Source organism: Loxodonta africana, chromosome 1 (assembly GCF_030014295.1).
Source record: "Loxodonta africana isolate mLoxAfr1 chromosome 1, mLoxAfr1.hap2, whole genome shotgun sequence".
Classification (NCBI taxonomy): Eukaryota; Metazoa; Chordata; class Mammalia; order Proboscidea; family Elephantidae; genus Loxodonta; species Loxodonta africana.
In genome coordinates this window covers 52,171,073-52,234,785 of record NC_087342.1, presented here as the reverse complement: position 1 = coordinate 52,234,785, position 63,713 = coordinate 52,171,073, and the positions used below count along the sequence as shown (strand labels likewise).

Genomic DNA, 63,713 nt, shown 5'->3' with positions numbered 1-63,713 from the left:
TGAAAGGCAAGACCAAATACGAGTGAAGTCAGCACAACGTGCCTAAGGTAAATAAAGACACTAAGAAGTACACAAGAAAAAGGGACAATCTCGGTAAATGCTATAACATATACAATTTTGCAACAACAGTAAAAACAAAAACAAAAAAAAACTTGTGTGGTTATGCAGGTAGACATGAATGCGTAGATGTATGTAGAAAGGCATATCCCAGTAAATGCATGAGCATGTATAGGTGTATCTGTAGGCATATGTATATACACATTTTTATGTGCTGCATATATATCCACATATATAACAAACCACATAGGGGGGCATAGTGATGGAGGCTTCCTAGACGTAGCCAAGCAGCTCACGGGATTGGTTTACTGGGTTGTGACCATAGTCTTAGGGGACAACGTAGTCAGTTGGCATAACATAGTTCACAAAGATAATGTTCTGTATCCTAGTTAAGTGAGTAGCGCCTGGGGTCTTAAAAGCTTGCAAGTTGCCATCTAAGATACAACTATTGGCCTCTACTCATATGGAGTGAAAGAGAATGAAGGAAACCAAAGGCTTAAAGAAGAAAAAATTCCATGGGACTACTAGCCTACACGAACCACAGCCTCTCCTAACCTGACACCAGAAGAAATAGATGGTGCCCAGCTACCACTATGGACCACTCTGACCAGGAACATAATAGAAGGTCCTGGATAGAATGGAAGAAAAATGTAAAACAAACTAAAATTCCTAAAAAAAGGCCAGACCTGCTGGACCAATAGATTCTAGAGGAACTCCAAAGACTATATTCCTAAGATAACCTTTAAACATGGAATTGAAGCTATTTCTGCGGGTCACCTTTCAGCCAAATAATAGATTGGCTTATGAAGTAAACAGTATCACCCATGAGTAATGTGTTCCCTTAAGCAATGAACTGTATGGGACCAAAGAGTCGACATTTACCCGAAAGCAAGGATGAGAAGGCAAGCAGGGGAAGGGAAAGTAGATCAATGGAAAAAGAACAAACAGAATGGATGTAATGAGAGTGCTGACACAACGTAAAAGTTATAACCAATGGCATGGAACAATTTGTATAGAAATTGTTAAAAGGGAACCTAATTTGCTATGTAAACTTTCATCTGAAAAACAATAAAATATTGTTAAAAAAAAGGAAATAACAGCTGAAATTAAAAAAAAAAGACAATATTAGAGTCATGATAGGTTTCTGTTTTATATTTGTATTTATTTTCTGGTATTCTGATCCTTAGTAGAGGCTATCTACCAGAAACCTACATCAAACCTCAAATATCACACACGACAGTTAAACATGCCCTTTAAACACAAGATAGCTTTTGTCACTGCTACCTTTTAAAATTATATTGGAAATTTCAGCCAATAGAAGGAAATAAGAAAAAGAAATATGATTAATATGGAGAAAGAAGAGGTAAGCCGTTATTTATAGTTAAGTACCAGAAAATGTAAGGTGATATATTGAAAAACTATTAGAAAGAATAAAAAAAGTTCAATAAGATGGTCACATACAGTATCCAAAACAATTGCTTTCCTTTACACTATCGACAGTAAAATAGACAACGTAATTTTAAATAATTCCATTCACAATAGGCCAAAAAAAAAAAAAAAAAATCCTATAAAATACATGGGAATAAACGTGACATGTGTAAGACCTACATAATAAAACTGTGTTAGTGAAGGACATAAAAGAGGACCCAAATAGGGCACTGAGTTTGTGTTAATGGTGATGGAATAAGTCAGAAAAGGATAGTGATAATGGTTTCACAGCATGAAGACTGTAATCAATGTCACTGAATTATACATGTAGAAATTGTTGAGTTGGCCAATGTTTTGTTATGTATATTCTTACCACAATTTTTAAAAAAATTAAAAAGAGGGCCAAAATAGACATATTAGTAGTTCAGTGTTATAAAGATATAATTACTTGAAAATGAATCAATATGAATTCTATACAAATTCCACCAAAATTCCTACAGGATTTTTCAAGGAATTTGATAAGCTGCTTCTAACATTTGTTTAAATGTAAATGAGCAAAAATAACAACAACAACAAAAGAACAGTAAGTGTGTCTTCACCCTGCCACATACTAGAGACCTATAGTAATTTTTTAAATGTGATATTAGCACCTGAATAGAACAAATATTAATGGAACAAAATAGAGTCCAAAAAAAGACCCAGGAATATATGAACATTTCATACATAGTAATGTTAGCATTTCAAATCAGTGGGGGAAAAGTGGTATTGGGATAATTGGGGGTAAAAACTTGAAGCCCTACCTTAAGCCATAAAACAAAATAAGTTATAAATGCTGTAAACAGTAAAAAGTTAAACACGGAGGAAGAATTATGGAAGATAATATAGGTGACATTTTTGTATCATCTTTGGGTGGGGAAGGTGTTACAGGTAAGGTTTTTCAGAAATCAGGCTCTAAAATGGCGACTTACATGTGGGAAGTTAATTGGGGATCATACCTAGGATCAGCCCTAATGGGAAAAGAAGGAATAGGATTGACAGAGGAGCAGAGCTGTGACGCAATCACAGTTAAGGCCTCTGTCAACCCCACAGGGAATTCATAAGCTACGGTGGCCTTTCAGGCTTGGCCCAAGTTAGTGCTGAGGGCATTGGGCCCTTCTATAGTCCCACATCACCTGGGCATTATGTTGCAGGTTGACAGTGCAAAGGAAGTAGGCTTGGGAGAGGCCGTCTCTTAGGCTGCTATCTTTCAAGCCATCTTGAGCTGTAGTGCAGTAATTGTCCATTTTCAACTTGTATCCATATATTGGGAAATCCTGGCGGCGTAGTGGTTAAGTGCTACCGCTGCTAACCAAAGAGTCCGCAGTTCACATCTGCCAGGCGCTCCTTGGAAACTCTATGGGGCAGTTCTGCTCTGGCCTACAGGGTCGCTATGAGTCGGAATCGACTCGGCGGCAGTGTGTGTGTGTGTATCCATATATTGCTCTGGCCCATCCATATACCCATCTCAGCTTTCCCCTCTTCCATCAGTTGTCATAAAAGAACCTTCCCTCCCCACCCCAGGCAGCCGTACTTGGAGCTGAGAGAGTGGGGCTGCGGCTATTGGGGTAGGTAACATGGGGGTCTGGGTCACTGCTGGTGCTGCTTATGTGTGTCCCCTGGCTCTGCTCATGCCCATTTCTAGATATGTCACTTCTATCATAAAATGCACTGCTGCTTGGCCCACCCATCCTTCCGACTTGGAGGACATAGAAGAATCTAGCTCACGGTCACTTAATGCTCCATGGTCAGGTGCTCCATCATTACCAGGGCTCAGTGGTACTCCAAGAGCTGTTTTCCTAAAGGCGTATATATAATTTACCACCATAGATGGCACGGTCTTACTCCAGAACCCCAGGGGCCTATGTGGTGATTCTCTCTTCGGAGCTTGCCATAAATTCCACGCCACATCTTTTCCTACCACTGGTATTTCTAATAGCATAGGTCTACTAATTTGCAATGTGCAAATGGCATGCAGGGAAGCTTGCCCTGCAGCCTGGATTTGCTGCATCTGGGCCTCACTCTAATCTGGAAGCCTTTAATGTTCCTTGGTAAATGGCTTAACGAGGGCAATGGTGGTTCAGTGGTAGAATTCTCACCTCCTATGTGGGAAATTCAGGTTCAATTCCCTGCCAATGCACCTCAAGTGCAGTCATCACTAGTCTGTCAGTGGTGGTTTGTGCTGAACAAGGAGACCTGGTGACACGATGGTTAAGCACTCGGCTGCTAACTGAAAGGCTGGTGGTTTGAGCCTGCTGAGCAGCTCCATGAGAGAAAGAACGTGTGATCTGCTTCCTTAAAGATTAAAGTCAAGAAAACCCTATGGGGCAGTTCTACTCTGTAACATGGGGTTGCTATGAGTTGAAAATTGACTAGACAGCACCTTACAAAAACATGATGCTGAACAGGTTTCAGAGGAGCTTCCAGACTAAGAAAGAAAAGCCTGGAGATCTACTTCTGAAAAAATCCTATGAATCACAATGTTCCAGTCTCGTGCATGGGATCGTCACAGATCTGGCTTTAGTAGCTAATGGCAACAACAAATCGGCTGAAGCAGGTGTGGAATGTGCTACCTCCAGAATTTGAAGAAGCCTATCAGGCAAGAGGTCATTGAAAAGACAGGAAAGTAAGAAAAGACCAAGATGGATGTCAGAGGAGACTCTGAAACTTGCTCTCGAACGTCAAGCACCTAAAGCAAAAGGAAGAATTGATGAAGTGAAAGAACTGAACAGAAGATTTCAAAGGGTGGCTCGAGAAGACAAAGTAAAGTATTATAATGGCATGTGCAAAGAGCTGGAGATGGAAAACCAAAAGGGAAGAACACACTCAGCGTTTCTCAAGCTGAAAGAACTGAAGAAAAAATTCAAGCCTCGAGTTGCAATAGTGAAGAATTCCATGGGGAAAATATTAAATGATGCAGGAAGGATCAAAAGAAGATGGAAGGAATACACAGAGTCATTATACCAAAAAGAATTAGTCGATGTTCAACAATTTCAAGAGGTAGCATATGATCAGGAATTGAAGGTACTGAAGGAAGAAGTCCAAGCTGCTCTGAAGGCATTGGCGAAAAACAAAGCTCCAGGAATTGATGGACTATTAAATGAAATGTTTCAACAAACAGATGCAGTACTGGAGGTGCTCACTCGTCTATGCCAAGAAATATTGAACAGCTTCCTGGCCAACTGACTGGAAGAGATCCATATTTATGCCTATTCCCAAGAAAGGTGATCCAACCGAATGAGGAAATTATAGAACAATATCATTAATATCACACAAAAGCAAAATTTTGCTGAAGATCACTCAAAAACGGCTGTAGCAGTATATCGACAGGGAACTGCCAGAAATTCAGGCCAGTTTCAGAAGAGGACGTGGAACCAGGGATATCATTGCTGATGTCATATGGATCCTGGCTGAAAGCAGAGAATACCAGAAGGATGTTTACCTGTGTTTTATTGACTATGCAAAGGCATTCGACTGGGTGGATTATAACAAATTATGGATAACCTTGCGAAGAATGGGAATTCCAGAACACTTAATTGTGCTCATGAGGAACCTTTACATAGATCAAGAGGCAGTTGTTTGGACAGAACAAGGGAATACTGAGTGGTTTAAAGTCAGGAAAGGTGTGCACCAGGGTTGTATTCTTTCACCATACCTATTCAATCTGTATGCTGAACAAATAATTTTGAGAAGCTGGACTATATGAAGAAGAACGGGGCATCAAGATTGGAGGAAGACTCATTAACAACCTGTGTTATGCAGATGACACAACCTTGCTTGCTGAAAGTGAAGAGGACTTGAAGCACTTACTAATGAAGATCAAAGACCACAGCCTTCAGTAGGGATTGCACCTCAGCGTAAAGAAAACAAAAGTCCTCACAACTGGACCAATGAGCAACATCCTAATAAACGGAGAAAAGATTGAAGTTGTCAAGGATTTCATTTTACTTGGATCCACAATCAACAGCCATGGAAGCAGCAGTCAAGAAATCAAAAGACGCATTGCATTGAGTAAATCTGCTCCAAAGGACCCCTTTAAAGTGTTGAAGAGCAAAGATGTCACCTTGAAGACTGAGGTGCGCCTGACCCAAGCCATGGTATTTTCAATCGCATCATATGCATGTGAAAGCTGGACAATGAATAGGGAAGACCGAAGAATTAATGCCTTTGAATTGTGGTGTTGGTGAAGAATATTGAATATACCATGGACTGCCAGAAGAACAAATAAATCTGTCTTGGAAGAAGTACAACTGGAATGCGCCTTAGAAGCAAGGATGGCGAGACTGCGTCTTAAACACTTTGGACATGTTGTCAGGAGGGATCAGTCCCTGGAGAAGGACATCATGCTTGGCAAAGTACAGGGTCAGTGGAAAAGAGGAAGACCGTCAACGAGGTGGATTGACACAGTGGTTGCAGCAGTGGGGTCAAGCATAACAATGATTGTAAGGATGGCACAGGACCAGACAGTGTTTCGTTCTGTTGTGCATAGGGTCGGTATGAGTCAGAACTGGCTCGATGGCACCTAACAACAACAACATCAGGCATTGTACTTCCTTCTTCATGGTCCAACTTTAATAATATGCCCTTTATTTGGAGGTGTTCTATCATGTCCTAGAACACTGAATCTTCACAGGGTTTATCTCCCACCTCTGAAGCTCATGTGTCTTATGAAGTCCTCCAAAGTGCTAGCCATTTCTTCTCATCCAATCTAATTAGTATGATGTCATTGATATAAAAACCCATTGCTGTCGAGTCATAGTGACCCGATAGGACAGAGTAGAAATGCCCCATAGGGATCTTTAAAGAAGCCAACTGCCACATCTTTCTCCTGTGGAGCGGTTGATGGGTTTGAACCACCAACCTCTGGGTTAGCAGCCGAGCACTTTAACTGCACCAACAGGTCTCCTTTGTCATTGATAGAGTTAACCAGTATGATTTCCTGCTGAATGAACAAATGGTCTAGGTGTCTCTGAACTATATTATGACAGCTGTGAATGTTAACATAGCCCTGGGGCAAGACTGCAAATGTATAATGTTGTCTATTCAAAGTGCATGCAAACTGTTCTGACAGGGATGGAAAAAACCATACTTACCAGAGTAACAGTTGCTGTGAGAAGAGTGTCTTTATATGCAGTCAAGGAGGCCTTCTGGCTTTTATACTTTTTTTTTTTTTAAGATTTAGTTTTTAGAATTGTTTAGAGAAAAATTGCAAAGATACCAGATGGCTACCACCATGGACTGCTCTGATAAGGATCATAATAGAAGGTCCCAGACAGAGCTGGACAAAAATGTAGAACAAAATTGTAACTCACACACAAAAAGACCAGACTTACTGGTCTGACAGAAACTGGAGAAATCCAGAGTATGACCCCCACACATCCTTTTAGCTCAGTACTGAAGTCACTCCTGAGGTTCACTCTTCGGCAAAAGATCAGACAGGCCCATAAAACAAAAAGAGACTAAAAGGGCACACCAGCCTAGGGCAAGGATGAGAAGGCAGGAGGGGACAGGAAAGCTGGTAATACGGAACCCAGGGTCGAGAAGGGAGAGTGTTAACATGTCGTGGGGTTGGCAACAAATGTCACAAAACAACATGTGTATTAAATGTTTAATGAGAAACTAGCTTGCTCTGTAAACCTTCATCTAAAGTACAATAAAAAAAAAATTTCTTTTTTTTAAACTTAAAGAAAAATTGTAAAGATAGTACAGGGAATTCCCATATCATGCTTAGTTTTTAACTGATAATTAATCACCTTTCATTGTCTTTCTTTAAACTGAAAATATCCACTGTCGTCTTCTTAAAACCAAAAAAAATAGTTTAGCTTAACTAGTAAAGAATGTCTGCCTTGAGCATTATGCTCTTTTAAGATCTATCTGTATGGGATCAAAGTGACAACAGAAACTCGCAGGTTTAGATAAGAACCTTAGGGGGCAGTGAGTTTATGTTAATAGGTTGTGCAACCATTCTTACCTTCCTTTTCTAAATTGTTCTTCCCCCATTTAAAGATTGTATTAGGGAAAATGTTTGAATTTGAAATGTTTTTTCATTTTAGTTTTAAGATTTTTTCATTAAAAATAAAGTATTTAGGATGTCCTTTAAATGAGCAATTTTCCTTAATATTTTTATCTTTTGTCATGTCTCTTAGAGGCAATATTTGTTTAACAAACTTAGCAAACTATCAAAAACTTTGGCATTTGATATTAATTATGGTAATAGTAACATGAATCTTTTTCCTCAGCTAACTCTTGATTTAAAAAATGAATAAAACAGGTGAATATAGAAAGATAACTTATTCTTGCCTCGCATTTTAAAATAGTTGTAGCCAATTAAAATGAAACCGATCTTCCATTATATTTTCTTCTCTATCCTTCCCAATCATCTCCCCCAACGTCCACAAAGGGAAAAATTAATTATTGTCCTGTGGGTGGTGTTTTTAGAGAGGTATGCAAGCATGCGTGTATGTGTGTGTATATATATATATATATTTTTTTAATGCTAGGAGAATTGCCTTGTTAAACACATCCTTTACCCAACCAACAAATAAAAATAAACAGTATTCCCAAAAGTGGGAAATCAATATATTAATTTATTTCCATGAAAACAAAACATGGAACATCATTGAAAACAAAAACTGATACAGTAGTCTCAAAGCATGCCCCCCTGGCTAGCCAAAATCCACTAGCCAAACGCTACACTCTCCCAACCTTAACCTGTTTACCTATGAAGACATAGGAGAAATGACCAGCAACTAACATGTATTGAAGCTAAATATTCCAGAAAGATTTCTCATTCTACACGAGAAAGATCCAGTGTAAAACATTTCTTCTTTTCATGTGTTGTCATTTAAATAAGTTGAAAAGAATTTTTACATCCCTATCAACCCTGGGTGAATTTCTCTCAATTTTTTACCACCCGATAGAGTTCCATTTTTTTCAGAAGCATGAAAAAAAAATGCTTTACTTCAAAGTCATTCCCTTTAAATATGATTAACATTCAACAGATACAATTATAGATAAAAATCGTGTTAATTAAATGTATTATTAGTTGTAGTAATGGTTTTGTTAGAATAAATAAATATTTAGGAACTTATTGCATTAGAAGAAACTAGACTTCACATTTCTCTGAGGTGACAGGACTTTTTCTCAGTATGAACACTGAGACCATGCTCAAATCCTTCATTCTCTGGAATACTAAATATGGCTTCATTCCACCTTCTCTCAAAATTCCACCCCAGGAAATGAACTGAGAAGACCAGGAGGAGAATTCCAATTCTCAGGCAATGAAATTTATTTCCTAATGCTTACTAATCTCTCTAAGCCTCAGCTACTTCATCCGAAAAATGGGGGTAATGATGGGAATCTCACAAGATTGTTGTGAGGTTGGAATGAAATAAGACCTATTAAGGGCTTACCACAATGCCTAGAATACAATAGCTTCTGTCTCTTCCCTTCCTTCTCTCTTTCGTTCTCCTTGGGCTGATATCACAATGTACACACTGATACCATGATCATGTTTATGACATATGAATGTCTTAAAATACAACCACTCTGTGAGATTCTCGAGAGCAGGCTTTTCAATATTGGCATGAATTCAAGATTTTTGAGGGACGATCCTTTTGTCTTCCTTGCCTCAGCACATGTCTGACACATAACAAACACTCACGAAATATGTACTAAATGCATGCCACCTGAACGAATGGACTAATGCCAAAGGCTAAGTGATGGAGATGCTCACCTACATTTGAAAGCTGGTAGAAATTCAGGCACTTCTATCAGCACCCAAAACCAAAACGAAACCCATTGCAATCGACTGAATTCCAACTCATGGTGACCCTACAGGGCAGAGTGGAACTGCCCCACAGGGTTTCCAAAGCTGTAAATCTTTACGGAAGCAGATTGCCACATTTTCTCCCACAGAGCCTGGTGGGTTCGAATCACTGACCTTTTGATTCGCAGCTGAACATTTAACCGCTGTGCCACCAGGGCTCCTTCTATCAGCACCAGGCACTGTAAAGCTATTCAGAGAATACTATGGTTAGTTAAAAGCCTTGCTGGATAGAGTCCGTCTCCATTGTGCAAATAAGATTATCTTGGTGATAAGGGGGTCACGGCAGAGGAATGCATGCATTCTGAGGCGTTGGAGACTTGAGACTCAATGCCTGCCCCAGTGTGTAGGAGCACATGTGTCCATGCAGTAGCACCTCTTTCTATGAATATCTTAATTTCTGCACGGGCCTTTCAGTTCTCAATGGGAAATGATGGAAAAGGCATCGGAGCATACTCTGGTATATTACAGAGAAATGTTCTATTTCCTAGAGGTCCTTTTACTGAAGCAAGCAGGCAATGATTTGTGTCTTAAAGCACATCCTATCTTTTGTTGATAACTTTATACTATTATATACACAACTCGCCATGAGTTAGAGCCCTGGTGGTGCAGTGGTTAAAGAGCTCGGCTGCTAACGGAAAGGTTGGCAGTTTGAATCCACCAGCCACTCTGTGGAAGCCCTATGGGGCAGTTCTACTCTGTCCTATAGGGTCACTATGAGTCGGAATTAACTCGATGGTAACTTTTTTTTTTAATTCACAACTTTAGACGTAGGTGCAGTTAAGTGCTTCATTTCTAGCTGAAAAGTTGGCTGTTTGTACCCATCCAGAGGTGCCTTGGAAGACAGTCCTGGTGATCTTCTTCCGAAAGGATCTGCCTTAAAAACTCTCTGGAGCAATTCTACTCTGCACACATGAGGTTGTCGTGAGTTGGAATCGACTTGACGGCAACCAACAACAACAACAGACACAGGTGAACTGAAGACACTAGAGTTCAAACTCAGGAACAAACTCAGTTCTCAATCCTAGTGGCTCAAGATTTAATCCTTTGGTGACCCAACAATTTTCTGCTTTGAATTTTTTGTTGATACCCTGTGTTTTCATTAATGGAAGCATGTCGAATCATTGAGTGTGTCTGAAGTTTTGGTAGCTAGTATGGATATTTGTTTTCTTGTCCCCTCCCACAAGCCTACCCTAAGTGTTTAATGGTACATACCAACTCCCCACTGGGGTCAATTGGTACATATTGTAACAATTAAAATTTTCAAAATTTCTATTTTTCCTACCAAAAATTCAGACACCTCGTACAATACCATTAAAACAGTAAATTGCAGCCCATGACCATTTCTTCTGTTTCAAACAGTCATAAAGGCCCCAGCTGGGTGGCCGCACACAGTGTCAGTGGTGCTGCATCTTCCCAATAAACCCCAGAGGCTGAAAAGGTTCATGGTCACTAGATGTACCACTGGGCACAGAAAGGAGATCAGTAAGTACTTAGAGAGCTGTTCCTATGCCTATGTGTGGCTGAGCAAAGGGGAGTGGTGTCTGTGTATCATGGTGTGATAAGTTATTAAAGATTCCTTCTTCATAGAAATTCAGTTCTTATTTTTTTAAATAGCATTACCTAAAATAATTTTCCTTTCATTAGAACATTTATATACGATGACTATCTGGTGCAAAGTTCTGAGGACAGTGAGACTTGTATGATCATCACCATCGCCTAAGGGGGAGGTGTGTGTCAAGAAACCGCCTGCATGGCCAAAGAGCCAAGACCACTCTAACCAGCCATTGTGTTTGCTTATTTCATAGCCTACAGTGGACGTTTGAAAGTATAATGATGCAGCCAAGTCCTGAAGCCATCACCATGGTCCTGAAGCTGTTCACACAACCAAGGCAAAAGTCCCTCACAAGGAGAGGCTCTTCTTCCAACTGGGCTGTCCCTGGAGTCTTGAGTTGCAGCAGATCAAAAATACCAGCTAGGATGTATTGCAATTTCACTCTGATTTAGGGTTCTCTCTCGAAGCCTCAGTTCTAGGCATTCCACAGTCAGAGGGTACGTGTTCAGCTCAAACTTATTAGCAAACAGGCTTGGCGAGTTAATCAGCCACTTTAAGTCACCGTTTCCATAGATACAAATGCCATGTACATAGTGGCCTGCAAAGAAGAGAACAGAAAACACAGTCAAAACATGCTAGCTTTCGAAAGCCAAGGGTAGCGAACTTGCAGAAAAGTAGTTATTGCCATGACTTCCAAGAAGCGAGAACCGTGCTGAGTGCAACACGATTCAGAGGAAATATGATCGTGTAGTCCAGCCCACAAGGAAGTGAAACTCTATTTAGGAAGACAAGGAGTACGGTAAGGATCAATGCAATAAAATGTAATCTACTTCTCACTCCTCTGACAAGTGCGTTGATCAATATGATCTATTATATTCTAATTCAAATCCGTTCAATTCGGTTCCTAACTGCAGATTCTGTACTTCCTCCTCTGACCCTAACCAACTGAGGCTAGGTTAGACCTCACAAGTCAACGAGCACATTCCTCCAGATGGCCAAGTCTGCCCAAGAATACAGAGGCCAGCCACAAGCACAGGGGTGCCCAGGTCCCCCTCACTTTTGACTTCCTGGCTCCTACTGTTCTCTTGGGTTTGAATTCTGACTCACAGAATTCAGGAAAGTTCACTACACTTATGACGAAAACCCATTGCCGTCAAGTCAATTCCAACTCATAGTGACCCTATAGGACACAGAAGAACTGCCCCATAGGCATAGGGTTTCCAAGGCTGTAATCTTTACAGAAGCAGATTGCCACATCCTTCTCCTGTGGAGTGGCTGGTGGGTTTGAAGCAGCGACTTCTCACTTACAGTCAAGTGCTTAACCACTGTGCCACCAGCGTTCCTTATACTTATGATTACAGTTTCACTATAGCAAAAAGGATACAAATGAAGAGACTACCATAGGGCAAGGTCTGATCTTCCATGACCCATAAAGGCACATGCTACCCTCCCACGTGAATTAAGGTCCTTCACCAACTAGGAAGCCCATGTAGTTTCTGTATCCAGAGCCTTTATGGGGCTCTAATTATGTGGGGGAGTCCTTGAGTGGAGCACTACCAGACAAAAGGTTGGCGGTGCAAACCCACCCAGAGGCTCCCCAGAAGGCAAGCCTGGCAATCTGCTTCCAAAAGGTCACAACGCAGCCTTGAAAACCTTACAGAGCAATTCTACTCTGCATACCTGAGGTTGCCATAAGTCAGAATCAACTTGGCAGCAACTAACAACAATAATTATGTGGTAATAATTGATTGAACTCAACCTTCAGCCTCCTCCCCCAAGATCAGGTCGATATCAACTGGTGGGTCTTTCTGATCTGCTCAGCCCCTGCCCAAGAGGCACCTCATTAGCATAAACCATCTGGTGTGGTCTGGAGAACTCATCAAGGACACTTCAATCACTGGGGAAATTCCAAGGTTTTAGAGGTTCTCTCTCAGGAACCAAAGACCAAATTCTTTCATAAAGTTAAATTCTTTACCTCACAGGTATGAGTATACATTCGGGGAAAAAAAAAAGAGACAAATAATACGAGGCAATAATATAATAGGTCACAAGGCAATTTGTGTGTTATCAAATGAGAGTTATAGATGAGAAGTTCTAGAAGTAAACAGATAGGAGAGGTCTTCATGGGTTGCATTGGGCAGGGAAAGCTCTATATCACCAGCCTGGGTTTCTTCCCTGAACTCCGGTCTAGTTTCTCTAACTGCCTATGTTATTCCTTCTCTTAGATGTGTAACAGACCTCACAGGTTTAATGCGCCAGGACTGGACCCCTTAAATCCTCTTGGCACAGACCTGCTCCTCTCCAAGTCTTCTTCCTCATTGTTGTTGTCTTTGTTAGATGCTGTTGAGTCAGTTCAGACTCATAGCAACCCTACGTACAACAGAACAAAACAGTGTCCAGTCCTGTGCCATCCACACAATCATTGCTTCGTTTGAGCGCTTTGTTGCAGCCACCATGGCAGTCCATCTTGCTGAGGGTCTTCCTCTTTTTTGCTGATCCTCTACTTTACCAAGCATGATGCCTTTCTCCAGGGACTAGTCCCTCCTGATAATATGTCCAAATTACACGAGATGAAGTCTCTCCACCCTCTCTTTTAAGGAGTATTTTGGCTGTATTTCTTTCAAGACAGATTTGTTCTTTCTTCTGGCAGTCCATGATATTATTCAATATTCTTCATCACCATAATTCAAATACATCAATTCTTCGGTCTTCCTTATTCATTGTCCAACTCTTGTATACATATGAGGTGACTGAAAATACCATGGTGTCTTAGTTATCTACTGCTGCTATAACAGAAATACTACAAGTGGGTGGCTTTAGCAAACAGAAATTTATTCTCTCACAGCTTAGGAGACTAGAAGTCCAAATTCGGGGTGTCATCTATAGGGGAAGCTTTCTCTCTCTGTTGGTTCCGGGGGAAGGTCCTTGTCATCAATCTTCCCCTGGTGTAGGAGCTTTCCAGCACAGGGACCCTGGGTCCAAAGGACGTGCTATGCTTCCAGTGCTGCTTTCTTGGCAGTATGAAGTCCCCATGTCTCTCTGCTCACTTCTTTCTTTTGTATCTCAAGAGAGATTGGCTTAAGACACAACCTTATCTTGTAGATTGAATCCTGCCTCATTAACATAACTGCCTTTAATCCTGTCTCATTAACATCACAGAGGTAGAATTTACAACACACAGGAAAATCACATCAGATGACAAAATGGTAGACAATCACACAATACTGGGAATCCTGGCCTAGCCAAGTTGACATATATTTTTGGGACACAATTCAATCTATGTCACATGGCTTGGGTCAGGCAAATTCTATTCTTCAGGGCCCCAGGCATTTCTCTCCTTTCTTTCACACCCCACATCCAATTTATCGGCAAATTCTGCCAGCTCAACCTTCAAAATATTTACACAGTTTAACCGCTTTTCACTACCTCCAGTACTACCATCCTGATCCCAGCTACTGGCATCTTCCTGTCTGAATTATTACAGTAGTAACTGGTCTCCCCTGCTTCTACCTTTGCCCTCTTGGTATATGCTCAGCAGAACAGCCACAGTGATTGTTTTAAAATGTAAATAGAACAGGTCTCCTCTGTTGAAAATGTTGTAATGGCTTCTTATCTCACATGCAGAAAAATGCAACATCCTAGCAGTGGCACCCAAGACTCCTCAAAGTTCGGCCTCTCGTTATGCTGGTGGAGTTACCTTCTCCCACTCAAGCCCTTCCTCATCTTCTTTGGCCATGCTGGCCTCCCTGCTAGTCCCGAGCACACCAGGCATGCTCTACCTGAAAATCTGCATTGCCTGTTTCTCCCCTGACAGCCTTCTACCAGACATCCTCAGGGCCCCCTCCCACAAGACCTCAGGCCACAGCTCTAAGGCCACCTTCTCAGTGAAGTTCTCCCTACCCTCCTGCCCCCCCTTCCCTGGTTCGCTTTTTTAAAAAATTTTTTGGCACTTACGAATCCCCCAGCCACTCCTTGGAAATGCTATGGGGCAGTTCTACTCTGACCTATAGGGTTGCTATCAGTGGAGCCCTGGTGGCAAAGTGGTTAAGAGCTACAATTGCTAACCAAAGGTCAGCAGTTCGAATCCATCAGCCACTCCTTGGAAACCATATGGGGCAGTTCTACTCTGTCCTATAATGTTGCTGTGAGTTGGAATCAACTTGACATCAATGGGTTTGGTTTTTGTTTGTTTGTTTACCAATGGATACACATCAGTGCCAAGAACGGAAAAAAAAAATTGTTTACTGTCTCTCTTCCTGGACAATTATTTATTGTCTGTCTCCTCAGACTAGGCTATTTGCACCAGGAGGGCTGGGATTTCAGGCCATTTTCTTCATTTCTTTGTCCCCTAATGTGAATTATTTTGTTTTTAGAAGACGGAGTTTACAATTGTTTGCAAGTTACAATTTCTTACATCATCAGTTTTATTTGCTCTCTAGTATTAATGGTACCAGTTGCCATTGAGTTGACTGACTCATGGAGACTCCACATGTCTCAGAGTAGAGCTGTGCTCCATAGGGTTTTCCATGGCTGATTTTTCTGAAGTAGACTGCCAGGCCTTTCTTCAGAGATGCCTCTGGGTAGACTTGAACTTTTGACCTTTTGGTTAGCAGCCAAGCGCGTTAAGTGTTTGCACCATCCAGGGACTCCTGCACCTGAAACAGTGCCTGGTAAATCTTAAGGGTTCAATTAACTTTGTTGTTAGGTGCCACTGAGTCAGTTCTGACACACAGCAACCCTATATACAACAGAATGAAACACTGCCCGACCCTGTACCATCCCCACAATTGTTGTTATGCTTAAGCCCGTTATTGCAGCCACTGTGTCAGTCTGCCTCACTGAGGGTCTTCCTCTTTTCTGGTGACCCTCTACTTTACCAAGCACGATGTCCTTCTCCAGGGACTGATCCCACCTCCAACATGTCCAAAGTATCTGAGATGTAGTCTCACCATCCTTGCTTCTAAAGAGCATTCCTGTACTCCTTCCAAGACAGATTTGTTCATTCTTTTGGCAGTCCATGGTATATTCAATATTCTTCTCCAACACCACAAATAAAAGGGGTCAGTTCTTCTTCAGTCTTCCTTATTCATGGTCCAGCTTTCACATGCATAGAAGGCAATTGAAAACACCATGGCTTGGGTCAGGTGCACCATAGTCTTCAAGGTGACATCTTTACTTTTCAACACTTTAAAGAGGTCTTTTGCAGCCAATTTGCCCAATGCAATGCGTCTTTTGATTTCTTGACTAGTGCTTCCAGGTTTGTTGATTGTGGATTCAAGTAAAATGAAATCCTTGACAACTTCAATCTTTTCTCCATTTACCGTGATGTATGGGTCCAGTTGTGAGGATTTTTGTTTTCTTTATATCGAGGTATAATCCATACTGAAGGCTGTGGTCTTTGATCTTCATCAGTAAATGCTTGAAGGCCTCTTAGCTTTCGGCAAGCAAGGTTGTGTCAACTGCATAACACAGGTTGTAAATGAGTCTTCCTCTAATTCTGATGCCCTGTTCTTCTTCATATAGTCCAGCTTCTTGGATTATTTGTTCAGCATACAGATGGAATAGTTATGGCGAAAGGATACAACCCTGATGCACACCTTTTCTAACTTTAAACCACACAGTATCCCTTCATTCTGTTCAAACGATTATCTCTTGATCTATGTAAAGGTTCCTCATGAGCAGAATTAAGCGTTCTAGAATTCCCAAAGGGGTTGAATTATTAGTTTTTGAATAAAAGGATGGAGAAGGATGAGTAGAACTATAGAGGTTAGTGGATGGATAGAATTAGGAAGGATCAGGGGGCTGGATGGTGGCTTTGGCTGGGGCAGTCTCTCTGCAAAAATTGTAGAAATGGAGATTTTCTGCTAGAAGAGGTCATTTTGTTAGGGCATAGGTTAGAAACAGAATAACAGGAAGTGGGACCTATTTTTTACATATTCTGCTTGGCATATAGTAGAATAAGTACCAGTTGGCTGAAGTAGCTGACTAAAGGATTTGGTCTTTTAAAGGCCTGTGGAGAGTCCTTAACAATTTTTGAATGGTAGAATAAAATAATGAAATTGATTTCAGCAAGATTTATTTCACAGAGTATATTAGAAATCAGTGAAGAGACAGCAGTAATATCTTAGATGTGAAATGGGCATAAAAATTGTCTGAAGAAACAATTATATTTTATTTATATTATTAGCTTACACCGTATTAAATTGTTACATTAATTATTTATATATGACTCAGACAATTATATAGATTTATTTTGTCTAGAGAGAGAAAAATTAAACAGGAGTGATGCAGCTGCTGTGGAAACCAGTCTGGAGGTTTCTCAAAATCTTAAATATAGAATAGTCATATGACCCAGCAGTTCTACTCCTGGGCATATACCCAAAAGATTTAGTTAAATATAGAATTACCATATGGCCCAGCAATTCTAAACCCTGGCATACACTCAAAAGACATAAAAGCAGGGACTCAAACAGATATTTGTACAACAGTGTTCACTGCAGTACTATTCACAATAGCTAAAAGGTGGAAACAACCCACAAGTCCATCAACTGATGAATGGATAAACACAACGTGGTATTTCTATACAAGGGACTATTATTCAGCCATAAAGAGAAATAAAGTTCTGACATATGCTATAACATGGATGAACATGGAGAATGTTATGCCGAGTGAAAGAAAGCAGATATGAAAAGACAAATATTATGTGAACCCATTTATATGGAATATCTGGAATAGCTATCTGGAATGCATACAAACAGGAAGTAGATTAGAGGTTACAGGTGGGGGGATGAAGAGTTAATGCTCAGGGTATACACAGTTTCTGTTTGGGATGATGAAAAAGTTTTGGAAATAAATAGTGGTGATGGCTGCACCAAGCCAAACACACAAGCAAACAAACACTGCAGTGCTTATTGGAAGTGAATGGCCATGTGGACGGGTAGGAAAAGACACTGGTCTAGAGCCAGGTGGCACTTGGTGATTACTAACTCAGTGTCGGTGAGAGGAAGCACGTAGTGAGAACAACAGGGAAAGAAGCCAGGACGGAGGAAAGGAAAGAATAACTGGGTGGCGAGAGAAGCAACAGCCTGGCCATCATGTGTATCCTCAAGAAAATTCACATCAGCAGGAAAGAAGCATTTCGGTCTGGACCAGGTAAAAAGTTTATAGACAACTTGACCTTCAGGATGGAGGCACTATGTACATGCTTGCAGAGGGAAGGCAAAGCAGACAGGGAGAGGCTGAAAATGCGGGCGTGCCAGAGGATAATTTAGGGGAGCCCACAGATAATCGAGACCACAGAGGTGGATGGACAGCTTTTCTTCCAGAAACAGGAGGGAACAAAAATACTCTAAGACAGAGGGAAGGGAGACGGTGACTAGGCAACTGGTAAGGGAGTCTTGCAAATGTCCTGTAAGTTCTTCCTAAAGTTGAAATAATTATCTTTAGAGAGTGAAAAAATTGATTTAGCACAAGATTGAGAGCTTAAAGGTGAGTAAAAAACTGCAAAGGTGTACCCTGGGAAGGGCACCAGGAAAATGATAAGGGAAATAAAATGATAAGAAGGTAGAAAACAGGGCCTTGCTGAAGTTGACTAGCAGTTCACCAGGAGTCAGTGGGTGGTGCAAATGATTAACACGCTCAGCTGCTAACCGAAAAGTCGCAGATCCAAGTCCACCCAGAGGTGCCTCAGAAGAAAAGCCTGGTGATCTACTTCCAAAAAATCAGCCATTGAAAGTCCTGTGGAGCACAGTTCTACTCTGACATACGTGGGACCTCCATGAGCCAAAGCTGACAACTGGTTCTACAGCGGATGCATCTAGGACAGTTCTTTAACATTCTCCAGCAACATCCGGCCTAAGAAAATACAAATGGAGAAAAGCAGCTGGTGGCAATGATTACACTTAGGAATCAGCCTTGTAGGACCCAAATGGCGAGGGAACCTAAAATGTTGGTAATAAGAGGGTGGAGGTGGCTGACTACACTATACGGTCTAGACAAGGAGTCCTTAGAAGAGAACTAGCAAAAGGAGGACTCTGAAAAGTTGAACTCCTGGTAACCCCAATTTAAAGAACGAACAAATTAAAACAAAACAAAAAACATGTTTTAAATGCTAAGGATATAGAAATGAACAAACTGGTAAAAAAAAAAAAAATCCCAGGCCTCTTGGAGTTTCTGTTGTATTCTGGGAAGAAAGACAGTAAACTATATAGTATGCAAATTGGTGAAGAAAACTAGTTAGAGGTAACAAAGAGATTATACTCAGACATGGGAGCTCCAAATTCAAGACCACAGAACTAGAATGGTACTCCGTGATTCTGCGTGTTGAGAGGGCTTAGAAAGGAGATAGGAACCCTGGTGGTGCAGCAGCTAAGCACTCATCTGCTAACTGAAAGGTCAGTGGTTTGAACCCACCAGTTGCTCAGCGGAAGAAAGATGTGGCAGTTGGTTTCTGTAAAAATTACAGCCTTGGAAACCCTATGGAGCAGTTCTATTCTGTCCTACAGGGATACTATGAGTCAGAATTGAGTCCACAACAAGTTTGGTGATTTTTTTTGGCAGGGGGCACGTATAAAAGGAGTACAGAAATAGTCTTGGAACAAGTCCTATTACGCAGAGACAATGGAAAAAGGACCAGATTGTACTACTGAGTCATTGGTTTGGCATGTAATCTTAATGTTTCATCTTCTTGGGATTATGCCTTTTTCTTTTCCCAAAATAGTAGTTTTTGGGACTAGACAATTCTTATGCCCTGAATCATATGGGGCTTTCAGATGTTCATTGGTATAACAAGCATTAAGAGAAAAAAAAGAGACACTTACCAGAGAGGGTTGGGCTGCCTAAGCTTGTACACTGAGTTAGGACCTACCCTCATGGTCCCCACCTGTAATGTGATGATAAAAGCCTACAACACTACAAGCCAAACTAGTTGACACCTTCTCTATTGAGATAGGGTCAGGATAAAGGTAACAACAAGGACCTCGGGGTATGGCCCTACCTGAGGGTGACTGAGGCACAGTAGAACAGGGCTTCTGTAGTGGGAGAGGGATAGAACTGCAAGGTAATGACATCACATGGGTTCCAGTTGTGGATGTTGGAGTCCTCAAGTGTTACAGCTGGAAAGGAGGCAGACAAGCAACTCACAGTATGACTGAGGTGGTCCAAGAAGGTGATAGTGGTTGGTGGAAGGATCTGGAGATGATAGTATATCCCACATATTCAGAACATGACTGATGGTGATGGTCAGTTTCCTAAAGACCCAGGAGATCAAAGAGGAAAGGGATCTCCTCTCTGTCTCCATCTCCTCCCTCTCCAAGGACAGGCTGTGATGGGAATATGGGCAGGTAGCACATGTGGTCCTCTGAGGCAACAGGTAGACTGATGAAGGTGAAGATAGGAAGATGCTTGAGAACAGATTAGAATTTCTGTACAGTGATGCAACAGGGTTGTCCTCTACAGTGGAAAGTAAGAGAGAGATGAGGAAGAGGTTGGGTGTAATGGAGATCTGTAGAGACGCAGCAATGTAGTTTTCACCTGAAATGTTAGGTGTAGGGAAGATGAACTGATGAGTGAAGCCATAGACTGCGAGGAGAAGTGAAGGCAAGGTCTTGTTATCACAGGGAGAGAAGACTCAAATTCCATATTCACTTATCCATTCATTCACTTATTCCCGCATTCTCTGAATAAGTACTTACTGCATGCCCACGATATACCAGGCAATAGCCTAAATGGAAAGTATGTCAGAGCTTCTAGAGGCGCCTCTGGGTGCATTCCAACTGCCAATCTTTCAAATAGTAGTTGAGCGCTTAACCGTTTGCGCCATCCAGGGACTCCTCATATACATTTACCACAATAAAAAAAACTATTAAAATAAAAGGAAGAAACCATACCAGGACTGACAAAAATCCTTCTCCGTAAGGGTCTATAGAAATGAAAACTTCCTACGGTTTCTAGTTCTTGTCCATTTGGAGGAGAAACCTCATTAGTATCACCTATCATCACAAGTGCTGTGGCAAACAGCCCAAGCTTTCCAAGCCACCTGGAAATGCTATTGTGGTAGAGCGAGCTGCCTCTGGAGGGAGTGGAGGCTGACGTGAGGGGCATGGTGAGAACATGGCAGCATTTCTTATCCCTTTTCAAGGACCACAAACACTGTGCCTCTGGCTTCTCTACTTAAAAATGAACAGACCAATCTAAATATACCAGTAGTTCTTTCTCCTTAAGTACCCCTGTATTCCACAACTACCTTCTTCTTAACACCAACTAGCACGGAAGCCTAAAAGCCTGAAAGGAATGCTCACCGTGGCAACCCCCGTGCTTATCTTCCATGTCAATCCACTTCACAGCTCTGAGGTTGCCCATCCAAGATGCATTGGGCATGGAGCCAGGGACATCTGCAAAGGTGATAAAAAAAGAAAAAAGCAGAATTGAGAACAGAGAGAGAAAGGTACCAGCTTCATCAAGTAGGCCCCCAAGTCATGCTTATTTTTTTGCAGTACATTCTCTTCATGTCAGGTTTTTCATCACAGGTGCAAGACCTCAAAGGCTGGTATGAATGCTTGGTAGGCATAGGCCTAGCCTTGCCACCAGTAAAAAGAATTTGTTGATTTTTCATAGAGCCTAAGAAATACCAGAGTGTGAAACCATAACAGAGCCGAGAAAGTTGGGGCTTTCCAGTCTATACCCCAGTGAACTTTGGTTGAGTTTAAATCACAAAATTAAAAATTTTTAGCACTTTCCAGGATGTGGTGCTAAGAGGCATGTGCAATCTTCTAATAACCTATGATTTCTATCTTAAAGGGAGAGCTCAGAAAAACGGCTTCCTTGATTAAACATCTATGTCCTTAGTGCTAATGGTCAAAGTAAATCCAAGATGTCTCTTCTTATGTGATGTTGCAACACTACGTATATAAAAAAAATTTTTTTTTAAATGGCTTGTTCACTTACTGTATACACTGTATACATAACATAAACATACATAAATAAATCCTTTAATAAACTACCCTTCTTGTTGAAACGCTTGTTGAGAATCTAATATTGCCAAGCACTGTGCTGGGCACTGGGGGTAGAGATAAATAAGACCTGATTCCTCATCACCCTATAGGAGATGATGAACTTTCTGGTCCAAGAACATTTCTTGAGCATTGAATTTTTCCTATAAGGATTGGTATGCACTGTTACATCCATCTTCTGTTTCCTCCAGTTTTTTGATGAAAATTTTAGTTCCTTACCCATTATCTAATTCACCTTAGAAACCTAAAAAGTTGCCTTTTCTTAAAAAAAAAAAAAGCCTTGAGGTTGCATCTTGCTAAGCCAGAGCTTCTCAACCTTGACACTGTTGACACTGGGCTGGAAAATTCTTTATGGTGGGGGCTGTCCTGTGATTGTAGGCTGTTTAGCAGCATCCTTGCCTCTATTCACGAAATGCCAGTAGTACCCTGCTCCCAAGTTCTGACAATCAAAGATGTCTCCAGATGTTGCCCAACATCCCCTGGAGGAGCAAACTCATCCTGTTTGAGAGCACTGTGCTAAGCTATCTCAAATAACCTTCTCCATTTCACTGAAGTTCTGGATAGGCCACAGAGATTGATGAGCCCATTAATCATATAGGGTAGTTATATCCCAAGATGATAATCTAAATATACAAAAATCATTACTGGAAAAAGATCATATGGGAATCAATTTAAATGCAACCAAAAGAGGAATACTTTGCTTCATAATAACTGCAGCATTTTCGCCAGTGACTATGCAATCTGGACATAATTTTGATGTAATGGCACTATACAAATGATATCTCTACCCAAATTTCTCTGGTCTTTTCTCAGAAGATTCCTCTTAAATATCAGTAAGACTACTGTGGTAGGCAGAATACTGGCATCCCCCAAAGATGTACACATCTTAATCTCTGGAATCTGTGAATACATTACATGGCAAAAGGGAGTTAAGGGTGCTAATCAGCTGACCTTAAAATAGGGAGGTCATCCTGAATTATGGGGGGAAGCTATCTAATCACAGGAATCCTTAAGAGTGGAAGAGGAAGGCAGAAGAGGAGGTCAGAGTGGCGTGAGAAGGATGCAAGCGGCTGTTGCTGGCTTTGAAGAGAGAGGAAGGGGCCATAAGCCAAGGAATGTGGGTAGCCTCTAGAAGCTGGAAAAGGCAAGGAAACCATTCCTACCCAGAGCCCTGCGGATGCCTTGATTTTAGCTCAGTGAGACCTCCTGTAAGATAATATACTTGTGTTAGGTTGTTAAGTTTGTGGTAATTTGTTATAACAGCAATTTTAAAACTAATACACACACTAATGAAAAAAAATTACCTAAGATGATGGATGAGATAATTTTTAATAAGAAAAAAATTAAGCAAAATCAAGACTTGAAAAGCTTAATTGGATTAGGCATTTAAAATAACTTTTCTTCAAAACTTTATATAAGTCATCCCATTGCCTTCTTGCCTGCATGATTTCTGCCGAGTAGTCCAAGCTTATTCTTATTGACTGTCCTTTGTAGGTGACTTTTTGTTTATCCCTAGCTGCTCTTAAAATTATCTCTTTATCTTTGGTTTTGACAAGTTTGATTATAATATGTCTTGGTGACTTTCTTTTAAAATTTACCTTATGTGGAGTTTGCTGAACATCTTAGATTGATATCTTCTCATCTTTCAAGACATCAGGGAAGTTTTCTGCCAACAAATCTTCAACAATTCTCTCTGTATTTTCTGTTATCCCTCCCTGTTCTGGTAGTGCAATCACTCGTACGTTATTTCTCTTGATAGAGTCCCACATAATTCTTAAGGTTTTTTCTTTTTCTTTTAATTCTTTTATCTGATTTTTCTTCAAATATGTTGGTGCCAAGTGCTTTATCTTCAAGGTCCCCCATTCTGCCTTCCACTTGCTTGATTCTGCTCCTCTGACTTTCTACTGAGTTGTCTAATTCTGTAATTTTATTGTTAATCTACTGAATTTCTGATTGGTGTCTCTCTATGGATTCTTGAAGCTTATTAAATTTTTCATTATGTTCTTAAAGAACCTTTTTAATTTCTTCAACTGTTTTATCTGTGCGTACTTTGGCTTGTTCTGCATATTGCCTGATCTTCCTGATGTCTTGAAGAGTTCTATATATTAATCTTTTGAATTCTGCATCTAGTAATTCCAGGAAAGCATCTTCATCCAGAAGATCCTTTGAGTCTCTGTTTTGAGAGCTTGTTGAAGTAATCATGGTCTGTTTCTTTATGTGGCTTGATATTGTCTGTTGTCTCCGAGCCATCTGTAAGTTATTGTATTAGTTTATTTTATGTTTCCTTTGTTTTGTTTTGGTATGCCCAAATAAATGGGTTGCTTGAGTGAGCTAGCTTGATTATTTTCAAGTTTGGGGCTCTGACGTCCTGTCACCAGATGGCTGGAGCTGTTATCAGGTATGTGAGCTTATGAGTCCATTCACTTTTCTTGTGTGGACTCAGCTCAGGTGTCCAGGTAGCTGGTCATCCAGTGTGTGGTACAGGCTCTGTCCTACAGTCTTAGAGGAGCAGGGGTGTTTGGTGTAGGTACCGGTATCTGGTTGCAGCAGCGGGTCGCACTCTGAACAAGGCAGGGGGCTGAGAACTGTCCCCCCAGTATCACTGAGGAAAGCATGTCCCTCTTCCCTAGAGCATACAGGTGGGTGGGTTCTACAGACAGACCATGGGCACTCAATGCTTTTGCTTGTAAGGACTGGGAGGTACCAGTTATCCTTGGACCCCTGTCACAGGTGGGTGGGTGACCTGAGATGAGCCACCAGTCCTTAGGCCTCTGATGTGGGTAGGTGAGGACCCTGTTTAATAGGCTTTGCCATGTCAAATATCAAATGTCCACCTCTCCACCACACAGCTTAATCAGTCACAGTCTGCCAGCAAGGGCCTATTCTACTGGAATAGGCCCACACAGGTCCACGCAGGGGAAAAAGGTATTCAAAGTCCACGGACCATTTGTGTCTGGACAGGAGCCGCTTCTGTCCTGAGCCCCCCAGGCTGGTGGAGCTGGCAAATTATCTTTTCCCCCTGTTATAAATTTTTCCTTCTCCAAGTCCAGGAGCATGGCTCAGGGCACTCAAATGGGCCTATCTCAGGCCCAGGGAAATCAACAGCCACTGAAGCTGGCTTAGGGACAGGGGGCGTGGTAAAATATATGCAAGTACTTAGCTTTTGCCAAGAGCACCGTTCTTCTCTGGTTCTGGATGTGTGAATAGGCTGTATGGCTGGCTGCTTCTCCCTGAGAAAACTGCAGCCCAACGCTAGTACCAGCCCACCACCACCACTCTGGGAACAGTGCCTGAGGGCTCCCTGCAATTCAGGTCCGGTAACTCCTCTCTGCTTCTGAACGGTCTCACTCTCCCCTGCCACTTAGTCCATTTTCTAACTTTGCCTTTGATGTTCAGGGCTTCTAGTTTGTCATAAATGTAATCATTTCACTTGATTTTTCGGGTCTTTGTTGTAAGAGGGATCGTCAGAAGCATCTGGCTATTCTGCCATCTTTGCCCCACCTCCCCTAAAATAACTTTTCTTAAAAATGTTAATAAAAAACATGCATATTTTCAGAAGAAAAATGCTCTTTTCTTTTGCCCTGATGCCACATGATAATTACATAATGATCTAAATAAAGAATTGTACCAAGGTCTCTCAACTAAAATTAAATTTTGTCTTTTCTGTAAATAGCATGGGTCTTTACCTCGCAGGGCCCTCTGTAGGGCAAGGTTCTTCTTTTCTTGCTGGCAAGGAAACTCTGCTTGAAAAATTTGCTTATAAATGTTAACAGCGTTCAAGAAAAACAATATTTATTAATCAATACTACCTCCTGTTGTTGTAATTTGCATTTTAGTACTTAAAAAATTATTTTAGTGCCGTCTATCTGAAAAGAAGCTTTCTCGTTTTGTCTTGTTTTAGTACATATTTTAAAAGAATTTAGAATAAAACTCACCTTGGTTAAACAGACTGGGCGGGGGGGAGAATGGAAAGCAAAGAGATAATTGGTGTATTTATTTATGTCAACAAAAGTAGCTGATGTGTATGTGATTTTTATGAGATTACACCTCAACAGCAACTAACAGCAATCATTTTGATTAACGGCATCGGAAAAGTTTGAATAAAATATTTCCATGGCAAAAAATTTCAACCTCCTTTAAGTGATTACGTTTTTAAAATGACAAGATAGTTTTCCTTCTCTTTTATCCCCATTAAGATGGATCATCACAAACTGATTCTTACTCAGAAACACATTTCAGTATGCTAGAGATAAGAGTCTTGTCACTTATAATTAATAGCCCTCCTTCTTTAAAATAAATATATGTGTCTATTAACCTCCTGCTAATGAAATCCCAAACTTCAGCTTCTGTACTTTGATGATGGGTCTCAAATATGCCTATGTTTAAATATCATTCCTGTTTGGGCAATAAAAAATTGCATTTAAAAGCAGGACAGGAAAGAGGCAAATATAGATAAAGTTGAATTCTACTTTGTGCTTTTTGCAAGCAACGCTGAGGCACAGAAATGCCTGCAGGAATGGGCATATCGGTTGCTGTTGAGGAGATTCCGACTCATAGTGACCCTGTAGGACAGAGTGGAAGTGCCCCATAGGGTTTCCAGGGAATGCCTGGTGGATTCGAACTGCCAGCCTTCTGGTTAACAGCTGAGCTCTTCACCACTGAATGTGCACAGGCCCACATTCCAAGCGCAGTTCCTGGTCTGGGGGCATACGTAACACCTGTGAGTGTGTCAGAAATGCAGACTCTCAGGCCCCACTCCAGACCTCCCGCCCCAGAATCTGGATCTCCTCAAAAGGCCAGGGGACTCCTGTGCAGTCAGGTTAGAGAAGCTCTGGGCTATGAGCAAGGCTGTGACAAGGACACAGCTTGTCCTGGGCAGCTCCAGCCGCCTTTTTTTTTTTTTCTCCTCTCCTGTCCTTGAAGTCCCTTCCTTCAACCGTCTTTAGGTTTCTAGGTTAGCTTCTTACTCTTCTGTGGTTGTTGTTGTTAAGTGCTATTGAATTGATTCTGACTCCTAACGACCCTATAGGACAGAGTACAACTGCCCCATAGGGTTTCCTAGGCTGTAATCTTTATGGGAGCATAGCAGATCACCAGGTGTCTTCTCCTACGGAGTGGCAGGTGGGTTCGAACCGCCAACCTTTTGGTTAGCACCCCAGTGCTTAACTACTGTGATACCAGGGCTCCTTACTCTCCTAGTTTCTCTCAAAATCTGCTTTTATGGCAGCGTTTGGTACTACTCTGCCACCTTTACTTAGACTCTGCTTTTATGGCAGAGTTTGGTACTATACCTTTACTTCGACTCTTTGGTTAATTTAAGCAACTTATCCCCACTCCTGGAAATATATGCATTTTTGTCAGTTGCCGTAGAGTCTGCTCTAACTCATGGAGACCCCGTGTACAACAGAACAAAATGTTGCCCAGTTCTGCATCATCTTCATGCTTCAGTCTGTTGTTGTGACCACTGCGTATTCTGAGTGCTTTCCAACCTAGGGGCACATCTTCCAGCATTATATTGGGCAATATTCTGTTGTGAACCATAAGGTTTCATTGGCTAATTTTCAGAAGTAGATCTCCAGGCATTTCTTCCTATTCTGTCTTAGTCTGGAAGCTCCATTGAAACCTGTCTACCACAGCTGACCCTGCTGGTATTTGAAATACTGGTGGCATAGTTTCCAGCATCATAGCAACACACAAGCCCCCACAGTATGATACGCTGATCTACTGGTGGTGGGCTCATTTTAATAGATCTCTCACATCATCTCCTTGAAAACAACAGCCCACCTATTATAGGGAAAAGTGTCCTGAGCAGAGGGCCTTCAATTGCACACCGTTGGCCCACAAGAGATGCTTGATAAATATTCAAGGAATGAGTGAGTGCAGCAAACAAAGGTGGGCCCATCATTTCAGCCTTCAGAGCTGATGGTGAGGGTGCTCGGCCTCTGTGTGAGTCAGGTGGGCCTGGCTGCTACTTTGGTTTCCTAGGAGGCCACAGTAATTTCACTTGCAACAATGCCTTACTGTTGAAAGTGTTTCTTCTACCCTCCTAGCAAGGGCTGATCCATTTCAGTTTGTTCTGTAGCAATCGTGATGGTGGTTATCAACCATCCACTCACCTCATCTATCCTGCTTGGTACAACTGGCTTAGAGAGGACATAAACCACTCCACAAGACTTGTTATGAGAGCTCCATTCGAATACCTTATAGGCATCGCTTGGTTATTACTTTAAGGAGATAATGGCAAGTAAAAGATTGGATAGCCTAAGCGTACCCATTGTTTAGTCAAAAAATTATTGTCGTCAAGTCAATTCAGACTCATAGTGACCCCATGGGACAGAGTAGAACTGCCCCATAGGGTTTCGAAGGAGCAGCTGGTGAATTCAAATTGCCAACCTTTTGGTTAGCAGCTGAGCTCTTAACCATGGTGCCACCAGGCTCCTGGCCTAGGTAAAAGCTACCAACCCTAGCACTTTCGTCACTATCCAGGTTTCCTTCTACTCCCTAAAAACCTCTACTAAGTCCAGCTCTGTTTCCTGTTTTTCTCCCAGAGACTAGCCTTGGATCAGAGCCCTCAGATGGAAAAGACACCGCCCTAGGGAATAGGGAATTTAGCTCTCATTCCAGCTTTGTCATTAACCAGCTGTGCATTCTGGGGTGTCATTCAACTTCTTTGAACTTCACCTTTCAAATGGAGTAGTTGGACTAGATCAGTACCTTTCAACTCTTAGACTACAACCACAGGAAAATGATTTTACACCATGATCCAGTACACACACACACACACACACGTACATAAAGCACACAAAAGCTTCATGAAACAATACTTAGGCTTACTATATGCATTCCACATGTTTATTTTCTGTTCTGTTTTAGACTAATCTAATCTAGTCTTCAAAATTCGGTCACAATGCATGAAAGTGATTTCTGGATCCACTAATGGGCTACAACTACTATTTGAAGAATACTGAACTAGATGATTTAGTATTATTGGTGCTGTTATTATTATTTCAGGGTTCTAGGAGGGAGTGACGGGTTATACGGGCATGAGTAGGATCATAGAAATGGCCTATTTTTCATTATTTCTAGGATGCGGCAAAAAAAAAAAAAAAGAAAGAAATTGCTAATATTATCAGAGAAAACATTTTTAAGTATAGAATTCAATTCTCTCATTTGTTCGTCACAGGCTTATGTAAACAAAAGATCTGAGATAAAGTTTACAGAATAACCAGGGATGTTTTCCTTGGGACTCAGCCTGTTTTAGTCAAATAACTATGTTTGTTAAATAAATGAATAGGATTTGTTGAAATGCAATGCAAGCTTTATTATGACTTGGCTTTTTTTCCTATTGTTCTCAGTTTGGTCCTCATTCTGTGAGACCTAACTATATATGGTAACAAATTCCAGGAATTGCTTGCTAGTTAAGCTCAGATATGTACTTTTTCATTTATTAAATAAACAAAGAATTTTGTTTTTAAATGTCAAATAGTCACCACCGATGAAGAGTATATTGAAAAGGGTTTCTCACAATTTAATGGTGGTGCTGTAAGCTGGTACAACCCTTTGGTAAATCAATTTGGAAACATGCAGAAAAAGCCACAGTAGCTGCTAATTCTCTTTGACCCTTTAAACCCACGGTTGCAAAATAAATTAAAAAAATGACAACAACAACAAAAAAATGTGAAGATCTGTACACGAAGATGTTCATTCTGACATCATTTACACATAATGATTAACAGCACAGGCTTTGAAGTCAGATAGAAAACCAGTTGCTCTTACGTCAGTTCTGACTGAAGGTGACCCCATGTGGGTCAGAGTAGAGCTGTGCTCCATGGGATTTTCAATGGCTGATTTTTTGGAAGTAGACTGCCAGGCCTTTCTTCTGAGGCTCCTCTGGGTGGATCTGACCACCAACATTTTGGTTAGCAGCCTAATCATGTGCACTACCCAGGGACTCAGATAGGAGTTCAAATCCCTGTCTCTGCTATTAATAATTTTAGGACCTTGCTTGAACAAAGACTTCATGAGGTAGTGTACTAATCTTTAGAACTCCACAGGGTTTTGTTAGTGTCGAATGATAAGCAGGTACTGTGCTTAGCATAGTGCCTGGCTCACACAACTACTCAATAAATGGTTGAAAAAAATTAATCCCTCAAAAAAAAATTGAAAATCACAGGGACAATGTGGCTATGGAAGAGAATGCTTTTTTTTTTTAACTATACTCTAAGGCAGAGTTTTTCAGTCTTGGCACTGTAGAAATTTCGGGTGGGATAATTCTCAGTTGTTGGGGGCTGTGGTGTGTACCGTAGGATGTTTAGCAGCACCCCTGGCTTCTACCCACTAAATGCCAGTAGCAATCCCTGCCCCCAAGTTGTGACACTCAAAAATATCTCCAGACATCGCCAAATGTCCCCCTGAGGGACAACAGCACCCTGGTTGAGAACCATTGATCTAAAGTTAAAAAAAAAAAGTACATATCCCAGAATACGAAATAGGAGTAAATATGAACAGAATATGAAATAAATTGTAAAAAGGCAAAATATGAAATTATACTACTACCGGTAGTAATGTACATGTATTAATAAAACCATGTACAACTATTTGCATGTGAAATGAGATGGAAATACATGTTTTTTCTTTATTTATAAAATTTTAATATTATTATATTGCTTTTGTATTTTTAAAAGTTTATTTTTATGCGTCTGACTCTTATTTGCTTTGTTGATTCAGTAATTGTGCTTGTGAATAGCCTAAAAATATAATTTGACAGAAGAGAAAAAAGTTACACGAAACCGTCATTGTTATCTTTAACAATAAAAAAATAGAAAATTACTTAATAACAGGGTAGAGTTAAATAGCTTGTAGCTGCTTTTTCTGATTGTTAATTTCAGTCAGTTCTAGAAATAAAAAATATATACTTTAGTTTTCTTCTACCACTGGCTCAATAATCACTTAGGATTTCTAGGGTATGACACTTATTAAGAGATCCTATTTTTCATGTGGATGTCTTCTAGCCCTCTGAAGTCCCCGAGATAATGGCTTAGCATCCTAGAAGTGACAACCTTGCATTCACCTCTGATAACTGCAAACTATTCCATGGTTAGAAAAGACAAGATGGAAAGGAAGCAGCAGGAACCAGAATTTTAGAATTGAAGGGCTTTTAGAAATTTCTAATATTTTCCACTTCATTACCAACTGTGTAGAGTCTAGGAAGTTTAAGTGAATTATTCAAGAGTTTATGGATATGCTAAGGAGCCCTGGTGGTGCAGTGGTTAAGCACTCAGCTGCTAACAGTAAGGTCAGCAGTTCAAGCCCACAAGCCTCTCCATGGGAGAAGGATGTGGCAGTCTGCTTCCATAAAGATTTTAGCCAAGAAAACCCTATAGGATAGTTCTACTCTGTCCTATAGGGCCACAATAAGTCAGAATCAACTCATTGGCAACAGGTTTGGTTTCCTTGGTTTTTGATGGGTGTGCTAAATAGCTTGTCAACTTTGTTTCAAGATAATTTATTCATTTATTCAAATGATTCTTGCATGCCTCCTGGGTTCCAGAATAGATGCTGGGGACAAAGTCATGAATAAGATGTTCCTGGGGCTTTCAGCCTAGTGAATCTGTTGGGTATTTTTAGTAGCAGCCTGAATGCCTTCACTCAACAGTGTCTTGGACAGCCTTCTGGTGAAGAACAGAAAAATTTAGGGGAATGTTTAGAAATATGGGCAACCCTCGGCCTACAGCAGTTCAGATTTTGTTAGAATCCCGACCTAAATGCTGACCTTGATCCATTGGCCCAAGGGCTACATTTCTCTGGCTGTTTATCATCTTTCACTCTTGTCAAACATTCTTTTAATTGTGGCGTGTCTTCCTGAGACAGAGAAGACCACTGGATTCACTACTCCCAGGGCTTAACCTGACAGCCCTTCCCTTCTTTCCTCCAGTAAAGCACGGCATTTCTCAAAATCCTTCACCCTCATGATTAACCCGAATTCACTTCCAGCTATGACTGCTGAAGTTTTGTGCTGTATACGAGCCCCATCTTCAAGTGTTATCTGATTTATAATAACTAAAAAAACCAAACCCGTTGCTGTTGAGTCGATTCTGACTCACAGCTACCCTACAGGACAGAAGAGAACTGCCTCATAGGATTTCCAAGGAGCGGCTGGTGGATTTGAACTGCCAACCTTTTGGTTAGCAGCTGAGCTCTTAACCACTACATCAGTGCTGCCAAAAGCATTCCATTCTTTCTTTGCAGTCACTGCCCTGCTCAGGGGCTCAACATCTCTCAACAAAACCAATTGCCCTCAAGTTGATTCCAACTCACGGTAACCCCATGTGTGTCAGAGTAGAGCTGTGCTCCATTGGGTCTTCAATGGCTGAGTTTTCAGAAGCAGCTTGCCAGGCCTTTCTTCCAAGGTGCCTCTGGGTAGACTTGAACCTCCAACCTTTCAGTTAGCAGCCAAGTGCATTAACTGTTTGCATTACCCAGGGACTCCATCTCTCAATAAAACTATTTTAACTGCATACAAACTGGTCTCTCTGCCTCCAGTCGGCCCTACTTCATTGGCAACATCACCAGATAGGTCTTTTCACAAACAGCAATATGGGGGTTGGGGGAGACTTTGAATGGTCCACCCTGTGTCTGTTCTTCAGGCAGCCCACTGTGCAGTGACCACTCACCCTCTAGCAAATCAAAGCAAACGTCAGATGTGCAACCATGCTACCCCACTCCTGCTGGCTCCCATTCCACCCCTACTTAATTCTGACTCCTTACTCCAGTTCTCAATTTACATTGCTGCTTTCGCTCCCCCTGGACCCACCTTAATGCTTACCTCCTCCCTCAAAAGCTTGTCTCTAAGCTGTCACTTCTGATTGTCACTAATCAAGCAGCCTGCCCCAGCTAGCCTTGGCTGGACCCATCTGTTTGCTGCTATAGGTCACATCCTGACCAGAAAAATACCAAAAGGCAGACCAGGGCCCAGATTCAGATCAGCAGACTGGCAGCCCATAAGCCACGTCAGATCAGTAGATCTGTTTGGTTTGATCTCCACAGAGGTGGGATGGAATAGAGCCAACATTTAAAAAACAGAAGATTGCATATGGATGTTTGGTCTGCCAGCAGCTGTGACAACAATTCACTGGAGCTTTAGGCAGCCCAGGAGCCCTCCTGCCATCCTCACCCCATGGCTCTTCCCTCACCTATGTTACCTGTCTGCCCCCTAGGCGTGTAGCTGGCATCACTGTCCACGCAAACATAGCTGTTCCACCATGGTCCTGGGAAGTCTTGAATTGGTCTTCCATTTTCATGTAGATTTCTATGCCATGGCTTATGCAAATATGTTGTTCTTAGTTGCCATCTAGTCCATTCTGACTCATGGCAACCCATGTGTAAGAGTAGAGCTGCTCCATAGGGCTTCTTTAGCTGTCATCTCCAGGGAAGCAGATTGCCAGATCTTTTCTTTGGTGGTCTCACTGGGTGGGTTCGAACCGCCAACCTCTAGGTTAGCAGTGGGGCACAAACCATTTGCACCACCAGAGACCTTATGCAAATGTCTAATACAAGAAAATGTGCTCAATCTTGCTAGGAACTAAAGTTAAAACCCTGAGGTGTCTCTCCTTTTTATGTACTTATCAAACTGGTGATGATTTAAAAAAGGTACCACCCAGTGGAAGATAACAGAATGCAGCTCCCAAACCTACAAGTGGGAGTCTAACTTGGTACAGCTGTGGGAAAAGCAATACAATACTCTATCAGAATTCCTTAAAAAAGTGCATATCCTTTGACTCAGCACTCCAACCCATTGGAATTTGTGGGAAAGGTTTGAAACAGGGGAGGCAATATTAAAGTCCCTAGGTGACACAAGAAGTTCGCACTCAGCTACTAACCGAAAGGTTGGTGCTTTGCACTCACCCAGCAGCTCTGAAGAAGAAAGGCCTGGCAATCAGCTTACGTAAAGATTACAGCCAAAAAAACCCTATGGAACAGTTCTACTCAGTAACACATGGGGTCACCGTGAGTCTGAATTAACTCAATGGCAACGGGTTTGGTTTATTTGTTTTTTGATAGCAGTTAAGAGGAGACTCTGAAACAAAATTGCCTGGGTTCAAGTCCTTGCTCTGCAAACTACCAGCTGGGAGACGATTGCCAGGTTACTTAATCTCTCTATTCCTCAGTTTCCTTATTTGTAAATTAGGGTAAAAACTGAACCTACTTCATGGAATTGTCGTAAAGTACATCATATATGTACAGCACTTTGAACAGTTAAAAAAAAAACCCGTTGTCATTGAGTTGATTCTGACTCATAGTGGCCCTATAGGACAGAGGAGAAGGGGCTGGTGGGTTCAAGCTGCTGACCTGTTAGTTAGCAGCCAAGCTCTTCTTGGTATACAACGTGTGCTGTGAAAGTTTACTTATCATCAAATATCCATTTTATTAAATAAATAATTAGCTATAATTATTATTGCAGATAAGGTGACATCAGTGGTTCAGCAGTAGAATTGTCGCCTTTTACACAAGAGGCCGGGGTTGGGTTCCCACCCAGTGCACCTCCTGCACAGCCACCACCCACAAGTCCGTGGAGGCTTGTGTGTCGCAGTGATGCAGTGGAGCTTCCAGACTAAGATGGACTAGAAGGAAACGCCTGGTGACCTACTTCCAAAAATGAGCCCATGAAAACCCTGTGGATCACAATGGAATATTGTCCAATATTGTCCTGGAAAACAGGCCTAGGTTGGAAGGGACTCAAAATACAGTGGCTGCAAAAAAATGGACACGGACACAGCTATGATCATAAAAGCGGCACAGTACCAGGCAGGCAACATGTTCCATTGTACATGGGGTTGCCAGGAGTCGGAGCTCAAGGGATGGCAAGTGATAACAACACGTTACTTTAAGTCTACAACATAGCTATGAACTAGTTGACTAATCTATACTGAGCATACATTGCAAGTAACCTTTACAAGTGATCTTACCCTTAAGATAAAGGTGCTGAGTTTCCTTAAATTAAGTGTGTTCAGGCATCACTTGTGCACGTTTACCACTTTAACGGGTTTATCGGTTCAAAAAAACTATTTGCTTAGGATTTCTTATTGCTTTTCAGAAACTCAGAAGATTCTATTATTATTTTACTTGTAGCACATGAATATTAAATAGTATTTTATTCCTGTGATCGACTTTAGTTGTGTTTTGTTCACAGCCTGAATTAGATATTTTTCAATTTTTAATTTTTTTTTATTGTGCTTTAGGTGAAAGTTTACAGAGTAAATTCATTCCCCAGTCAATAGTTTATACATAAATTGTTCTGTGACATAGGTTGCAATCTCCACAGTGTGTCAGCACTCTCCCCATTACCACAGTGAGTTCCCATTCCCATTTGTCTGGTTTTCCTCCCCCTTCCTGCCTTCTGTCTTTGCTTTTGGGCATAGTTGTCCTTTTGGTGTCATGTAAATGACGGTTCTAAGGAGCACTTTCCTCATGGATGTTATTGTTGATTTACAGGCCTATTATTTGGCTGAAAGGTAATCTCAGGAATGGGTTCAGTTCCAAGTTAGAAGGGTGTCTAATGGCTGTAGACTCAGGGGTTCCTCCAGTCTCTCTCAGACCAACAAATCTGGTCTTTTTTTATGAACTTGAAATTTGTTGTACATTTTTTCCCCCTTTCTGACTGAGACCTTCTATTGTGATCCCGGTCAGAGCACTCGGTGGTGGTAGCTGGGCACCATCTAGTTCTTCTGGTCTCAGGCTGGTGGAGGTTGTGGTTCCTGCAGTCCATTAGTCCTTTGGACTAATTGTTTCCTTGAGCCTTTGGTTTTCTTCACTCCCCTTTGCTCCGGAAGAAAAGAGACCAATAATTGTATTTTAGATTGCTGCTGGCAAGCTTTTAAGGCCCCAGAGGCTACTCATCAAAATAGGATGTAGAACATTTTTCTTTATGAAGTATGTTATGCCAACTGACTAGATGTCCCTTGGGATTATAGTCCTTTGCTATCAAGTCCAGTAATTCAGTCCCTCAAGGTATTTGGTTATGTCTAGGTTGTATCCATGACTGTGCCCCCTCTGTGCTCTGTTGTATATGAGTATACATGCAGCACCTACAAACATGTATGTAGAAATGTCCACAGCCAAACCTATACATGCATGTGGGTGTACTCCCATATGCTCTCCCATACCTATTCAGCATACATATATCTATGTGTCCACTCATAAATTGTCATTACTGTTGTTGCAGGGTTGTATATGTTATGGTATTTACCTTCCTTGCCTTTTATTCTTTTGTACCTTTTGTACAAAGATACCATTTGTTAAAGAGACTATCTCTTTCTCATTTAATGGACTTTGGTCCTTTGTCAAAGATCAGCTGTCCATAAGTGGATGGATTTATTTCTGGGTTCTCAATTCTGTTCCATTCAGCTATGTGTCTGTCGTTGCACAAGTACCAGGCTGTTTTGACTACCATGTCTGTAATGTAGGTACTGAGATTGGAGAGTGTGACGCCTCCTACTTTGTTCTCCTTAAAGAATGCTTTGCTTATCCAGGGCTTTCCATATAAAGTTGCTGATTAATTTTTCCATCCCATTAAAGAACGATGTTGGAATTTGGATCGAGATTGCATTATATTTGTAGACTGCCTTGGGTAGTATTGACATCTTCACAATGTTAAGTCTTCCTATCCATGAGCATGGTATGTTTTTCCATTTATGTAGGCCTCTTTTGGTTTCTTGCAGTAGTGTTTTGCATGTTTTTTTATATAAGTCTTTCACATCTCTAGTTAGATTTATTCCTAAGTATTTTATCAATACCATTTACAATAACCTTCAAAAAGATAAGTGGTGTTGACAAAACTGGATATCCATTTGCAAAAAAATGAAACAAGATCCATACCTCACACCATACACAAAAACTAACTCAAAATGGATCAAAGACCTAAACGTCAAACCTAAAACTATAAAGATCATGGAAGAAAAATAGGAATCTAACTGATTTTTGTATGTTGATCTTGTACCCTGTCACTGTGCTGAATTCTTCTATTAGTTCCAGTAGCTTTTCTGTGAAGTCTCTGGGATTGTCTAAGTGTACGATCATCTGTGAATAGAGATAGTTTTATTTCTTTCTTACTAATTGGTGTGCTCTTTTTATTTCCCCTTCTAGCATAATTGCTCTAGTAAGGACTTCTAGTACAATATTGAATAAGAGTGGAAATAAAGGGCATCCTTGTCTTGTTCCCATTCTCAAAGGGAATGCTTTCAATTTCTCTCAGTTGAAAATAATGTTGGCTGTTAGTTTGGTATACGTGACCTTAATTATATTGAGGAATTTCCGTTTCATTCCTATTTTGCTGAGAGTTTTTATCAACAATGGCTGTTGGACTTTACCAAATGCCTTTTCTGCATCAATTGAGATGATTATGCAATTCTTATTCTTTGTTTTATTTATGTGCTGGATTATGTTGATTGCTATTTTAATGTTGAACCATCCTTTAATGCCTGGTAGGAATCCCACTTGGTCACGATGTTTTATTTTTCTGATATGTTGTTCTATTCTATTGGCTAGAATTTTGTTGAGAATTGCAGCATCTATATTCATGAGGGATATGGCCTACACTGACTAATTCTTTTTGGTATAATGACTCTGTGTATTCCTTCCATCTTCTTTTGATGCTTCCTGCATCGTTTAATATTTCCCCATGGAATCCTTCACTATTGCTCACTTGTCTATGCCAAGAAATATGGAAGACAGCTTCCTGGCCAACTGACTGGAAGAGATCCATATTTATGCCTATTCCCAAGAAAGGTGATCCAACAGAATGTGGAAATTATAGAACAATATCATTAATATCAAAATTTTGCTGAAGATCATTCAAAAATGGTTGCAGCAGTATATCGACAGGGAAGTGCCAGAAATTCAGGCCGGTTTCAGAAGAGGACATGGAACCAGGGATATCATTGCTGATGTCAGATGGAGCCTGGCTGAAAGCAGAGAATACCAGAAGGATGTTTACCTGTGTTTTATGGACTATGCAAAGGCATTTGACTGTGTGGATCATAACAAACTATGGATAACACTGCGAAGAATGGAAATTCCAGAACACTTAATTGTGCTCATGAGGAACCTTTACATAGATCAAGAGGCAGTTGTTCAGACAGAACAAGGGGATACTGATTGGTTTCAAGTCAGGAAAGGTGTGCACCAGGGTTGTATTCTTTCACCATACCTATTCAATCTGTACGCTGAACAAATAATATGAGAAGCTGGACTATATGAAGAAGAATGGTGCATCAAGATTGGAAGACGACTAATTAACAACCTGCGTTATGCAGATGACACAACCTTGCTTGCTGAAAGTGAAGAGGACTTGAAGCAGTTACTAATGAAGATCAAAGACCACAGCCTTCAGTATGGATTACATCTCAACATAAAGAAAAACGAAAATCCTCACAACTGGACCAATGAGCAACATCATGATAAATGGAGAAAAGATTGAAGTTGTCAAGGATTTCATTTTACTTGGATCCACAATCAACACCCATGGAGGCAGCAGTCAAGAAATCAAAGGACGCATTGCATTGGGCAAATCTGCTGTAAAGGACCTCTTCAAAGTGTTGAAGAGCAAAGATGTCACCCTGAAGACTAAGGTGCGCCTGAGCCAAGCCATAGTATTTTCAATCACATCATATGCATGTGAAAGCTGGACAATGAATAAGGAAGACTGAAGAAGAGTTGTTGTCTTTGAATTGCGGTGCTGGCGAAGAACACTGAATATACCATGGACTGCCAAAAGAACGCACAAATCTGTCTTGGAAGAAGTGCGGCCAGAATGCTCCTTAGACGCAAGGATGGCGAGACTTCGTCTTACATACTTTGGACATGTTGTCAGGAGGGATCAATCCCTGGAGGACATCATGCTTGGCAGAGTACAGGGTCAGCAGAAAAGAGGAAGACCCTCAACGAGGTGGATTGACACAGTGGCTGCAACAATGAGCTCAAGCGTAACAACGACTGTAAGGATGGCGCAGGACCGGGCAGTGTTTCGTTCTGTTGTGCATAGGGTCCCTATCAGTCGGAACCGACTTGACGGCACCTAACAACAACAACAACATGGTCTACACTTTTCTTTTTTAGTGGTGGCTTTGCCTGGTTTTGGTAGGATTATGCTGGCTTCATAGAATAAGTTACGAAGTATTCCTTTCTTTCCTATGTTCTGGAATAGCTTGAGTAGTATTGGCGTCAACTCTTCTCTGACTGGGAGAATTCTCCAGAGAAGCTGTCTGAGCCAGGGCTTGTTTGGTGGTTGTTGTTGGGAGTTATTCTCACGACCTCTTCATTTTCTTCTTTCATTATGTGTCTGTTCAGATTTTCTACTTAGTTTGTGTTAGTTTTGGTAAGTAGTGTGTTTCTAGAAATTCATCCATTTTTTCTAGGTTTTCAAATGTGCTGGAGTATAATTTTTCATAATATTCTGTTATGATCCTTTTTATTTCAGTTGGATCTGTTGTAATGTCACCCATCTCATTTCTTATTTGGGTTATTTGCATCTTTTCCTTTTCTTTTGTCAATTTGGCCAGTGGTTTATCAATTTTATTAATCTTTTCAAAGAACCAACTTCTAGTCTTATTGATTCTTTTGATTGTTTTTCTGTTTTCTAATTTGTTTATTTCTGCTCTAATCTATATTATTTCCTTTCTTCTGGTGGTTGTGGGCTTCCTTTGCTGTTCTTTTTCTATTTGTTTGACCTGTAGGGTTAAGGTATTTATTCTGGCCTTTTCTTCTTTTTTGATGTGTGTGTTTATTGCTAAAAATTGACTTCGGAGCACTGCTTTTGCTGTGTTCCAAAGGTTTTGATATTTTGTACTTTCATTCTTATTTGATTCTAAGAATTTTTTTATTTCATTTTTAATTTCTTCTGTTACCCAGAGGTTTTTAAGCAAGGTGTTATTCAGTTTCCATGTATTTGATTTTTTCTTTTTCTTCCTGTTGTTGGTTTCTAATTTTATAGCCTTGTGATCTGAGAAGATGCTCTGTATTATTTTGATATTTTTTAATTTATCGAGGCTTGCTTCCAGGCCTACTATATGGTCTATTCTGGAGAATGATCCATGTGAGCTGGAGAAAAATTTGTACTGTGCTGCTGCTGGGTGGAGTATTGTACGGATGTCTATGAGGTCAATTTGCTTGATTGTGATTGTTTACATCTTCTGTATCTTTGTTGAGTTTCTTTCTAGTTGTTCTGTCCTTCCTGAAAAGTGGTATGCTAAACTGCCCTATTATTACTGTGAAATTGTCTATTTCTTAATTCAATTTTTTTAGAGTTTATTACATCTATTTTGGAGCTTTGTCATTGGGTGTATAAATTTTTATTATGGTTATGTCCTCTTGAACTGACACTTTAATCATTATATAATGCCCTTCTTTGTCTCTTATGTTGCATTTTGCTTTAAAGTCTATTTTGTCAGAAATTACTATGTCACTCATACTCTTTTTTGGTTACCATTTGCCTGATACATTTTTTCCGTCCTTTGATTTTTAGCTTATTTTTTATCTTGTGTCTAATGTGTGTCTCTTATAGGCAACATATTGATGCGTCATTTTTTTTTTTTAATCCATTTTGTTACTCTCTGTCTCTTGACTGGTGCTTTTAACCCATTTACGTTCAGCGTGGTTATCAACAGGTATGAATTTACTGCTGTTATTTTGTTATGCTTTATTTTGTGGTGTTCACAGTTTCTTTGTTCTGCCTACTTTTCTGATTTAAGTTATTTTTGTTTATAGATTTTCTTTTGACTTCCTTCATTGTTGCTGATTTTGTGTTTGTGTATCTTTATGTTTTCTTTTTTTTTTTTTGGTGAGTAGGTTTATTGATTTTCTTTGTAGTTACCCTGAAATTTACCTTTATCTTCCTAAAGTTTAAAACAGTGTGTTATATCTTGGTATTTCCTTGACTTCCTCTATATATGGAAATTCTCCAGCTATACTATTTATCCACCCTTTTCATTCTGAAGTTGTCATCATTTACAGATTGACATATCTGGTTCCCTGTTTTCAGTCTTGTAGCTTTATTTTATTTTTGAGAATTCTTTGTCTTGGTTGATAGCTGGGTAATATTAACATCTGTCTTAATCTCAGGTTGTTGTCTGATGTTGTTGGTTCTCTGTAAGGACTCCATTTAAGATTTCTTATAAGGTTTGTCTGATTTTTACAAATTTCTGTATTTCTGGAAATGCCCTAGTTTTGCCATTGTATTTGAGAGACCATTTTCCTAGACATATAATTCTTGGTTGGCAGTTTTTTTTTCTTTCAGGGTTTTATATATGCCATCCTATTGCCTTCTTGCCTGCATGGTTTCTGCCAAGAAATCAGAGCTTAGCTTTATTGGTTCCCCTTAGTAGGTGATGATTCATGTTTCCTGAGCTGTTCTCAGGATTCTTTACTTTTGGTTTTGGAAAGTTTGATTATGATATGTCTTGGTGATTTTCTTTTGGGATTCTATCCTGCACGGGGTTCATTGAGCTTCTTGGATGGATATCTTCTCATCTTTCATATTAGGGAAGCTTTCTGCCAGCAAGTCTTCAAAATTTTTCTCTGTGCTTTTTTTTTGTCCTCCTTTTCTGGAATTCCAATCACATGTAAGTTATTCCTATTAATAGTGTCTCACATAGCTCTTAGACTTTTTTCATTCTTTCTTGTGAATGTTCCTCAAACAAATTCATTTCAAGGGATTTGTTCTCTATTTCACTAATTCTGTCTTCCATTGATTGAATTCTACTTCCATTGAGTTATCTACTTCTGAGATTTTATTTTTAATCCTCTGGATTTTAGTTGCTGTTTGTGTTTATGTTTCTAATTGTATATTTATTTTGTCATTTTGTTCTTATACTCTCCTATACCCTTATACTCTCCTAGAGTTTTGTCTGTGCTTTCCTTGATTTTGTCTGTGTTTTCTTTGATCTCTTGGAGGATCCTATATCTAAGTCTTCTGAATTTTTTATCAGGTAGTTCCATTACCATTTCTTCCTCAGGAAGGTTTTCTGGCCCTTTATTTTGGTCACTTGTTTGAGCCATCTTGTCCTACATCTTTGTGTGATTTGATATTGTCTGTTGTCCCCAAGGAATTAAGGTTATATTTATATATTTATTGTATGTTTGTTTGCTTAGTCCTGATTTCTTGTTTCGTTTTGATGTTTCCAGGCAGGTGGGGCAAGCGTGCTACTCTGGTCACTAGTCTGGCAGCACTGGGGTTCTCATCACCTGTTTCTGGGTGGGTGTGACAGCAGGTGGGAGTGTGATGGTGGGTCTCTATTTGCCAGCGGCATGGGGCAGCTCAGGGCAGGCTGGGTGGGCATTGGCCGACTACTGTCATTAATCCTGTGGTGCAGGAGAGAGTGGGTTACTATCCAAGTGGATGGTAGGGCAGGTGTGTTGGGAGAGCAGAGGGCATGATCGTCACTGCTGTCTGGGTGGAAGGAGTATGTGGTGGTTGGGTGCGTACTTGGCCACGCAGTTACCACTGCTTGCCGCGTTTGAGGGGGATGGGTGGTGGGTGGGCGCATTCATGGTCATGTGGTTGCCTCTGCTCCTTGGGGGAGGGTGTAAGTGGCAGGCAGGTGCATGTGTGGGCACATGATCACTGCCACTCACTTGTTTGGGGGGGAGTGAATAGTTGGAGGGTGGATGCACTCTCAGTCACACAGTCACCGATGCCCACTGAGCTGAGGTTGGGTGGTAGGGAGTGGGTGTGATGCAGTTGCTGCCACTCATCAATTCAGTGGGGGAGTGGGTGGCAATTGGGTGCATGCACGGTAATGCAGTCACTGCAGTTCGCTGGTTGAAGGAGGGGTGGAGTGGGTGGGAGATGGGCATATGTATGGTCACATGGTGGCCACCACTCTCCAGCTGGGGGTGAGTGGGTGGCAGGGAGCATATGCATGGTCACATAGTTGCTGCTGCTCACCAAGTTGGGATGGGAGTTGTGGGAGGCAGGCACATGGGTGCTTGGGAACGTGCTTACTACCACTCTTCAGGTGGATGGGGGTGGTGGACCAGGCTGGGTTGGGGGGAAGCAGGACTCATGTTTTGGACTCTAGTATGGCAGGGTTGCTGGGGTATGGGACACTCCACCACTTCTGATCAGGATGGTGTGGGGAGGGGCTTGTGCTCTTTCAGCTAGCAGACATGGGTACCCAGATACTTCCCATTAGCTGCAGCCAGCAGTTGGGACCTGCCCCAACCACTTGCAAGGAGGGGGCTACTGCCTGGGGTCCAGCTGGATGGGGGATGTCCTGCTGACACTCTGCTGTTCTACCACCTCACGTGCATTAGCAACTGCCAATTGTGAGCATACCTGACGCTGGATCCTGGCTCACTCCCTGCCTTGTGGACAGTAGAATCCCTGGAATCTTGCCCTTCTTTGTGTGTTTTAAGGGACCCTGTGGCGCAGTGGTTAAAGTGCTTGGTTGCTAACCAAAAGGTTGGCGGTTCAAACCAACCAGCTGCTCTGCAGGAGAAAGACGTGGCAGTCTGCTTCCATAAAGATTTATAGCCTTAGAAACCCTATGGAGTAGTTCTATTCAATCCTATAGGGTTGCTATGAGTTGAAATTGACTTAAAGGCAACAAGTTGTTTGTTTGTTTTCCTCCCTTAGATTCGGATCATGATCTGCTCAGTTTGCTTTTCTCCACGTGTGTTATATAGTTTCTGTATCTCTTATGGGCATGCCATGAAATTATCTTTCTGTGTTCCTCATCCAGGTTCACTGCTAGCTTTTTCTCAAGAAGACCATACTGAACTGGGACAGCTGGCACAGCCCCTCCACTCCATTTCACTCCTCTTTCACTGCGTTAGTTCAATTTTTTCTTGCAGTCAGTGTTCAATTCAATTCTTTATCCTTCTTTTCTGATGTTCAGCATTCTTAGATTGTCATCTGCCTCTGTTTCACTTGGTTTCGTGAGTCTTTCCTGTAGAGGAATGGTATGGTGTGTCTGACTAGTCCACCATCTTGGCTCCTCCTCCTGAAATAAATATTTTCAGTTTCACATGACATGTCCTAGGTTTTTTTAAAATAAAAATATTTACAGCATTGATTTCCCCTTTCACACTATTACAGGGAAATGGATGTCAGGGCAGGGTCGTCCCTTATTGAAATCAATAGAGCACAGCGTGCCCTATACTGTTTTGTTTGTTGCCTGGAGAAAAGTTCTTAACGACTCCATTAGACAAATTTTCATCTCGCGTTTTTTTCTGCACATAGTGCCTTCTTCACCTTCAAAACAAGGTACCAGGCCACACCCAGTTGGATGTAAATCAAGAATTCATTCAATAGCTGTAAAACCTTCTCTCCAAGCCTATGTAAAAGCAGTCAAATAAAAAAATCACTCTTGCTTAGGGCTGTTGTCTCATTTCAACCCCCTATTTACACAACCCAAAACTGGCAAAAGGAGTCAAAGGTCAGTGGGAAATTCCATCTGTTGTTGCCTGTACTACTGCCTGTACCAGGTTACCAGTTTGCTAATTCTGGGAGCTAAGTCTATCTATAGCGAGCCAAATCTTTCACATACAGTAGCAGAAGCAGTTCTTCTGTTGGCACTCTTTTTATGTAAATATGATATACCTAAATGATCTTACAAAAATAGAAGAAACATGGGAGAAACAGCCTCTCAGTGTAGCTGGCATATATTGGTAAACCCCATGGAGTATGAAAACAGTTCTCAGAAATACAGGAAGCCAGTAAATCTAGCACCTCTTCCTGAAATATGTATCTAACCTCAACATTTGGTTGAAAAGCAATAGGTTACTATAAAAAGTTGTATGTTGCAATTGTTAGCTGCCACTCAGTTGCCTTGACCCATAGCGACTCCATGCACAACTGAATGAAACACTGCCTTCCTGTGCCATCTCTGTGATCGGTTGCAAATTGGACCTTTGTGTTCCATTTCCATAGGGTTTTTCACTGGCTGATTTTCAGATCACCAGGCCTTTCTTCTTAGTCCATCTTAGTATGGAAAACTTGTTCAGCATCATAGCAACAGGGAAGCTTACACTGACAGACGGGTGGTAGCTGCACATGAGGGGCATTGGCCAGGAGCTGAACCCAGGTCTCTCACATAGAAGGCGAGAATTTTACCATGGAACCACCAATGCCCTCAAAAAGTTACACAGTGGCACAAAAACATGCAAAACTGATTTATGGTGTCAGATAGTTGTTACTCTTGGACGTCACCGGAAGGGAGCAGACAAGGGCTGCTGGGGTCCCGGTAACACAGTTTCTCATGCTGGTGATACAGGCGAGTTCAGTGTGAAAATTCGGCCATCTGTACAATGCTGAGAGGTGTAGTTTTCTGTAGGTATATTTCAATAAAAAGTTTACACAAGATATAAAGTGGACAAGAGGGCAAAATTTACATAAATTTGTAAAATAAAGCCTTCAAATAAATGTTGGCCCCTTCAGGTCCTTCCCCAAGCCCATCTCCTCTGCCCGGGGTCACTGCAGTGACTGCCATAACAGTTTTCAGTATCCAGTTTTTAGGCATAAAGAGCTTTACTTTTAAGCACTTGAATACTGGCGTTTTTATTTGTGTAACAGTTATTTGCCACCACCCGTCTGCCCATTTCTCATACTATGGTGGCTTGTGTGTGGCTGTGATGCTGGAAGCTATGCCACCGGTATTTCAAATACCAGCAGGGTCCCCCCATGATGGACAGGTTTCAGCAGAGCTTCCAGACTAAGACAGACTAGGAGGAAAGGCCTGGTGATCTACTTCTAAAAATCAGCCAATGAAAACTCTATGAATCACAATAGACTATTGTCCAGTATAGTCCTGAAAGATGAGGCCCCTGAGTTGGAAGGCACTCAAAATACACAGTGTCTACAACAATGGAGTCGAGCATACAATGATCGTGAAGATGGCGCAGGACCAGGCAATGTTTTGCCCTGTTGTATGTGAGGTTGCCATGAGTTGGAGCCAACTCAATGGCAATTAACAACAATTACAACAACAATAGGTCAGGAATTGGTCTTGATTGCGGTTGTGAATGCATGACTGTGTGTTTGTCAAAACACATGGAACTGGGCACCAAAAAAAGTGAATTTTACTGTATATAAATAAAATTTTTTTTTCGAAAGAAGCTGCTTCAAATTCAACAACAATGTGTAACAGATTAGATCTCCTTCATGAAACATCTATAAATTAAAAACATTGATAAATTTAAAAGTACTTATTTTGTACTACACCTATAGAATTTTTCATTTGAAAAATATTAAGCATTTTACTTCACTATCTTTTTTAAATGAACTCTGGATACTTTTTAGAGTTCTATCATTAAAACCAATCTTTCAGCAGTTTACCACATAAATACCAAAATACTGTTCCTATTATTTTGCTCCAATATCTAGGGCATTTCAGGGGAAACTATGAGAAGTACTGATTATATAAAGACTATCATATTAAGACTTGGAAGTCCCATCATTGTGACCCAGTTCAGCTGCTAAATCATGTAACCTGGACAAATCACTTTGTGTTCTGGGTCTGGGTTTCTCTAATCGTAAATGATGAGAATGTCCCCAGCACTCATTAGTCCTACAACTTCCATTCCCCTTCATAAAACCACTTTGTCATTTTTGAAGTAGCCATTCTTCGTTTCTACTCCTTCCGGTATCTCCCACTTAAAGACACCCCCACCACAACCACATTCACTGGCCACCTTATTCTGTGTGCCAGGAGTGGTGCTATAGGCTTTAGAGCTATTCGGTGTGTTAGTTGCCTTCAGGTCAATTCTGACTCATGGTGACCCCAAGTGTGCAGCATAGAACTGCACTCCATAGGGTTGTCAAGGCTGTGGCTTTTTGGAAGATGGTTGCCAGGCCTTATTTCGGTTAGTAATCCAGTGCTTAACCATATAATGTGAGTTAAGCAAAATAACGTGGGAACCTCTTTTTTGGAGGTCACCTAGCCTAATTTCTTCATTTTACAGAGGAGGAAACCAAGGCCTGAGGTCAAAAAGCTAACTGATGACAGGGCTAGAACCTAGAAAACCATTTTGTAGTGTGCCTATCTAGGTCATTAGCCTTCTTACACTGCCTGGAGTTTAAAGCACTTTAAAAACAAAAAAGAAAACAATCACACTTGTTTCATAATACTTATTGTCTATTTGCTCAGTACTATACTCTTCTTAGCTGTGCAGTGTGACGTGTTTAAAACCACAAAGCTACTGTTCCAATCACTTTGGGTCATCCAAAACCAATACCCTTAGAGCCACAGGGATTCTTCCAGCTCTTTTGCAAACATCTTTGAAAACAAAGATCAGCATGTCATAGTCACTGCTGTGAGACTCATTATCCTCCAGATATATACATATATCTTTTGGTGAAGTTGAATCAAAACTGCCCAGTGTACAACTCTTACTTTTTAATAAATTCTCAAGCACCCTCAAATTTTTTCTTAGGTGCTAAAAGCAAAGTTAACTGAGGCTGACATTGCTTAAGTAGTTTGTTCGGTGTTGGACAAGCTGTTAAGTGACAAGCCTAGGATTCAAAATATATCTTTCCTACTCCAAAGTCCATATTCTTTCCTTCACATCACTCTGCAAGATCAGAGAAACCTCATGCAAAGCAACGAAGCTTGATAACCAAGCTCTGCGGGAACATCTCAAATTAAATTAGGCATGAAAAATTAAACTAGAAGATTGAATCCAATAGAGCAGGCTCCCTGGTAACATGTGATAATGGAAAACAGATTAAGATACAGCAGAGGGTGAAACAGCTTCATGTTAATTCCATACTCAAGCATAAAATAGTAAGCCTGTCAATTCGTCCTTATTTTGAATTAACAGAGGAAGCAGAATATTCAGTACAGAGAGAAGAGGTGTTCCTCTCCATCTAGTGAAAAAAGAGTATCACTAAACACTGCAGAAGGCACAGCCCATCCCACTAACCCATCCACTATGCTTGGTAATGATTGTTGTTAACTGCAGTACAGTTGCCCTTGCCCTCAGGGTGACTCCATGTACAACTGGATAGGACCACTGTGATCCACAGGATTTTCATTGGCTGATTTTCATAAGCTGGTTATCAGGCACTTTCTTCCTAGTCTTTCTTAGTCTGAATGCTCATTGAAACCTGTTCAGCATCATAGCAACACACAAGTCTCCACTGACAGATGGGTGGTAACCACGCCTGAGGTACACTGGCCGGGAATCGAACCTGGATCTCCCACAGCGAAGGTGATAATTCTACCACTAAACCGCAGAAAACAAAAAGCCAAGACAATAGAAATCTTAACAAGCAGAGTTCTCTTGCTCCTAATACTTAAAGAGCTTGGGCTTGTAGATTTCGCTTTGTCAATTAAAAAAAGAAAAAGAAGAAAAATACCCAGTCTGGTTGGTAAAGTGTATCCTAAAAGTTTAAGCTGGATGAAAATATTTTCACTTTTCAACAAATTGTTATCATGGAACATGAAGAGAGACTCAGGCTGGAATAACGGAATTTTGCATCCCCTTTGCAATGAGAAAGGAACTCATTTGTGAGAACTACAGAGTCAACTCAATGTTTTCTTGCTTTGAATTTGTGTAATGTGTTGATGGTTGTTGAAACTGGCTGATGGATACAAGAAGGATTATTGTACTATTTCTTCATACTGTTGCGTGTAACTAAGACATTTATTTTAAACACTGATGAAGTTAAATGCCCGAAACGGGAAGGATGTGGCTAGGCTAGCAAAAACCTGTATAAAATGACTGTGAAACTCATTTCTTTCAAGTTTTTACTGTGTTGACTTCCTTTTTTGAGAAATTATATTATGTTCTAAACAGCCATATTTAATCCTTCCAGGAACATGGCAGAGTTTAAGAAAATAAGCCTACCTTTTTTTTTTTTTTTATGACATCCAATTCCTGCTCCGTTCATGTGATGTGATCTTAAAAATAGAGCACTGTAATCAATGTTCATTTCAGCATTATTTACAATAGCTAAAAGGTGGAAACAACTCAAGTGTCCATCACCAGATGAATAAACAAAGTGTGGTATAGCCGTACAATGGAAGATCATTCAGCCATAAAGAGAAATGAAGTTCTGATACATGTCATGACATGGATGGCCCTTGAAAATATTACGCTAAGTGAAATAAGTCAGACCCAAAAAGACAAATATTGTATGAACCCACTTATACCAAATATGCAGAATATCTCAAATTCATACAGACAGAAAGTAGATTAGTGGTTACCAGGGGCTGGGAAGAGGGGGAAATGGGGAGTTACTATTTAATGAGTACTGAATATCTGGGGCAATAAAAAAAATTGCAAACGGATAATGGTGAGGGTTGTCAAACATTGTGAATGTCATTAATGTCATTGAATTATACCCTTAAAAATGGTTAGGATGACCCAAAGAAATAGATGGTGCCCAGCTACCACTACCAACCATTTTGATCAAAGCCACAATAGATGGACTCTTCCAAAATCGAAGAAAAATGTGGAACAGAACCTCAAATTCCTAAACCAAACAAACAGACTTACTGGGCTGGTTGAGACTGGAGGACTACCTGAGACTACTGTCCTGAGATAACGCTTTAAACTTTGAGCTGAAACTACTCCTGTAGATCACCTTTCAGCTAAATAACAGATTGGCTCATGTTATGCATTGTGTCCCCCCAAAATGTGTGTCAACTTGACTAGGCCATGATTCCCAGTACTGTGTGATTGTCTACCATTTTGTCATTTGATACGATTTTCCTTTGTGTTGTAAATCCTCCCTCTATGATGTTAATGAGACAGGATTAGAGGTAGTTATGTTAATGAGGCAGGATTCAATCTACAAGATTGGGTTGTGTCTCAAATCAATCTCTTTTGAGCTATAAAAGAGAGAAGCAAACAGAGAGATAGGGGGATCTCCTACCACCAAGAAACAAGAGCCAGGAGAATAGCTAGACCTTTAGATCCAGGGTCCCCGAGGTGAGAAGCTCCTTGATGGGGGAAGATTGATGACAACGACCTTCCGCCAGAGCTGACAGAGAGAAAGCTTTCCCCTGGAGCTGGCACCTTGAATTCAGACTTCTAGCCTCCTAGACTGTGAGAGGATAAATTTCTCTTTGTTAAAGCCATCCACTTGTGGGATTTCTGTTATAATAGCAGCGCTAGATAACTAAGACAGCTCACAAAATAAAGATTTTCTCCCATGAGAACTGTGCTCCTGTAAAAAATCATCTACAAGAGACCAAAAGGTTAAAAATTACTATAAAACAAAGATGAGAATATCGGCAGAGAAACTATATGAATGAAAATGAAACAACCAGAACAGAATACTGAGAATGTTCATACACTGTGGAGAATGTAAACCAATGTCACCGAACAACTGGTGTAGAAGTTGTTGAATGGGCTAAGCAGCTATGTAAACCTCCGCTGAAAACACAATAAAATATCATATTTTTAAAAAAATGGTCACTATGGCAAATTTTACCACAATAACTCTAAAAAAAAAAAAAAAAATGGAGCACTGAATACACTTCATGTCCCTCATGTTTTTAAGGAAATGTTCTTCTAATGGAGAAATATATACTTCACAGTGTTTGCTATGAGTTGGACAGTGTTCTCCCAAAATACATGTTGTAAAAACCACCTTCTACGCCTGTGGCTATAATCCCATTTGGGAACAGGTTTTCTTTGTTATGTTAATGGACAGGATTAGTGTAGGGTGTGTTTTAAGTCAATCTGTAAAAAATCTGTAGTGAGATATAAAAAACATTAAATAAGAGAAAGAAGCAGAGATGGAGAAAAAAGATGTCGAGCCACATGAAGATAGCCCAGGAGCAGAAGCTCAGAGTGACGGGGACCTTCCTCCAGAGCCAACAGAGAAAGAAGGCCTTCCCCTAGAGCCAGCACCCTGAATTTGGGCTTCTAGCCTCCTAAACTGTGGGAATAAATTCTATTTGCTAAAGTCACCCATTTGTGGCATTTCTGTTATAGCAGCACCAGATGACTGAGACAGTGTTATTGTGAGGACTGAGTGAGGGTGTTTCATAGTTTAAAAAAATTGTCACACAAATAACATAATGGAAACCAAAATGAAAAGGAATAAGTATCCATTTCAATATGTCAAATGGGTTACATTTTTCTTTATTTCCTCCTATTTCTTGTTGGGTGTATCTATATCTAGCTTTGTAGTTAGGGAGCCATGGTGTAGACATCTTGTCGTAATGAAAAGAAATTTAAATTCATTTTATTTAACACTCTGAGAATTTCATTAGTATAAGAATACTAGGCCATGTTTAGGTTTTCTTAATATATATTCATATTAATAAATGGATAAACATTTACCTTCTCAGTTTAAACCAACGCTTTCATTTAATTCTCAAAACAACCTTAGTAGTCACCATTAGTGTGACTGTACAGATGAGGAATTTGAGGTTCGGGTTACCCAAGGTCACAAAGTTAATAGGGTCAAAACCAAAATTCATCATCAGGTCTATCTCACTCCAAGCATCAGTCATCTGCACACTGCTTTCATGAAGTCTGCCATATACAATCAACACCTGAACTAACAGGGACATAAAGCTTTCCCTTAAATAAACTCACTTTATTTTTACTGGTGGCTTCCTTTTTTCTCCATCAAGGAGAGTCTCTAGATAGAAATGAACAGAACCAACACTGGCTACAAATCTACAACATGCTGGTGTCTGTAAAAGGTAGTCTATGTCAACAGTTCTCAAAGTGTGGTCTCCAGACCCAAGCATCAGCAGCAACTGGGAACTTGTTAGAAAGTCAAACTCTCAGGCCTACTCCATCCAGACTTGCTGAATCAGAAACCCTGGCAGTGAGACCTAGTGGTCTGTTTTAACAAGTCTTCCAGGTGATTCTGAGGGCCACTGCACTGTAAACATTTTCTTATTTAACACTCCTAACTTTTCTGTGGACTAAGTACTACTTGGAAACCCTGGTGGTTTAGCAGTTAAGAGCTACTATGACTGCTAACCAAAAGGTCAGCAGTTCGAATCCACCAGGTGCTCCTTGCAAACCCTATGGTGCAGTTCTACTGTGTCTTATAGGGTCACTATCAGTTGCAATCAACTTGATGGCAATTTTTTTTTTTAAAGTACTACTTTTTTTTACTTATTAGCCCTACCATCACAGATGAGGAAACTAAGGCTACTATCACATAGTTAGCAAGTACTAGGAGCCAGCACTTAAAGCCATGTTTGTCTGGCTCCAAAGCCCTTTTCAAAGTATCATGTAGATTCAAAGGGGGATGGAAGGAGATTCTTTTACGGTGTACAGAGTAGAGATATTTACGTTAAAGAGATAATATAGATATTGATTATATATTACAGCTTTGATATACAATTAACATTTTATTGTTTTAAAGAGACATTGAAATTCAATACAATGTTTTTGTTTTAAAAAAAAAAAGGCAATTCCTCTTCCGAAAAAAGCTTGCCTTACATGAATTGGTAGACAGTGATGGGAGGTCCAATGGGAGCTGGAAAATTGTTTTGCCAGTTCTAAAGTGGTACTATACTAACTCTGTGTCCTGGAATTAAATTCACGCAAATTCAACATGGTGGACATTTATCAATGGTAATTGTATTTATATACTTCACTGCATATTCATATATGCTTTAATCCAGTTTTTCTTATCTTACATAACGGTATTCTAGAGATTAGAAATTGAAAACTAAGAGGAGTGTTTCCCAGTTATTTCCTTTGCAGGGGTTGTTGTGGTTGTTGTTAGGTGCCGTGGAGGTTCTGACTTATAGCAATCCCTATGTACAACAGAAGGAAACATTGCCCAGTCCTGTTCCATCCTCACAATCGTTGTTCTGCTTGAGCCTATTGTTACAGCCACTGTGTCAGTCCATCTCATTGACGGTCTTCCTCTTTTTCGCTGACCCTCTACTTTATCATGATGTCCTTCTCCAGAGACTGTCCCTCCTGATAAAATGTCCAAAGTATGTAACAAGCAGTCTTGCCATCCTTGCTTCTAAGGAGCATTCTGGCTGTACTTCTTCCAAGACAGATATGTTTATTCTTCTGGCAGTCCATAGTATATTCAATATTCTTCGCCAACACCATAATTCAAAGGCATCAATTCTTCTTTGGTCTTCCTTATTCACTGTCCAGCTTTCCCATGTATATGAGGCAATTAAAAATACCATGGCTTAGTGCAGCAGGGGCAGGGGTCTGGGGACCATGGTTTCAGGGGACATCTAAGTCAACTGGCATAATAAAATCTATTAAGAAAACATTCTGCATCCCACTTCCAAGAATGGCATCTGGGGTCTTAAACGCTAGCAAGCAGCAATCTAAGATGCACCAATTGGTCTCAACCCACCTAGATCAAAGGAGAATGAAGAACACCAAGGACACAAGGTGATTACGAGCCCAAGAGACAGACAGGGCCACATGAACCAGTGACTACATCATCCGGAGATCAGAAGAACTAGACGGTGCCCGGCTACAACTGATGACACCCCTGACAGGGAACACAACAGAGAACCCCTGATTGAGGGAGCAGGAGAGCAGTGGGATGCACACCCCAAATTCTCATAAGTCCGGACTTAATGGTCTGACTGAGACTAGAAGGACCCCGGTGGTCATGGCCCCCAGACCTTCTGTTGGCCCAGGACAGGAACCATTCCCGAAGCTAACTCTTCAGACGTGGATTGGACTGGACAATGGGTTGGAGAGGGATGCTGGTGAGGAGTGAGCTTCTTGGATCAGGTGGACACTTGAGACTATGTTGGCATCTCCTGCCTGGAGGGGAGATGAGAGGGTGGAGGGGGTTAGAAGCTGACGAAAAGGGCACGAAAAGAGAGAGTGGAGGGAGAGAGCAGACTGTCTCACTAGGGGGAGAATAATTGGGAGTGTGTAGCAAGGTGTATATGGGTTTTTGTGTGAGAGACTGACTTGATTTGTAAACTTTCACTTAAAACACAATAAAAATTATTAAAAAAAAAACAAACCATGGCTTGGGTCAGGCATACCTTAGTCTCAAAGTGACATCTTTGCTTTTTAGCACATTAAAGAGGTCTTTTGCAGCAGATTTGCCCAATGCAATGAGTAATACATTTTACTTGTGTGTGATATTAATGATATTGTTAGATAATTTCCACATTCTGTTGGATCACCTTTCTTTGGAATGGGCACAAATATGGATCTCCTCTAGTCAGTCGGTCTTCCAAATTTCTTGGCATAGATGAGAGAGTGCTTCTAGCATTGCATTCATTTTCAGGGGTAAACCAAAAAAACAAAACATTGACATCGAGTCAATGCTGACTCACAGCAACCCTATAGGACAGAGCAGAACTGCCCCACAGGGTTTCCAAGCAGCGGCTGGTAGCTTTGAACTGCCGACCTTTTGGTTAGCAGCTGTAGCTCTTAACCACTGTGCCACTAGGGCTCTGTTTGCAGGGAGGGGTAGGAGGCAAAAAACATTTGAGTTCAGATTCCCTACTGATAAAGATGACCTCAAATATAACAGCACAGCCAACAGCACAAGCATCATAAATGACTCTTGGAATGGCTATCACTTCAGTGTCATTTAATTATGTAAATTACTCTATAGCCTATCTAAAGTTTTTCTACCAGGAGCTCAGTCCCTTATGATGCAAACTTGTCAGTCTAGGGCCTCAAAGCCGGGGCACATTGCAGATGATCAATCTTGCTCTCTGGCCCTACCCAAATTACTGGTCTGAAAAGATCCTAGAACCCTTTATCAAAGAGATAAATAAAACCAGCTTAGCAGGCCCAAATCACTAATACGATATTTTGAAGATCATGTCTAAATTCACTATGTGTATTTAATATTATCTTTCACCTATAAAAATATTATATACCTATAAAAATTGCATAATTTTTAAAACTGTTACATGGTCAGAACACATGGAAACATCTGCTTTATGAAATGTCACCTTCAACCTCAAGTTGTTATCTTCACACTGACCAAACAAATGCCCTGTGGACTGTCCTCTGGCCACATAAAGAAGCTTTATTGCAAACCCGAATGCTCATTAAGACAGGATTCTATCAGTCTATCAAGGCTTATAAATCTCAGTCATAGGTATAATTGGCATGACTGAATATGTCCTTCGTAGTTCCAGAAGCTGAATTCTAAATTCAGGCCTAGGTACCCAGAACACAACGCATACTTGGAAAAAGACTGAGACTGGTCTAGCCACACCCAGCTTTAAGGTCCTGGTAACCTTTCTATCAAGAACACATACCTTCTAAGTAGCTTAGTATTTACATTTGTTGAAGGCTACACCTGGAGAACTGTTTTTGGTTTCTTGCTATTGTTGTCTTTTCTTAACCTTTCATTTCCTTATAGCCTTTTTTTTTTTTTCCCCAAGCCAGAAAGTAAGGAGCACTTGAGACTCATTAAGTCAGACTCAGCCCACTAGAAGAAGCCCAGGAATGGGACTAACAGCAGGTTTGAACAGGTGCCAAATTGTGGGAGAAACTCAAGCCAGGTGCAAGTAAGGCTGGAACTAACTGGAGGCTTCCCAATCTGCTGCCAGGGCTTTCTCTTGGCATCAGGTGCCCCACCAGCATGATGGGCCCTGGTTGGCTGCCTGGAAGCAGATTTTCTAGGGAAGGGCTCTGTCCCATTAACATTCCAACTGGAACTCCGGTGCCTGTTAATCCTACAAGGCCTCCCTTCCCTTTACTGATTTCATTTTATTGTTCTGGCTCCTGTGGAGTTATACCTCCAAGCAATGTCTCAACCTGTTGTTTCTCTGATCTTTACTATCAAAAATCACCTCCCACCCCAGGGACGAGACACTTTTTTTCTTTCCTCCCATCTTCTGATAAGGATCCAGCACCATCCTGCTCTCCCCAGGTCCAATCCACTCCCTTTCAACACTCTGGGTTGTTGTGTGTCATAGAGACAATTGACTCATAGCAACCCTGTAGGACAGACTAGAACTGCCCCTTAGGGTTTCCTAGGCTGTAACCTTTCAGGAGCAGATCACCAAGTCTTTTCTTCCATAAAGCAACTGGTGGGTTCCAACCTTCGACTTTCCCATTAGCAGCAGAGGACTTAACCATTGTGCCACCAGGGCTCCTTATTCAACACTCTAAAAAAAACCAAACCAAACCCTTTGCCATCAAGTTGATTCCAACTCATAGTAGCCCTTTAATACGAAGTAGAACTGCCCCGTAGGGTTTCCAAGAAGTGGCTGGTATTCAACTGCAAACCTTGGTTACCAGGTGAGCTCTTAACCACTGTACCACCAGGGCTCCAGCCAGCACTCTACATAGCTTTAAATCAGGCACACAGAGAGGCCTACAAAAATGAATATCACACTTCCCCCCTTTAGGAGCTCAAACACAAGCAGAAAGAGTAGAGAAGACATTCATGTAACAGTTAATTGTGATTCAATGCTGGTGGCAGTGGCACTGGGCACTGGAGGAAAACCCAGAGTTGGAGCACCTAATTACCTGGAAAGGGGGTTATCAGAGAAGGCTTCCAGGGGGTGACATCTCAGGTGGGCTATAAAGTATATGAGTAGGAGTTAGTTAGCTAGAAAGGGTAGGAAGGAGATCCCAAACGTGATATTACTGAAAAGAAAAAATTAGGTGAAATTTTTTCCTACACATATCTAGGGAAATTCAAGCAGCTGTTGGAACAGAAAGTCTGTGGCACTGAGTAAAAATGAAATGAGGATAGAGAAATGGGCAGCGGTCAGGTTATGGAGGGCCATGCAGGCCTCATGAAGAGCTTAAACCTCACCCTCAAGATAATGAGAAGCCACTACATGAGAACCTCAGGCTATGTACCTTTCCATCTACCAGCCCATCTGAAGGTCACGTGTTTTGTTTCTCATTTACAGACAATATGGTGCACCAAATAAGGACCATTTTCCCTTGTCTTTTTCTATGTATTTTTGTGGTGACCTTAAAAAAAAAAAAAACCTCCCAGAGAGGGATATTTGATGAAGAGGTCTTTCAGGAAAAATAATTTTTTTGAGGAATTAGGATGGGGAAAAAATTAGCCCCGTTATACTCTTACTAAACAATCACCAAAACTTAACACTCAGCCACTTAAATCCTGAAATTTTAATGCCATGAAGGCTTTTTGTACACAGGATAGCGTACAAAGTACACAGACCAGTGCCTAGTACAGTCACCCAAACCGAACCCTGTGCCGTCGAGTTGATTCCGACTCATAGCTACCCTACAGGGCAGAGCAGAACTGCCCCATAGAGTTTCCAAGGAGTGCCTGGTGGATCTGAACTGCCGACCCTTTGGTTCGCAGCCGTAGCACTTAGCCACTACACCACCAGGGTTTCCCCTAGTACAGCGTGGGCTTAATAAATACTTGTTGGTTGTTGAAAATATAAACATCAGAGTACTCTACTATTTTTTAAAAAATGTCTTTCCTATTCTGTGTGAAGACGAAGTCCTCAGGACCCTTCATTTTCTTGCATTATTCTGACAAAGGTTAGGTTGAAAGGCTCCAGCTCTTTGCTTCCCCTTTCCCAGCCTCACTGAGAACTCTCACTGGACACTTGCCATTTCCTCTGGCCCAAGAAGGATGAACCAGACTAAAGCCTTTTCAAGGAGACAACGGTACTGGCACAGAAGCCTGAGCCCGGTGGTGGGGCCAATTCCAGCAAAGTCGTCTCACCCTGACTCTAGCTAGCACAGTCGCTCTGCTAAACTCAGCAAACTCATTCTTTTCCTTTCCTTCTCTCTCTCTTGCCATGCCCTTGTTGACCTTATTTCCAGCTCAAATGGAAGAAATGATTATTCCTTCTTCTCCTGGTGCAAGAGAAGTAGCTCAAACTTTGGGTCACACAAATCTAGGTTCAGATGCTAGCTTTGCCTTGAACAAGCAGTGTGACCAGAAGTGTGTTACTTCAGTCTCTCTAAGCCTCATTTTCTTCATCTGTACATGACAATGTCCCTGGGTGCTGCAAACGGTTAATGTGCTTGCCTGCTAACCGAAAGGTTGGTGGTTTGAATCCACCAAGAGCCACCTTAGAAGAAAAGCCTGGCGAGCTACTTCTGAAAAATCAACCATTATTAAAGACCCTAAGGAGCACATGTGCGTTCTACTCTGACACCCATGGTGTCTCCATGAATCATGATCAACTCCACAGCAACTGGTTTGGTTTTTTTGGTTTTAAATATGACTTACTGCTGTGAGTCAACTTTCAGATATGAAGGTAGCTTCAAACAGCACTCATATGTGCCAACGACACTACACTTAGGAGCAGGGAGTTATTTCGAGTAGAGCAGACAGATAGGAAGTACTCCGACACTGGCCAACACACCCAGCCATGCTGGTGCAAGAGTGGAAATGTGTATGAGGACATTGCCAGGAAAAGGTGTCACAGGTCACAAAGGTATTCCCTGTGTGAGAAATTCTGGGAAACAGAATTTTGAGAAAAGAAACCCAGACCTGAATCAAAGAGGGAATTTAGGGCTGTTTTCTGCCATCAGGTGCCTGGTATGCCTTGGACCCCTTTCTAAATTATCATAAACAATTGAAAAGACTTCATGGTATAGAAAGACAGGAGTGCGCAAACTGCAATTTCTACTAAAAATTTGTGATTTAAAGATTGAGAGTTCACTTTGGATCGATTCCAGCTAGAATCTCTTTATACATATATATTTCAACTCACTGTAATAAAATATCAGACTAGATTTGTTGAACCAAGTTGAGGAGACCTGAATGCTCGTTCAGATTTTAGACTAAAGACATTTAAGGCAGTGAGAATCTCTCAAGGTCCAAAGAGCTTCCAAAGATTCTAAAAACAGCCTCCCACGCACCCCACCTCCCCCCGTAACAGCTCCACCAACGCCGGGCAGTGACAGCGTCAATGAAATCGTGCCTAACAATCCTCTGAAAGAAACACGACTCTTTTCAGAAGACTTATTGAAAACATCGGTTTCATTATGTTTTAGCTGTGCTTATTAAAAACTACGAAAAGCGATCATTCAAAAGACTAAGCTGAAAGACGGTAACTATGGGATTCACAAGCAAAGGTAGTTTTGCCATAGCTTGTTATCACAGCTCTGGGTACTTTTTACATCACTGTATCTCACAGATTTATAGACAACAGAGCTGGCACTAAACATAAAGCGAAAAAAAAAAACAGTCAAGCTAATCATTTTCTAAGCATTGAAAAAAAACAAAAAATTTTTTTTCCCAAATGATTGCAAATGCATCAGTTCTCCAGAGGAAGAGAATGCTAGAAAACTCCATCTGTATCGATAAGAAGAAATGGGAATGGAAACGAGTATTTACCTGGAATTCTATTGAGTGTCACCCAGAAATGTTCATCCGGACTATAGGTATCTTTAGACCACTGTAGTAGATCAATGGCCCGTTGGTCATGAAAGACAAAATTGACAAACTCTCTGGTCAGGGCTACGTAGGCAGTGCCAAAGTAGATGGTCATCTGATGTGGAGGTGAGGTTTTCAAAATATTAGTCTTTTGCACAAAAGAACCACCCTTGCCTATACGCTCTCGGTAGACATACTTAGTCCGCTTAATTGCATGATCAGGAGGCAGCACCCCTGGGGTAATATTTTTCCCTTTAAACCCTTTCAGATACTGAACTATCTCCTTGTTGGTTTTCAGGGGGAAATCTTGCCCACAGGTGTTGATCACGTACTTCCAGGGAACCTCGGAGGCGGCCAGGTCTCTCATGCAGTTCAGGTCGGCCTGAAGCCTGGATATTCCCGCATAGACCACAGGCTCAATCTTTGAAGCAATAAAAGCATTCTGGAAGCAACTCAGCAATTGCCCCACCGATTCCTTAAATTCAGCCCGGGCTTTCTCATCCACATGAACGCAGTAGACATTTTGGGGCATATAGACAGCCCTAAAGAGCCTCTCGAAAGTATCGAAGTCCTTATGGATGACCATGACATATGCCAAGGGGAACGCAGCTTCTTCTTCAGACAGGGAACTTGTGATATAGTGGCTGTGGGTCAGGTACTCCTTGCAAGGGACACTTCCCAGTGGTGATGCTAATGGCTTTCCCCACAAAAAGGTGGACTTCTCTACTAAGGCGGAATCACAAGCTTGTGTTCTAAAATACCTTTCGCCAGAAATATTCAGCTTCTCGTACCTTTTTGGCAGGCTTAATTGGCTATTGTACACTATCACAAAAATTACCACGCCGAACACTGTAAAAGCAAAAAGGTAATACCTCCAAAAGTTCATTCTTTTCACTTCCTTGGGGATGGAATCTCTCTTCGGGGATTCAGAAATGACCAGTCCCCGAAGCCACGAGTGTCAGAGGTTGAATGTACCTCTCCCGCCAGTCTCGAATTCTGACAGCTTCTAGAAGGCGGGCTCTTCCCGACTCCTTCAGTCCTCAGTTACTCTCGGTTTCAGTGTCTGGTCCATCCTCTCCAGCGCCGGCTGGAGGTGCGATGCTTCGCTAACACGCCCCGGTCCTGGGTCCCTGGCTGCCGAATCCCTGCTGCGGGGTGAGCAGTCGCGCAGCTCCGCTTGGCCCGGCGGCCCGGCCCTCCTCGTTTGCATACGAAACGCCATTGGTTGATGTGAACAGATTACGTTACGAATGGACAGACGAGGAGCCCTTTTCACCCGGGCCGACTTCCTCTTGCTTCACCCCTACCCCCACCCCCTCGCCGCGCTCTCAAACCGTCGATCTCCTTTCTCTGCTCGCGCTTCCCCCCTGCATGCAGCCTTGCAGAACAAGTGGTTCTCCCTCTTCTTGTGGGCGCCATAACCTGCTAACCGTCTCTGCGAACCGCAGCCTTGAGAACATCTGCTCCCCGGGTCAATTTCTCTTCCTGTTTCTGGGTCATCTCTTTTTTGTCTCAGTGTTAGCTCTATCGTCTGGTCACGTACTGACGCAGGAAGAAATGCCCTTGCAGCCCGCCTAAATAGATCATCCAGAGGCCAAAAAATTTTTGTTGGTGAGGTAGGTGTTTGCAGAATTAAACCAGACGGACTCTGGCCGCGCTGCAGACTGGGAAGCGGGTACTAAAAATGACACCCTTTCGAGGACGGCATGGGGGACCGAAAGCGCCTGGGAGTGCTTTTTAACATCAAGGGTCCTGTTGATGACATATCATGAAATAAATACACCTTCCTGTGCGCGCAGGAGAGAAATGCGATATTGTTCCGGAGGGCGAGGCTGGTTCCCATTTCACGCCGCGAGGGTCAGATAACGTGAGCTGTTGACAATGTATTATCTCCAATACGGGGAGTGACAAGCCACTGGGCCCCTTCAAAAGCCTGATGTGCATTGTCCGATATCTTCAGGTTTGAGGGCATTACAAGTCTTTTCACAGAACTCAAAGGATTTTCTTTCTCCTCCCCACCTGGCCCCCTCCCCCGCTTCCTTACACAGAAGAAGAACAAAAGCTTCAGGGCTGCTGCAGGCAGAATTCCTGGAAGTGTCAGTCAGTGCAGTTCAGGGGAGCCAGGAGGAGCCCAGCAGGTCTGGTCACATTACTAATAGGGTTTTCACAGTGCACCTGTACCAGGCACCTCCAGCTCTCAACAGGAGTGACTTCGGGGTTGAGACAGGTGGGAAGGAGACTTCTGGGGGAGGGTGACTGGTCCAACCAAAAGGTGGAGGGAAGCACCCACACAAGGTGTGCTAAAAGTGGCCCGCTCCCAGCTTCTTCCCGTTGTCGCCCAGTCATCCTTCCTGCCTGGGCACAACAGGACAACTGGCACAGCTGCCCCTGTTAGGAAAACAGGCAGTGTCTAAAGCAGTCTCCCTGCCCCTCCCTATTCCACACCACTCTCTATTTTCCTATAGTTCACTGTACTAATGAGTGCTAACAGCCGCATGGAGGTGATGGATATTGATTTGGAGATAGACCCAAAGAGCTGGAAGAGGTTTTAGAGATCAAGATGAGGAAACTGAGGCCAATAAAAATACATTTCCCAAAGCCGCTCAACTGGATAGGAGCCAGAGCCTAATTCTACCGCTTTCCTTTTAAGTCCAGGAGTCCCGGGTGAAAGAAATGGTTAAATGATTGACTACTGCTGGAGCCAGTTTGTTGTTGTGTGATGTCAAGTCCATTCCGACTCATAGCAACCCTATAGGACAGAGTAGAACTGCCCCGTAGGGTTTCCTAGTCTGTGACTTTACGGGAGAAGATTGCCCAGTTTTTTCTCCTGCAGAGCCATTGGTGGGTTCAAACCACCAACCATTCGGTTAGCAGCCAAATACTTAACCATAAACCAAAAACCAAACCTACTGTCTTCAAGTCAATTTCGACTCAGAGCAACCCTACAGTGATCCTATACCAAACACTTTGGGGTTGAGTCAATTCTGACTTTTAGCGACCCTACAGGACAGAGGAGAAATGCCCCATAATGTTTCCAAGTGGAATGATAGAAATAGCTAGTAACCACTGTACCACCAGGACTCCCCATATACTTGGCTTCAAACCCCAGCTCTGTCAGCAACCAGCTGTGTGACCAAGGTAAAGTTACTTAGCCTCTCTAAGCACCAGGTTTTTCATCTGTGGAATGGAAATCAGAGGCTCCTACTTCACATTGTAAAAGTAAATGAGATAACGCATATGAAGGGCTTAGCACAGAACAAGGCACCTAGTATGTGTTCAATAAGCACCTAGTATATGCCCTGGTGGTTCAGTGGTTAAAGCGCTTGGCAGCTAACCCAAAGGTCGGCAGTTGGAACCCACCAGCCACTCCTCTGGAGAAAGATGTGCCAGTCTGCCTCCTTAAAGGTTTACAGCCTTGGAAACCCTCTGGGGTCACTATGAGTTGGAATCAACTCAATGGCAGTAGGTTTGGGTTTGGTATATGTTCAATAAGAATTTGCTCTTTCTGTTATTCCAACACCCATCTGTCAGTCTGTCGTACTGTGGTGGCTTGAGTGTTGCTATGATGCTAGAAGCTATGCCACGGTGTTTCAAATACCAGCAGGATCACCAGTAGAGTTTCCAGACTAAGACACACTAGGAAAAAAGATGTGGCAAGCTACATTTGAAAATTAGCCAGTGAAAACCCTATGGGTGATAGCAGAATATTATCCACTATAGCCCTGAAGATAAGCCCCCCAGGATGGATGGAAGGCAACAATGGGCTCAATATGCCAGCAATCATGAGGATGGCATGGGGCTGGGCAGCCTTTCTTTCTATTGTCAGAGCCAACTCTATGGCAGCTAACAACAACAACAATTATTGTTGTTATTATTTAGGTTTGTCTTTGAAAAATATCCAACACTTCTGACCCCTGACCTCTTCTAAATTTTGATTTCTGTTTTCAGGATAAAAAAATTTACCTTTTCAAGTCTTTCAAATGGGTTGATTTATCCCCATGATTTATTCCCAGAGGTTAAATTCTACTGTTTTCTTTCCCCATGGCTGCCCCTGCTTCACCCCGGAAGAAAATATATAGCAGAAGTGTGACTGTGAAGGGAACATGGAAATAGTCCATCTTGATGGCTTCACTTCCCCTTCTTTCTTACTAGAGCCACACCTTTTTGTGCAAAACATATCTTTGGCAGCACTTTAGCAGAGCAAGGAGGGAAAAGTAGGAAGGGGAGGGGAGGTAGAAGGCTTTCATTGCAGGTTCAGTTTTTTTTTTTTTTTTTTCTCTCTTTGCCTTAAACCCTGATCCTACACCAGGGAGCTCTGGCAGATGGTCACTGCAAAGCAAACTCATACAGTCTTTCACTGTGATTTAGTCAAAGCAGATTGCAAGTTGGGAAGCTGCAACATCATTTTTAGGTCAAAAGAGCAGTCTCCAAAAAAAAAAGTTCTATAGTCTGTCTTGACTTATTTATAGTGATTTAGATGCAGCAACTGAGATTAGAACGTAATACCTTCTTAATTTAATGGCAGGCCCAGCAGTAGGT

At 41.5% G+C, this 63,713-nt stretch overlaps 1 protein-coding gene across 5 annotated transcripts; it reads right to left on the bottom strand.

The window, feature by feature from the left end:
* Positions 1-6,654: 6,654 nt before the first annotated feature.
* On the bottom strand, positions 6,655-60,345 carry LOC100662133 (N-acetyllactosaminide beta-1,6-N-acetylglucosaminyl-transferase). 5 transcript variants are annotated; one of them, XM_023557685.2, is made up of 4 exons: positions 59,136-60,345; positions 21,200-21,292; positions 19,897-20,014; positions 11,344-11,499 (listed from the first exon to the last, which is right to left on the bottom strand). In XM_023557685.2, the coding sequence occupies exons 1-4, from the start codon at positions 60,058-60,060 to the stop codon at positions 11,460-11,462; spliced, it is 1,176 nt and encodes a 391-aa protein (XP_023413453.1). In that variant the 5' UTR covers positions 60,061-60,345; the 3' UTR covers positions 11,344-11,459. The 5 variants fall into 5 exon arrangements, with proteins under 5 accessions (XP_003417865.1, XP_023413453.1, XP_064136559.1 ...); XM_003417817.3 differs by lacking the exon at positions 19,897-20,014 and having other exon boundaries at positions 6,655-11,499; positions 59,136-60,344; XM_064280489.1 differs by lacking the exon at positions 11,344-11,499 and having other exon boundaries at positions 19,987-20,090; positions 59,136-60,344.
* Between the last annotated feature and the right edge of the window lie 3,368 nt (positions 60,346-63,713).

Coding starts and splice junctions, on each gene's coding strand:
- LOC100662133 (XM_003417817.3), bottom strand. CDS start 60,060: ATGAACTTTTGGAGGTATTACCTTTTTGCTTTTACAGTGTTCGGCGTG. Junction 21,293..59,135: donor GACACTCAATAGAATTCCAG/GTAAATACTCGT, acceptor TCACCTTTGCAG/ATGTCCCTGGCTCCATGCCC. Junction 11,500..21,199: donor TAAGCACGGGGGTTGCCACG/GTGAGCATTCCT, acceptor TCTTCTTTGCAG/GCCACTATGTACATGGCATT.